Genomic DNA, 72,089 nt, shown 5'->3' with positions numbered 1-72,089 from the left:
CTAGTGCCACGAATCATATTTGTTATAACAGTAGTGTAAATATTTAAAATAAAATCTTTTTTGACTGTGAATCATCAGCCTGCTAGTGCAATTGAATTGCAGTTGCCTGCCTGCCAGCGTGTGTGCCAGGCCCACTTGCTGCCAACTATTGCCACCAATCATATTTGTTATAACAGTATTGTAAATATTTAAAATAAATACATTTTTGCCTGTGAATCATCAGTCTGCTAGTGCCATTGAATTGCAGTTGCCTGCCTGCCAGCGTGTGTGCCAGGCCACTTGCCAACTAGTTACACCAATCATATTTGTTCTAACAGTATTAAAATATTTAAAATAAAAAATTCTTAGATTGTGAATCATCAGTCTGCTAGTGCCATTGAATTGCAGTTTCCTGCCTGCCAGCGTGTGTGCTAGGCCCACCAGCCAACTAGTGCCACCAATCATATTTATTGTAACAGTATTGAAAATATTTTAAATCATAACTTTTTTGACTGTGAATCATCAGTCTCCTACTGCCATTGAATTGCAGTTGCCTGCCTGCCAGCGTGTGTGCCAGGCCCACTTGCCAACTAGTTACACCAATCATATTAGTTCTAACAGTATTGTAAATATTTAAATTAAAAAATTCTTAGACTGTGAATCATCAGTCTGCTAGTGCCATTGAATTGCAGTTTCCTCCTGCCTGCCAGCGTGTGTCCCAGGCCCACTAGCCAACTAGTGCCACCAATCATATTTGTTGTAACAGTATTGAAAATATTTTAAATCATAACTTTTTTGACTGTGAATCATCAGTCTGCTAGTGCCATTGAATTGCAGTTGCCTGCATGCCAGCGTGTGTGCCTGGCCCACTTGCCGTTTCCAACTAGTGTCACCAATCATATTTGTTCTAACAGTATTGTCAATTTTTTTTTTAAAAAAAATTTTGGACTAAGAAGCATGACTCAGCTAGTGTAATCTAATTGCAGTTGCCTTCCTCCCAGCGTGTGTGCCAGACAGGCCCACTTGCCAACTAGTGCCACCAATCATATTTGTTGTCACAGTACTTTTAATATTTAAAAAATAAACATTTTTGACTTTGAAACATCAGTCTTTTTTTGTTGTCAGGCTCACAGCGTATACTGTGCCCACTTGCCCAGTGCCACCACTCATAATTTGTTTAATAGTATTGTAAGTGTCCATTTTAAAAAAAATGACAGGCAGAGGCAGGCCACCCCGCAGGTGCCGTCGTTGTCGTGGTGCTGTGATTCCTTTAGACCCTACAAATATGCACATTGTTCAGACGCCAGGTGCCAGGGGGGGGCGCGAAAAGTTCTGAGGAGGACCGAGTTGAATGGCTAACACAGGACACCCAATCTTCTACAGCTTCCGCTCCTAGTCCTCCTAACCTTGACGCACCATCTACGCATCTACGTCCAGCTGTGCTTTGGGCACCTCTCAAGTGACCAGTGCCACTCGCCCGCCTGTCGCCACCACCAACACTAGCACCACAGCCGCTTCACTTGATCTGTCACAGGAGTTATTGACACATCAGTTGGAAGAAATGAGTGATGCGCAACCATCATTGACAGAGGATGTAGATAACAGTGATATGTCTCAGTCAGGCAGCATTACAGACATGGAGGTACGGTGTGATGATGATGATGATGATGTTGTACCCGCTGCTGCTTCCTTTCTTGATGTGTCAGATACAAGTGAAGCGGTTGATGATGATGTGTCGGTGGATGTCACGTGGGTGCCTGCTAGAAGAGAAGAAGAAGAGGGGGAAAGTTCAGATGGGGAGACAGAGAGGAGGAGGAGACGAGTTGGAAGCAGGGGGAGGTCGTCTCAAAGAGCTAGTGGCACAGTCAGACAGCATGCATCGGCACCCGGGGTCAGTCAGACAGCACGCCGACGACCATCAACGCATGCTGTTGACACCACCAGAATGCCGTCATCGCAGAGCTCAGCAGTGTGGCATTTTATTTGTGTGTCTGCCTCTGACAACAGCGATGCCATTTGCAACCTGTGCCAAAAGAAACTGAGTCGTGGGAAGTCCAACACCCACCTAGGTACAACTGCTTTGCAAAGGCACATGGTCTCACATCACAAACGCCGATGGGAAGAACAAATGAGTAGAAGCAGCACACAAACTCAAAGCCGCCCTCCTCCTCCTGCTCCAGCATCTTCAGCCACGTCAACCACTGCTGTCCTCCTTGCCCCCTCTCAACCATCCTCCACTGAGTCTCTCTTATGTAGCAGTTCCTGGTCATCTGCCCACAGTCAGGTGTCTGTCAAGGACATGGCTTACAGGACATCCTGAAGCAGGCCAGGAAGGTGTGTGGCCATTTCAGGCGTTCCTACACGGCCATGGCGCACTTGTCCGATATCCAGCGTCGAAACATCCTGCCAGTGAGGCGCTTGATTTGCGACAGCCCGACACGTTGGAATTCAACACTCCTAATGTTTGACCGTCTGCTCCAACAAGAAAAAGCTGATGCTCCAGCATCTTCAGCCACGTCAACCACTGCTGTCCTCCTTGCCCCCTCTCAACCATCCTCCACTGAGTCTCTCTTACGTAGCAGTTCCTGGTCATCTGCCCACAGTCAGGTGTCTGTCAAGGACATGTTTGAGCGTAAGAAGCCAATTTCTCAAAGTCACCCCCTTGCCCGGCGTCTGACAGCTGGCTTGTCTGAACTCTTAGCCCGCCAGCTTTTACCATACAAGCTGGTGGAGTCTGATGCTTTCAAAAAATTTGTATCTATTGGGACACCGCAGTGGAAGGTACCTGGCAGAAATTTCTTTTCACAAAAGGCAATCCCAAACCTGTACTCTATTGTGCGAAAGGAAGTAATGGCATGTCTGGCACACAGCGTTGGGGCAAGGGTCCATATGACCATGGATAGCTGGTCTGCAAAGCATGGTCAGGACAGGTATATCACCTACACTGCGCATTGGGTAAACCTGCTGACGTCTGACAAGCATGGAATGCGTGGCTCTGCAGAAGAGATGGTGACACCGCCACGACTTGCAGGCAGGCCTGCTGCTACCTCCTCTACTCCTCCTACTCCATCCTCTTCCATAACCTCTTCCTCAGCTGAGTCCTCTTCTGCTTCTGCGTCTTGCTCCACATCAATGGCACCCCCCCCCAGCTCCCCAGGTACTATTCAACATCCCGGATACGGCAGTGTCACGCCGTCTTGGGGTTGACTTGCCTGAAAGTGGAGAGTCACACCGCAACAGCACTCCTGACCGCCCTGAACACACAGGTGGATCAGTGGCTGACTCCGCACCAACTGGAGATTGGCAAGGTTGTTTCTGACAATGGAAGTAATTTGGTGGCGGCATTGAAATTGGGCAAGTTGACACATGTGTCGTGCATGGCACATGTGTGTAACCTGATTGTACAACGCTTTGTGCATAAGTACCCAGGCTTACAGGACATCCTGAAGCAGGCCAGGAAGGTGTGTGGCCATTTCAGGCGTTCCTACACGGCCATGGCGCACTTGTCCGATATCCAGCGTCGAAACATCCTGCCAGTGAGGCGCTTGATTTGCGACAGCCCGACACGTTGGAATTCAACACTCCTAATGTTTGACCGTCTGCTCCAACAAGAAAAAGCTGTTAATGAGTATTTGTATCACCGGGGTGCTAGGACAGCCTCTGGGGAGCTGGGTTTTTTTTTTGCCAAATTACTGGACGCTCATGCGCAATGCCTGTAGGCTCCTGCGTCCTTTTGAGGAGGTGACAAACCTTGTCAGTCGCACCGAAGGCACCATCAGCGACATCATACCATTTGTTTTCTTCCTGGATCGTGCCCTGCGAAGAGTGCTGGATCAGGCTGTAGATGAGCGTGAAGAGGAAGAGTTGTGGTGTCCATCACCACCAGAAACAGCCTTATCAGCATCGCTTGCTGGACCTGCGGCAATGCAGGAAGAGGATTGTGAGGAAGAAGAGTCAGAGGAGGAATGTGGCTTTGAGGAGGAGGAGGAGGAGGAGGAAGACCAAGCACAACAGGCATCCCAGGGTGCTCGTTGTTGTCACCTCTCTGGTACCCGTGGTGTTGTACGTGGCTGGGGGGAAGAAGATACCCTCAGTGACATCCGTGAGGACGAGGAACGGGACATGATTAGCTCGGCATCCAACCTTGTGCAAATGGGGTCTTTCATGCTGTCGTGCCTGTTGAGGGACCCTCGTATAAAAAAGCTGAAGGAGAACAACCTGTACTGGGTGTCCACGCTACTAGACCCCCGGTATAAGCATAAAGTGACTGAAATTTTACCAAATTCCCGCAAGTCGGAAAGGATGGAGTATTTTAAAAATAAATTAAAAACTATGCTTTACACAGCGTATAAGGGTGATGTCACAGCACAACGGGAATCTAACAGGGGAAGAGATGAAAGTAATCCTCCTCCTCCTCCCACGACCATGGTGGCAAGGACAGGACGCTTTCCTGACGTCTTGTTGATGGAGGACATGCGGACCTTTTTAACTCCTATGCATCGCCAGAGCCTTTCGGGATCCAGCCTCAGAGAAAGACTCAACCGACAGGTAGCAGACTACCTAGCATTAACTGCGGATCTCGGCACTCTGAGGAGCGATGGACCCCTTGACTACTGGGTGTGCAGGCTTGACCTGTGGCCTGAGCTATCCCAATTTGCAATTGAACTTCTGGCCTGCCCCGCTTCAAGTATCCTGTCCGAAAGGACCTTCAGTGCAGCAGGAGGTTTTGTCACTGAGAAGAGAAGTTGCCTAGGTCAAAAAAGTCTTGACTATCTCACCTTTATTAAAATGAATGAGGGATGGATCCCGAAGGGACTGACATTGGGCGATACATTTGAGTAAAAAAGGCCTGATGATGAGATGAGCTGCCTTGGGCTACAAATGGTACACACGCTGGCCAACAACTAGTGTTCAAGCCGCAAGGTTTTAGGGCACTTTCTAACTGTTTTACAAACATCAATTTTTCTGGCCGCTGCTACAGCAGCGGCTGCAACAATACCGAATTTTTCAGGCATTTGTACATGCCTAATTTTTCTGGACTCTGCTGCTGCACTGTGGCTACAAAACTCAAAGCAAAAAAAAAAACGCACATAACAGTGAATAAACTCTTAAGAATAGTACTACTTTACACACCACTCATATCTGGTGGCACAGTAGATTGCATGCGCAGTGCCCCAAATTTGAAGTAGGAGGACCGACCAAGCATCTTTCCATCTCTTGGTTCCTCTAAATTATCTCTGGGTTCCATCTATGCCATACCTGTACTCTATTGTGCAAAAGGATGCCATATGTGGTGTTTCATGCTGTTGTGCCTGTTGAGGGTCATGGCCCATCGTATAAAAAGGCTGAAGGAGAACGACCTGTACTGGGTGTCCAAGCACATTTTTTGTTCAATATTCCCGGTTCCTCTAAATTATCTCCGGGTTCCTCAAATCAATGCCATACCTGTACTCGATTGTGCAAAAGGGTGGCATATGTGGTGTTTCATGCTGTTATGCCTGTTGAGGGTTGTGGCCCATTGTATAAAAAGGCTGAAGGAGAACGACCAGTACTGGGTGTCCAAGCACGTTTTTTGATCAATATTCCAGGTTCCTCTAAATTATCTCCGGGTTCCTCAAATCAATGCCATATCTGTAATCTATTGTGCAAAAGGATGGCATATGTGGTGTTTCCTGCTGTTGTTTCTGTTGAGGTTCCGGGACCCTCGTCTAAAAAGGCTGAAGGAGAACAAAGTGTACTGGTTGTCCAAGCATCTTTTTCCATCTCCCGGTTCCTAAAAATGATCTCCGGGTTTCTATAATGGATACCATACCTGTACTCTATTGTGCAAAAGGATGGCATATGTGGTGTTTCCTGCTGTTGTTTCTGTTGAGGGTCCTGGACCCTCTTATAAAAAGGCTGAAGGAGAACGACCTGTACTGTACTGGGTGTCCAAGCATGGTTTTTTGTTCAATTTCCCGGTTCCTAAAAATTATCTCCAGGTTTCTTAAAACAATGCCATACCTGTACTCTATTGTTCTAAAGGATGGCATATGTGCTCTTTCCTGCTGTTGTTTCTGTTGAGGGTCCTGGAGCCTCTTATAAAAAGGCTGAAGGAGAACGACGTGTACTGGGTGTCCAATCTTTTTTTTTTTTTTTCAATTTCCCGGTTCTAAAAATTATCTCCGGGTTTCTAAAATCAATGCCATACCTGTACTCTATTTTTCTAAAGGATGCCATATGTGGTGTTTCCTGCTGTTGTTTCTGTTGAGGGTCCTGGAGCCTCTTATAAAAAGGCTGAAGGAGAACGAAGTGTACTGGGTGTCCAATCATTTTTTTTGTTCAATTTCCCGGTTCCTAAAAATTATCTCCGGGTTTCTAAAATCAATGCCATACCTGTACTCTATTTTTCTAAAGGATGGCATATGTGGTGTTTCCTGCTGTTGTTTCTGTTGAGGGTCCTGGACCCTCTTATAAAAAGGCTGAAGGAGAACGACGTGTACTGGGTGTCCAATCATGTTTCTTTTTAAATTTCCCGGTTCCTCTAAATTATCTCCGGGTTCCGCAAATCAATGCCATACCTGTACTCTATTGTGCAAAAGGATGGCATATGTGGTGTTTCATGCTGTTGTGGCTGTTGAGGGTCGTGGGCCATCGTATAAAACGGCTGAAGGAGAATGACCTGTACTGCCTTGCTGCTCCTTTTAGGCAGGCCAGCTCTTTGCATACATGCCCACAGACTCTGTAATGGATGCCTCTTTTAGGGAGAGGTGCAGCCATAATGCAGGGTCAGAACCTCTGTTTGCAACTGGTATACTTTATTGTGCAAAAGGAAGTAACCTTACCATGGTTCCCTGACCGCACGTCTTGTTGTTATATTTTGGTGAGGGTAATCATGATGGCCATGTACACCTCCCCCGAGAGGTCTGGAAGTAACAGGGATGAAAGTGCTAAGAATAGTACTACTTTACACAACCGAGTTAGCCATGGGTCCCAGCCCAAGACCGCATGTCTTGTTGTTTTGTTTGGCGCGGCTAATCATGCAGGCCATATAGACCTCCCACCATTAGGGGTTGTAACAGGTATTAAACTAATAAGAACAGTACTACTTAACACAACCTAGTTACCATGGGTCCCAGACCGCATGTTTTGTTGTTGTACTTTGTTAGGCTAATCATGATGGCCATGTAGACCTCCCCCGAGAGGTGGCAGTAACAGGGATGAAAGTGCTAAGAATAGTACTACTTTACACAACCAAGTTAGCCATGGGTCCCAGTCCAAGAACGCATGTCTTGTTGTTTTATTTGGTGCGACTAATCATGCAGGCCATATAGACCTCCCACCATTAGGGGTTGTAACAGGTATTAAACTAATAAGAACAGTACTACCGAAATAAACCTACTTACCATGGTTTCAAGAGCCGAGGTTTTATTGTTGTACTTTGTTAGGCTAATCATGATGACCATGTAGACCTCCCCCGAGAGGTCTGGAAGTAACAGGGATGAAAGTGCTAAGAATAGTACTACTTTACACAACCGAGTTAGCCATGGGTCCCAGTCCAAGACAGCATGTCTTGTTGTTTTGTTTGGTGCGACTAATCATGCAGGCCATATAGACCTCCCACCATTAGGGGTTGTAACAGGTATTAAACTAATAAGAACAGTACTACTTAACACAACCTAGTTACCATGTGTCCCTGACCGCATGTCTTATTGTTATATTTTGTTATGGTAATCATGATGGCCATGTAGACCTCCCCCGAGAGGTGGCAGTAACAGGGATGAAAGTGCTAAGAATAGTACTACTTTACAAAACGAAGTTAGCCATGGGTCCCAGTCCAAGACCGCATGTCTTGTTGTTTTGTTTGGTCCGGCTAATCATGCAGGCAATATAGACCTCCCACCATTAGGGGTTGTAACAGGTATTAAACTAATAAGAACAGTACTAGTTAACACAACCTTACCATGGGTCCCAGCCCGCATGTCTTATTGTTATATTTTGTAAGGGTAATCATGCAGGCCATATAGACCTCCCCCGATAGGGTGAGTAACAGGTATTAAAATGCTAAGAACAGTACTACTTAACACAACCTTACCATGAGTCCCAGAGCATATGTTTTATTATTATATTTTGTAAGGGTAATCATGCAGGTCATATAGACCTCCCCCGATAGGGTGAGTAACAGGTATTAAAATGCTAAGAACAGTACTACTTAACACAACCTTACCATGGGTCCCAGAGCATATGTTTTATTATTATATTTTGTAAGGGTAATCATGCAGGCCATATAGACCTCCCTTGATAGGGGGAGTAACAGGGATTAAAGTGCTAAGAATAGTACAACTTAACACAACCTAGTTAACACTGGTTCCCAGACCGCATGTCTTATTGTTATATTTTGGTAAGGTAATCATGCAGGCCATATAGAACTCCCCCGATAGGGGGAGTAACAGGGATTAAAGTGCTAAGAATAGAACTACTTAACACAACCTAGTTACCATGGGTCCCAGACCGCATGTTTTGTTATTATACTTTGTCAGGGTAATCATGCAGGCCATATAGACCTCCCCCGATAGAGGGAGTAACAGAAATTAAAGTGCTAAGAATAGTATTACTTAACACAACCTAGTTACCATGGGTCCCACACCGCATGTTTAATTATTATACTTTGTCAGGGTAATTATATATCTAACAAATCTATCTATTTATCTTCTATTGATTCTATCTAACTATCAATCTATGTATATCTATCTATCCTATATTTCGATCTTGTGTCCGGACTGTTTTGAGACAGCCACTTGTGTTTTTGACAAATTTGAAGTAGGAGGACAGACCAATGACAGGGATTAAACTGCTAAGAATAGTAATACTTAAGAAAACCTAGTTATACCAGTACCACCATGGGTCCCAGACCGCATGTTTGGTTGTTATACTTTGTCAGGGTAATCATGCAGGCCATATAGACCTCCCTTGATAGGGGGAGTAACAGGGATTAAAGTGCTAAGAATAGTACAACTTAACACAACCTAGTTAACACTGGTTCCCAGACCGCATGTCTTATTGTTATATTTTGGTAAGGTAATCATGCAGGCCATATAGACCTCCCCCGATAGGGGGAATAACAGGGATTAAAGTGCTAAGAAAAGTACTACTTAACACTACCTAGTTACCGTGTGTCTTGTTGTTATACTTTGTCATGGTAATCATGCAGGCCATATAGACCTCCCCCGATAGGAGGAGTTACAGGGATGAAAGTGCTAAGAATAGTACTACTTTACACAACCTAGTTACCATGGGTCCCAGACCGCATGTTTAATTATTATACTTTGTCAGGGTAATTATATATCTAACAAATCTATCTATTTATCTTCTATCGATTCTATCTAACTATCAATCTATGTATATCTATCTATCTATCCTATCTATCTATCTATCTTGTGTCTGGACTGTTTTGAGACAGCCACTTGTGTTTTTGACAAATTTGAAGTAGGAGGACAGACCAATCATCTTCTTCCATCTCCCTGTTCCAAAAATGCAGGCCATATAGACCTCCCCCGATAGGGGGAGTAACAGGTAGTAGTAAACTGCTATGAATAGTACTACTTAACACACCACGGGTCCCAGACCGCATGTCTTATTGTTATACTCTGTCAGGGAAATTATATATCTTTCAAATCTATCTATTTATCTATCAAATCTATCTAACTATCAAACGTATCTATCAAATGTATATTGCATCTATTGATCGATGTAATTCGTATCAATCATATGTATATTGCATCGATTGAGCTATGTAATCTATGTATCTATCTATCAAATCTATCTATCTCGTGGTTGTGCAAATGGACTGTTTGCGGTGCGTTACACGGGGAGTTTGCTCTGTCACTGTGAAGCGGGCGTAACCCTTACACTACCTGATCGATATGACATCATAACTGATGTTTTAAAGCACGTTATTGCAAACAATTTATTAATGTTAGGTGATTTAGGCCCTTTATGGGTTAAAAGCAGACTCTGCATCAACTATGTAATTTTCCATGGGAGTTTTGACATGGATCCCCCCCAGCATGCCACAGTCCAGGTGTTAGTCCCCTTGAAACAACTTTTCCATCACTATTGTGGCCAGAAAGAGTCCTTGTGGGTTTTAAAGTTCGCCTGCCTGTTAAAGTCAATGGCGGTTCGCTAACAATAGCGGAAGTTCGAGTCCGCCGTTCGCGAACCGAAATTTTTAAGTTCGCGACATCACTAGCGGTCATCCCTGATGTTTGTGCACCTTTTTCTTCCACACATTTCCCTCCCACATAACCTTCTATTAAAGTGCTTTGATACAGCACTTTGGGAACATACAACTTCTTTTGCAATTACCTTTTGAGGCTTTCCCTCCTTATGGAGGGTGTCAATGATGGTTTTCTGCACAACTGTCAGGTCAGCAGTCTTTCCCATGATTGTGATTCCTACTGAACCAGACTGAGAGACCATTTAAAGGCTCAGGAACCCTTTGCAGGTGTTATGGCTTAATTAGCTGATTAGAGTGGGACACTTTGAGCCTAGAATATTGCACCTTTTCACAATATTCTAATTTTCTGAGATTGTGGATTTGGGGTTTTCATGAGCTGTCTTGAACTATCTTGCTTTGCATGTAATGAGTCTCATATATTAGTGTCACCTTTTAGGTTGCATTAGTGAAATAAATTAACTTTTGCACGATATTCTAATTTTTCGAGTTTCACCTGTAGATGCTTTTCTAGGTGAATTGTTGTTCCATATATGAGGTATATATAACTAAGAGCAGCAGCAATACTGAGCATGGCCAGAGTACGTATGTAAAAAGAACTTGTTGGGGTATCAGCAGAGTAAGGGGACTTAAAAGAGAAAAAACAAAACTTGTTTCTACTGAATAGGCAGCAGGATTATAAAAAGTAGAGTGATAAAAATACACACACATTTCTTCCTTATAGCGATCGTGAGCTGGGTAATTAAAACCAAATAGCATAAAAAAAAAAAAAACTTTTTGGTGCTCCTACCAAACATAAAACATATCTAAAATCAGGCAATCTGACATGGTAAACTTATATTTAGAGTCCACTGAGTATGCAGATTTAAATATAGAAGTAAACATTGTTAGGGTTTTGTAGCAATATTCATCAACTTTTTGCAAGAAGATATAAAGCAATTAACTCCCTATGATATAGGTAAAAAGAATACGTCAGCCAACACCCGTAGCTAAGCGGGTCCTACATTGCTTTCACCAATCAACATGCCCCTACAGCATCTTGAACTAGCTTGGAGTAGACCAGATTTGTTCCATCTTTGAGGCTCTTCAGTATGCTGTTTCACGATAAGTTGTTGACAGGGCAACAAATCACCAATGCTCTGTGAAGGTTCAAGCATTTTGTTAATTAGCCCGATGTCCATCCACTGATTTTGATTCTGCAGCTTGCTCCCTGTATTTCCACTTGAGCAGTCTCCCAGAAAGGTTTCCTCAGAGCTAAGCTGTGTGCTTCTCTTATAGCTGGTACACCATAACTGCGATAGGCAGCCACCCTCCATGTCTCCCAATGCCCTCTCGGAATACTCCAGCCTAAGTAACCTCCATATATTATCCCCTACATTGGGGGAGACTAGGTAAAGTAGTGGAGGCCGGCTGCTCCTGTAGGTAATCATGGTTTGAAGTATGTGGTGTAGTAGCGGCTGGTGGAGACCTTATTTCTTCCAGATCTTTTATGTTGCGCTGAGTAGCCACCATTCTTATCTCCATACTTAGCAATGCACATCTCTAAGCAATATTATCCAGTGCCGGGATCAGCATCTCCCATATTCCTTTGATTATGTAAGTCACACTGTTAGTCATGCTGCACATATTTTGATAGAAAGAAGATTTCTGGGTGGTAAGAAGGTTCACTGGGACAACGTCCACTTTTATAGGTTTACTTGCCTAACTCAGGGCCGCCACTAGAAATTTTGGGGCCCCTGAATTAACCATTGATCAGCCCCCCCCCCCCTCCTTGGACATGTGCAATTTTTTGACAAAGTGACTAAAACGTATATGCACTTTATTAAGTGTCTATTTAAACTTGGAAATGTTGTAAAGGTAGTAACATACACACACAGAGACACACTCATACACTGAAACACACATTGTCACACATAAGGATTCACATATAGACACTCTAGAAGACACGCAAAGAAATACACTCAGACACAGACACCCAAACAGACACTCAGCACTTGTTTACATTGACCTGACAAGTAAACTACAATTTAAAAAAAAAAAAGGAGATTTAGAAAACACAATATGGAGTTCTGATTATCTTTTTGTAAAGGAAGATGCCAAATAAATGATGACAAAAGCATGCAGTGGGTGAAAGGAATGGCCCTGAACTGCCTAAACAATAATTTAAAGGTTAAATGCTGGATTGGTGACTTCCGGAAAGGTCTCGTTAGTCTCAAAGTCTGTAGAAAGATGTGAATAATCAGTAGCAAGGTCAAAATGGCCTTAAAAAGGAACAGACAATGGACACACATGCACACACAAACTCAAAATTGCATATACCCAGGGAAACACTGACAGAGACAGCCTCAGAAAACACACACAGAGAGACAACCACATAAAACACAGAAAGACAAACATACACACACTGAGACATCCACAGAAAACACACAAAGACATACACACCCCCTCACAGAGACATCCACAGAAAACACAGACATACATACATACACACACACCCTCACAGAGACATCCACAGAAAACAGACATACATACATACATACACACCCTCACAGAGACATCCACAGAAAACACAGACATACACACCCACCCTCACAGAGGCATCCAGAGAAAATGCACAAAGACATACACACCCACAGAAAAAAAAAATACATACACACTCATAGAGACACAAACCAAAGCACAGACATAAACACAGACACCCACAGAAACACTTACAGTAGGAAACATTTATGCACCTTGCATCCCCTAAATCAACAGTGTGTGACATGTATGATAAAAAAATTGCAGAAATTAAGAGATCACTTTTTAAAGAATCATATTTGTAAATGTGCAAACAAAAATAATTCTGTGAATTCAAAATTGTACATTAATGATCTGGGTAGATGGCTAGATGAAGAAAAGTACTTTTAAAAGGTTGACATATGTTTTTCCCCATTTTCCCCAACCAAGAGTACCACTTCAAATATAGTGTACAAATGTTTCCATCTATAAAACAAAGGGGTATCCGAATGGTAGAAATAGCAGCTCTTTATGTGTGGTATTCCCCAATAATCACACTGAAATTAAAAAATGTACAAAAGATAAGAGTGCGCTCAGAAGAGCTCTACCAAAACTAATAATTAATATTTAAAGATAGGAAGACAGTCATACCTAATATTATAGATAAAAAAATTATTTTTATATTATACTAAAAACTTATACTTTATAAGCATTCAAAACACAAAAATATATATATATAATAAAATAAGGTGCACCTTATGTTCAATACAGAATTGTTACAAAATTTGTTTTAGAATATATTCTTTTAAAAGAAAAATGCTGGAGGTATAATTTAGCGTGTTATTTGGATTGTGTCCCAATCTTGCAACAAAGTATTAAACAACTCTGAAGTGGTGTATCCAGTCTTTAAATGTATCAAGCAGATACTCAATTGAGAGCTGAGTTATAATGTTAACACAGTAATTTCCAGAAAGTTGTATTGTAAATGTCTCTTGTATAATATTATTTTATCGTAGAAGGTCAGTGTTGCCCATAAAGTTGTTTACTCACCAGAATTCGAGTTACAGGATTAACTTCTGTCTTTCTCTGACCCAAAAAACATTCTGTTTTTTGAAAAATTAAACCACCGGTAATCTGACCCAGTGATTGGCGGATGAGCATAGCACGTGCGTGAGACACGTCAGAGTCTGACCTAACGGCTATCGGAACGCCGAAAATTCTACACAAAAAGGTAAATACTGGGTCAGAGAAAGACAGAAGTTAATCCTGTAACTTTCGAATTCTGGTGAGTAAACAACTTTATGGGCAACACTGACCTTCTACGATAAAATAATATTATACAAGAGACATTTACAATACAACTTTCTGGAAATTACTGTGTTAACATTATAACTCAGCTCTCAATTGAGTATCTGCTTGATACATTTAAAGACTGGATACACCACTTCAGAGTTGTTTAATACTTTGTTGCAAGATTGGGACACAATCCAAATAACACGCTAAATTATACCTCCAGCATTTTTCTTTTAAAAGAATATATTCTAAATCATTTTTTGTAACAATTGTGTATTGAACATAAGGTGCACCTTATTTTATTATATATATATATATTTGTGTTTTGAATGCTTATAAAGTATAAGTTTTTAGTATAATATAAAAATAAAATTGTTATCTATAATATTAGGTATGACTGTCTTCCTATCTTTAAATATTAATTATTAGTTTTGGTAGAGCTCTTCTGAGCGCACTCTTATCCTTTGTACAAATGTTTCCATCTGTCAGCTGTACTTATGGATTTTGAAAATGCTGTACTCTATATGGTCTTCGTGGAACCATAAGCTGTGGTACTCATACCATTAGATCTGGTTAAATGCAGGATTTAAGCTTGTTGGTATGTATTTCAAAATTAAGTCAGCTGTAGTGTAAACTGAACAGTTTTAAGTTAACCTGTCTCATTTCAAACACTGAGCAATCTTAGGCCTAGATTTAGAGTTTGGCGTTAGCCGTGAAAACCAGCGTTAGAGGCTCCTAACGCTGGTTTTAGGCTACCTCCGGTATTTGGAGTCACTCAAAAAAGGGTCTAACGCTCACTTTTCAGCCGCGACTTTTCCATACCGCAGATCCCCTTACGTCAATTGCGTATCCTATCTTTTCAATGGGATTTTTCTAACTCCGGTATTTAGAGTCGTGTCTGAAGTGAGCGTTAGACATCTAACGACAAAACTCCAGCCGCAGGAAAAAAGTCAGTAGTTAAGAGCTTTCTGTGCTAACGCCGGTTTATAAAGCTCTTAACTACTGTACTCTAAAGTACACTAACACCCATAAACTACCTATGTACCCCTAAACCGAGGTCCCCCCACATCGCCGCCACTCGATTAAATTTTTTTAACCCCTAATCTGCCGACCGCCACCTACGTTATCCTTATGTACCCCTAATCTGCTGCCCCTAACACCGCCGACCCCTGTATTATATTTATTAACCCCTAACCTGCCCCCCACAACGTCGCCGCCAGCTACCTACACCTATTAACCCCTAATCTGCCGACCGCAAAGCGCCGCCACCTACGTTATACTTATGTACCCCTAATCTGCTGCCCCTAACACGCCGACCCCTGTATTATATTTATTAACCCCTAACCTGCCCCCCACAACGTCGCCGCCAGCTACCTACACCTATTAACCCCTAATCTGCCGACCGGACCGCACCGCTATTATTATAAAGTTATTAACCCCTAATCCGCCTCACTAACCCTATAATAAATAGTATTAACCCCTAATCTGCCCTCCCTAACATCGCCGACACCTAACTTCAAACATTAACCCCTAATCTGCCGACTGGAGCTCACCGCTATTCGAATAAATGTATTAACCCCTAAAGCTAAGTCTAACCCTAACACTAACACCCCCCAGCCAATAGAATGCGAGCTCAATCTGATTGGCTGATTGGATCAGCCAATCGGATTGAACTTGATTCTGATTGGCTGATTCCATCAGCCAATCAGAATATTCCTACCTTAATTCCGATTGGCTGATAGAATCCTATCAGCCAATCGGAATTCGAGGGACGCCATCTTGGATGACGTCATTTAAAGGAACCGTCATTCGTCGTTCAGTCGTCGGCCAGGATGGATGTTCCGCGTCGGAGGTCTTCAGGATGCTGCCGCTCCGCTCCGGATGGATGCCGCTTGGATGAAGACTTCAATCGGATGGAAGACCTCTTCTGCCCCGCTTGGATGAAGACTTCAGCCGGATCATGGACCTCTTCAGCCCCCCGCTTGGGCTTGGATCAGGACATCGGAGGAGCTCTTCTGGACAGATCGGTGAACCCGGTGAGGTGAAGACAAGGTAGGAAGATCTTCAGGGGCTTAGTGTTAGGTTTATTTAAGGGGGGTTTGGGTTAGATTAGGGGTATGTGGGTGGTGGGTTGTAATGTTGGGGGGCTTGGGTATTGTATGGTTTTTTTTTACAGGCAAAAGAGCTGAACTTCTTGGGGCATGCCCCGCAAAGGGCCCTGTTCAGGGCTGGTAAGGTAAAAGAGCTTTGAACTTTAGTAATTTAGAATAGGGTAGGGCATTTTTTTATTTTGGGGGGCTTTGTTATTTTATTAGGGGGCTTAGAGTAGGTGTAATTAGTTTAAAATTGTTGTAATATTTTTTTATGTTTGTAAATATTTTTTTATTTTTTGTAACTTAGTTCTTTTTTATTTTTTGTACTTTAGCTAGTTTATTTAATTGTATTTATTTGTAGGAATTGTATTTAATTAATTTATTGATAGTGTAGTGTTAGGTTAATTGTAGGTATTTTATTTAATTTATTTATTGATAGTGTAGTGTTAGGTTTAATTGTAACTTAGGTTAGGATTTTTTTTACAGGTAATTTTGTAATTATTTTAACTATTTTAGCTATTAAATAGTTCTTAACTATTTAATAGCTATTGTACCTGGTTAAAATAAATACAAAGTTACCTGTAATATAAATATTAATCCTAAAATAGCTATAATATAATTATAATTTATATTGTAGCTATATTAGGATTTATTTTACAGGTAAGTATTTAGCTTTAAATAGGAATAATTTATTTAATAAGAGTTAATTAATTTCGTTAGATTTAAATTATATTTAACTTTGGGGGGTGTTAGTGTTAGGGTTAGACTTAGCTTTAGGGGTTAATACATTTATTAGAATAGCGGTGAGCTCCAGTCGGCAGATTAGGGGTTAATGTTTGAAGTTAGGTGTCGGCGATGTTAGGGAGGGCAGATTAGGGGTTAATACTATTTATTATAGGGTTAGTGAGGCGGATTAGGGGTTAATAACTTTATAATAATAGCGCTGCGGTCCGGTCGGCAGATTAGGGGTTAATAAGTGTAGGCAGGTGGAGGCGACGCTGTGGGGGGCAGATTAGGGGTTAATAAATATAATATAGGGGTCGGCGGTGTTAGGGGCAGCAGATTAGGGGTACATAGGGATAATGTAAGTAGCGGCGGTTTACGGAGCGGCAGATTAGGGGTTAATAATAATATGCAGGGGTCAGCGATAGCGGGGGCGGCAGAATAGGGGTTAATAAGTGTAAGGTTAGGGGTGTTTAGACTCGGGGTACATGTTAGAGTGTTAGGTGCAGACGTAGGAAGTGTTTCCCCATAGCAAACAATGGGGCTGCGTTAGGAGCTCCATTGTTTCCTATGGGGGAATCGTGCACGAGCAAGTTTTTGAGGCTGGCCGCTTGCGTAAGCAACTCTGGTATCGAGAGTTGAAGCTGCGTTAAATATGCTCTACGCTCCTTTTTTGGAGCCTAACGCAGCCTTTATGTGGACTCTCAATACCAGGGTTATTTTTATGGTGCGGCCAGAAAAAAGCCGGCGTTAGCTACGCGGGTCCTTACCGACAAAACTCTAAATCTAGCCGTTAGTTTGAGAGTATAACATTGTATGCAGATGTAAAAATCTTAGATAAAATGCCTCCTTGCATAAAGGGGCAGTAAACTGGAATGTAATATATATATATATATATATATATATTATATATATATATACACATTAGTGGTTCAAGTGAACAGAGGCACTCGCCGTGTATCAAGAAATTTGTGCTTTATTTTAATCCCATTTGAGTAAACGTTTTCGGGCTGTGATGCCCGTCATCAGACTCCTGTGATTACAAACAGAGTCTGATGACGGGCATCACAGCCCGAAAACGTTTACTCAAATGGGATTAAAATGAAGCACAAATTTCATGATACACAGCGAGTGCCTCTGTTCACTTGAACCACTAATGCATGTTAAAATTCTGGGAGCACCCCGATGCTGATAGTGAATAGTGAGTGCTGGTATTCTGGATTGATATATATATATATATATATATATATATATATATATATATATATATATATATATATATATATATATAAAATATAAACAGCAGGAGAGCACTCTCACTTCCAAATTCAATCTGCCAGGGTGCATGCGAGAGATGAATAATAACAGTGAACAGATGGCAGCACTCACTGGTCCTTTTAAATAAATCTCTTTATTTGTGTGACGTTTCGGGGACCGTATACCCTTCCTCAGACAGAGAACACATACAAAATGCATCCTTTTATACAAACAGCACTGAAATAGAGGCCCCACCCCCCACAAAGTGAAAAAACCGCCAAAGGTTGTCATAGCAACCTCCCAAACACAGTGAACACCCATACAGCTCCCCCAATGCATAGGAGAATAAACAAATAAAAAAATAAAAATCACAATCAATAACAAATCTCATTAATACATCTAGAAAAACCTGACAACTAAAGTCTGTCTTCAGTGATACATGGTTAAATTCGTAGCATACATATGCTACCACCTATTATGTAACATTTCTGGAATACAGGCATACATGGTACTGACATAAACTGTATCTGCCCTTTGCAAAAAATGGAATGAAACTGCCCATAGCTAACAAGCCCTATTTCTCGTGCTTCTAATCCTTCTATTAAAAAACTGGCATTAATTAAAGGGGAGCATGCAATCGATACCGGGCATTTACAAATAAACAAACAATGAACAGAAAAGCGCTGCGCTGACATACCTAAACGAGCTGGAGCGCAGACTGCGCATACAGGCAAGCCAAGGGGCGGCGCTATCAGTGTATACCCGGAGACAGCATCTGGTAAGTCACCACGCTACCAAATGTAAACACAGCTGTCTACCCGGAGGCACACTCATAGTAACCAAGGCATATCGCTGGTGCTTACAAATCCATGAGAGGGACAATGCTCCTACAAATAACAGCACATAACAATGTGGGAGATTTATTCTTTATCGTATAGTATACATGATTACTAATGAGCAGTGTCATAGCAGCACAAACTGGTAGTAATACATAAAAACAGCCTAGTTTCAAGAATATCAAAAGTATGTGAACATATCTACTTTAAAGGGAGATTAATAGCCAAATATAAATGCCATATGTGACAATCAGTATGGAGTGGCACCATATCCCCAAATGTAAGGAAAATACTACATGCCAATAAGGCGCGGATGACTATAGGGGTCAAATGGTATGATACCTAACCTATACTTGAATAAAATAGGTGATTACTGAATTAGTGGACCTACCAAATTCCAATAGCTCATGGACTCTCAAATGAAACAGGCTCATGGACTCTCAGACACACTGGATCATTGGACAACCCATCAAATGAGTTTTTTAGAGGAAGCAATGCTAATTCAGCATTGAATTTAGTCCATTTGGTTGGATGGTATTCAACCGGTATATCCATTTGGAGGAGGATTCTGTTTCTATCACCACCCCTTTTTCAATGGGGGAACGTGGTTTATGAGAACAAAATGTAGATCAGTAGGATTATGTCCCGCCTCCAAGAAATGCCTGGCAACCGGTTGGTCACTTTTCTGATCCTTAATTGCTGCTCTAATGGCCGAGCGGTGATTCGCCATACGGGTTTGGGCGTCATCAGATGTTTTGCCCACATAGAACTTCGCACAACTACAACTCAGTAGATAAATGACAAACGTTGTAGTGCATGTCAACCGATGTCTTATCGTGAACTTTTTCTTCTTGTGGGGATGGCTGAATGTAGCTCCTGGAAGCATGGAGTTGCACGTAGTGCATCCTATGCACTGATAGCATCCAAGCTTTTTTGGTTGAAGCCAAGTGAGTTGGTAACAGTGACTCAGATCTGTCTTCATGAGGAGGTCCCTCAAGCTGATATTCCCTTTTGTAGCCTACCCTAGGGGGTGCCCAATTAGATAGCGGTAGATTAGGATCACTTTGCATGATGTGCCAATGGCGTCGAAGACTCATCGCAGTAGTTCTTAAATCAGGAGTATACTTGGTGACAAAAGTCATCCGTGGGTTCTTATCTTTCTTCGGATTAGCCAAATTGGCCACTGTGCATTTTTCTTTTGCTTGTTTAATACATCTTGGATTGTATCCTCTATCAAGAAATGTATTACTCATTAACTCCAATTGTACACTTTGATTGGAGTCATCACTGTTGTTCCTAATGACCCTTGTCATTTGGGCTTGGGGTATAGCTTGTAATAATGCCATAGGGTGACAACTAGTAGCATGGAGCAGTGCATTTGTATCCGTTGGTTTCTGATATAATGTATTGCCAAGTTTATTACCCACTTTAAAGATCCTTAGATCCAAAAAGTCCACTGACTCAGTACTGTGTACCATCTTAAATTTCACAGGAGTATCTAATTGGTTCAGAATAGTAAACCATTCAATAAGGTCCTGTTCAGACCCTGTCCAAATCAGGAACAGGTCGTCTATGTACCTTTTGTACCATCATTATTGTGCATTCAAAATGTTCCATGTAAAGATTGGCCAGAGACGGGGCCACGTTCGAGCCCATGGCCGTGCCAGTGATTTGCCGATAGGACTTCTCAAAGCAGAAGTAGTTGAGAGTGAGGCTCAAATCCAAAAGTTCCAATAAATAATCAACCGGTGGGCCAACATAAGGATACTTCAATAAAGTGTCACGTACACATCTGCCATCTTCATGTGGAATTATTGTGTATAGACTCGTGACGTCTGCTGTCACCAGCAGCCAATGTTCTTCAATCGCCAACGTGCGTAATGAGTCGAGTAGTTGGGATGAATCCCTCAGAAATGAAGCCATCTGCTTCACACATGGTTGTAAGTAGTAGTCCACATAGATAGCCAATTTGGAAGTACACGAACCCATGGCGGAGGCAATCGGTCGTCCTGGAGGGTGGTTGATGTCTTTGTGTATCTTCGGTAGCGTGTACAATATAGGGCAAACTGGGTGTAGAACCTTCAAAAAGGAAACTGTGTCAGTATCTATCCATCCGTTGTTATATCCTCGGTCGATTGAGGCAAAGATCTGTGACTGAAATATTGCTGTTGGATTCCCACTGAGCCGAGTATAGGTGTTAGTGTCGGCTAATTGTGTCATAATCTCTTTCTTGTAGTCACTATAATTTTGGACCACCCCGGCCCCACCTTTGTCCGCTGTCCTAATGATGATTGAGGCATCGCTGGCCAAGGATTTAATCGCCTCCCTTTCATCTTGGGGTAGATTATGCTGAAATCTGGACGAGGAGCAATCATTTAGTTCTTGAGTAACCAACCGCATATAGGTTTTTATGCTAGGATTGGAACTGATGGGGTCAAAGACACTCTGTTTCTTAAAGGGATTTGGCATGCTGTTAGCATCTTGATCCCTAAAATGATGCTTTAAACGTAACAATCTCTGGAATTTCTGGCAATCGATGTAGATGTCAAAGGGATCAGCCCTACGTGTGGGTACAAAGTTCAACCCTTTATTCAAAAGTCTATGTTCTGATTCAGATAAGACATGATTACTGATATTTAAAACCAGTCCTGTATTTACAACTCCAGTAGTTGTTATCTTGGTGGTATCAGTGGTTTTGCTATGCCAACCACCCCTCCGCGGGTGTGGCCTCTTCCTCGTATTCGTTGACCTGAGCGGGTGGTGACCCAGTGAAAAAAATGTTGGTCCCCAGTCATGGGTGCAGTGGCACCTTCAATTATTTGTGGCATGTCAGAGTCAGACCCTGAGCTGCTATCCACAGTCTGTAGCGATCTCTTAGTATATTGGCGTTGGCGTCTCTGTCTCCTATAGCTGTAATTGCTCATATCGTCACCACCGGTAAGCCACCGGTACACCCTCTTTTCTTTGTGCAGCGCTTTTCTGTTCATTGTTTATTTATTTGTAAATGCTCGGTATCGATTGCATGCTCCCCTTTAATTAATGCCAGTTTTTTAATAGAAGGATTAGAAGCACAAGAAATAGGGCTTGTTAGCTATGGGCAGTTTCATTCAATTTTTTGCAAAGGGCAGATACAGTTTATGTCAGTACCATGTATGCCTGTATTCCAGAAATGTTACATAATAGGTGGTAGCATATGTATGCTACGAATTTAACCATGTATCACTGAAGACAGACTTTAGTTGTCAGGTTTTTCTAGATGTATTAATGAGATTTGTCATGGATTGTGATTTTTATTTTTTTATTAGTTTATTCTCCTATGCATTGGGGGAGCTGTATGGGTGTTCACTGTGTTTGGGAGGTTGCTATGACAACCTTTGGCGGTTTTTTCACTTTGTGGGGGGTGGGGCATTTTGTATGTGTTCTCTGTCTGAGGAAGGGGATACGGTCCCCAAAATGTCACACAAATAAAGAGATTTATTTAAAAGGACCAGTGAGTGCTGCCATCTGTTCACTGGTTATATATATATATATGTATATATATATATATATATATAAATGCATATTTGCCAAAAGGGCGCCAACCATTTGTGTATTGAGGAGGAAACATTTCTGCATGGTTTTAAATATAGAATTTCTACAGCATTGTCAAATAATCATAAATACACTGTTGCTAAAAAAACGTGTTTTTATGGACCCCTGGCCCCACCATACAACTACTACCACACTGAAGTTACAATACGAAATTGCACAAAGAAATAAAAAAAACATTTGTTAAGTAAATTCTACCTCCTCTGCAAATGAAAGTGATCTGCCGTCTGACTCAGGCACACACTGTGCAAACAAAGTGCCAAGTCTGTCTCACACTGTGCATAGTGGTTTAGTGCACACTCATAAATCCTCTCAAATGCTAATACTTTACTCCTTGTAATAACATTTCCCATGCTCAATTAGCACTCTGCTGTAGTACCTACTGGTGGCTGCCAAAATAAAAAAATCAATAAATATGTTTTTTTACTTCTTGCCTCATGGGGCCCCCCTGGCCTATTGGGCCCCTGACAGGAGTCACCCCTACCTTCCGGGGAAGAAGGGATGAATTTCCTTCTATCCGCAGTAAGTTCCCGGACACTTTACTTGTCAAGGGAAACACAGATGGCTTCAGAGGCTAGCTGCGGTTCAGAAGCTAGAAATGCTTTTCTCGGAGCTGTAACAACTTGCTGCCATCTTAGAGGGCCGCCCACTGGAAGTCCTTGTTTTATTATTTTATGTATTTTGTCATTATTTATATTGACTTTTCTTTCTTTAACTTCAAAAACTTTGAGTTACTAATGCCCACAAAGATGCTGCAGGGCATCCCACAGGATGCAGAACTTGACCCTGCAACATTCCACACTGTGATTACTGTCCCTAACTGGAAACAACAAAGATGATAAGCTAACCAAGTCAGAACAACTTTTGCAAACAAATTGACCGATTCAAAGGCTTTAAAAATATTTGATTTTAAGGAGATAGATATTGTTTAAAACTGGTCTAACAATGGCTCACAAAAGGGGATATGTGTCTGACAGGAATAAGTAAATAATTAAATGCTCAGTATGCTTGTGGGGGGAAAAAAACACATAAATTAAACTGGGTGCAGGCGAGGAGCTTGGCGTAGCAGATTTTTGTTAGTGCCTAGGGCAGCATTAAACCTAATTACATCCATGTATACCCAAATATGTTCTTTAAACCATAACTTCAATGTTCCATTAATGCTCTCATCATACTAAATGAATTTTTTTACGTAGGATATGGGCAGTGTAGTATACATACAGAAAAATATGATTTTTATATCCTATAATATCTATAAATAAAGATATACACTTGAAAAAAAGTTAATAAGATTTTATTAGATATAAAAGAATTTACATTCAACAATAAAAGAATAATCACAGTTGATCTACAGATATCTAGACAGAACATTTTCCCTGAGCATTAGCTGGATAAATATTTATATATATATTTATATATACACACAGTCTGATGTATTTAAAGCTGGGTATACACTGTATACCCTGCTTCTCATATACACAGTCTGATATCCCTGAGGTAGATTTCATAAATTTGTATAGTCATCAATATATCCCCCCCCCACCCAATCCAAACTAACACTGTGGGCTACGCCCATCCAGAATGTGTGTATATATATTTTTTATACACATTTAGTATGTGTATGTATTTATGTATATGCATATATAAATACATACACATATATATATATATTTTCTTTACAGGGTGGATAACAAGAAACCGCCTGACCGGGAGTACTATTTGCTCTATGAAACTTGATTGTCACCCTGATATATAAATACATGTCTATAAAGTAATTTGTCTTCACTTATTTTAAATAATGCTCTCTGAGTAATAGATTTTCCATATTTAAAAATAAAAAAAAACACATTCTCCCTGGTCCCCGAACAACATAACAAAACATGTACTCAGGAGAAAAATAAGTCTTCAAGGTTTGTATGCCCTCTGGCATGTGGATTTCATTGTGTATAGATACTAAAGGGACATTAAATGCCTCTTTCTTTTGATTAAAAGTTGTGCTTGGTCTCATGCTCCCTGGAGAGGTCAAACAGCAAATTGTATAACCTAGGTTTTGAAAAAGGGATGCCACCTCAGCCATGTTAAAAGGGATGTGAAACCCATCTTTTTTTTTTTCTTCCATGATTCATATAGAGCATGCGATTTCAAACAACATTCTAATGTACTTATATTATCATTTTTTCTTCATTCTCTTAGCATCTTTTGTTGAAAAGCAGGGCTGTATGCTTAGGGTTCAGCCCATTTCTGGAACTCTATATTCATTTTCAGGAGTGTTCCAGAGTCCTACCTAGGTATCTCTTCAACACAGAATAGCAAATGTGATAATAGAAGTAAATTGGAAACCATTTTTAAAATAACATGCTCTATCTGAATCACAAAAGAAAATATCTGGGTTTCATATCCCTTTAACTGGACAGTTATGAGTTACACATGCTGCAGGGTCTGCAGGGAGGAACATGTATTGTGTCTCTGGATAGCATGAGTAGTGCTGCTGGACAGATTTTTTTATAATATAGCAAAACTTGTTTAATGCCCTTTTAATATTTAAACACAAATACATGTACTTAAAGTAAAAGACAAGCTGGGAGGAGCACTGTGTGCTGCTCTCTTGACCTCTGAACCATAACATGGCAGCATTCTTCCTTGCGCATCCACTGTATGTGAAGATGTGCGCAAACTACACTAGGAGGTATATACTGTGCAGATCCCTGCCCTTCATAATCCTGATTATCAGTTGGCACACGTGTACAACCAGTATGCATTATGCTTTTATAATTGCATATCAAGTATTGTTTTCACAGAAACCCCCCCCCCCCAAAAAAAAAAAAAACCAGGATAGTCCTCGTCAGCAGGGTGGAAATCAAATTCATAATTAACTTCTCCAGTACCCCTGGGGACTACCTAATTTGCATTGTATTTTGGCAGTGAAGGAGTTAATTATGACAGTGGTCAAACCCATATATAATCATTGTCAACCCCCTCATTATTTATTTTTTCGTTTATGCCAAGAGAAAAAAAAAAACCTGTTGCTAGGCTGCGGCAAAAACCAAGGAATGACAAGATGGACAATGAAGGGTAAAAAAAGGGAATTAGTCCTTGTACAATCAAACAGCATTATACAAAAAATAAAATCAGAAAACAATGTTTTCTCAGAAAAATAAAAACAATTATACAAAAATATAGTTGTTCAAGAGCAGATTAAGCCCCTGTAACCAATATATAGAGGAAAGCAAACATCAAAAGTATAAAGGGATAATTATAGGTTATTTAGAATCCTGGCTGGATTATAGATTGCATGAACATTTGCTCTAATTCAGATGTGAAATCAGCAGAATCTGGGGGTAGATTTATCAAGAAGTGAATGCCCCTTTCAGTTGCAGGCTTGTTTATTTGAGCCTGAAACTGATATTTATGAAGCAGCTGTTTAAACTGCTGGCTCCTAAACTCTTTCTGCCAACTTTGAATTGGTGGATGAAAATCACACAGGACTGATCCAATCTGAGTGATTGACAAGCCCTGCTCACGTACAATTTGTTACAGGAGTACAGGGTTGCAATTGCACGAACGGACTACATGTGAACCTTGTCTGTCCGCACAATGATAAATCTACCCTTCCATGTTTATGTGTAATTACTTGAACTGAGGGAGGAGTAATTTAATTAACAGAATTTCAAAGGACAAATAAGGCTACATAGTTACTGAGGAAATTAGCTTTGAGCTGACAGGTTGGCGTCCCACACTATAACACCTTTCAATATGACTAAAGAAAATTGAAAAATACAAAGGGAAATTAAAGGTTTTTTTTTTTTTAAAGGAGAGTGCTGTAAAGGTTAGGATGTGTGCTCTTGGGAAAAAAATAGTTTAAGTAATATAAGTGCTGAGAGAATTTAAAGCATAGCTCCTAGAGAAGGTCGGTAAAGGGTTTTCTTTATTGACAGGATAGAAAATATGGTGGGTGATCTATTATATATATGGATATTTCTCTGGGAGTTTGTGGTGTGGAAAAGGGCTCATACAGAATTTGTAGGGGGTGCTTTTTAAAGGAACATTAAAATTATGAATTAACTTTAATGAACTAGCCACATTCTAATTGGTAAATTTGCTCCATGCATAGATAGAGCATACTTACCAATCAGTGCTGGTGTATATACAGAGAACTACACTTCATCAGTGCATGTAGTGCCAATATCAGCATTTAAAAAAAAGCAAGCTAAGCCACTAAGCCATTATTTTTAATTGTGGCACACAAGTGCTCGTCATTACATTAGGAGAGAACATGTGCAGAACCTCTTTACTCTAAAGCAGGGATGGGTAACTTTGGCCCTCCAGATGTTTCAGAACTACATTTCCCATGATGCTCAACTGGACTTCAGAGTGCCTAAGCATCATGGGTAATGTAGTTCTGGAGCATCAGGCATGCCAAGGTTCCCCATCCCTGCTCTAAAGTAATGAGTGCACCACTTGGCTCAGGCACTACAGCCTCTGATTGGCTGTAGTGCCTAGTTTTAAAATCAAAACCAAAAAAGCTGGGAGTGATCTTAAGACTGCAAATACACAGCAAATGTAATTTAAAGCATGGAAATTTGAAATGCTTAGCTCTACTGCAGTTCTCTTAGTGACTGAGTTTATGCATTAAATGTAATGCATCATTTTAATGTTCCTTTAATGAGGGTTGTGTGGATAAAAGTAAAGTTTGCATGTTTATATAGGACTAGATAGATTAGGGTCAGGACATATCTTCTGCTAATTGTTGGAAAGAGGGGTATTTTGGAAATGTAATAGCATCATCCAAACACACTGACTTTTACTAATAAAATTGTAACATTTCACATCAGCTACTTGTGCAGACACTACAATTTGTAAAAAAATAATAGTTTGTTCCTCAATATAAACTGAAAAGGATGGTGTAAGTAGTATCCATGGAAACTAGACATTAACATATTATACCTCCTAATCCATCACCCTTCTTGCACATAATTTTGTAACCAGACTCACATGGATTATGATTTATATCAGCTAAATATTCATGCATCTTATCCAGCACAGTTCCCAGTGTAAGAACCAGGCTACTCTTGAATTATAGGGCTCACATCCTGCTCTTCAGAGGCAGGTTTCCCAGGTGAATTGGAAGACTGGTTGTTCCTTGCTGAGCACTGGGCTACCATATGGCTGAGACTCTGGCAGAAATGACATTTCTTGGGCTGTGGGGGCAGCTTGCACTCTTTGGCATGATGATCTAATCCACCGCAGTTATAGCACCTACAGAAAGAGAGAAGGGTGTAAAGTTATACACGTGAAGTCTGTACAACTAAGGTCAACAGAGTTTTCTGAAGATCTGGGGGAGGAGGTAAAATCTATTGAATTCCTGTGTCATGGTGAAAGGCTTGGAAATGTCTACCTTTTCCCTTACATGAATTATACTTGTTTCTGAGGTACCAGCTCCTACTGAGACTAGAGTTAACAGTGTATAGATAGATAGAGATGGATAGATACACACACACACACGTCTGTGATTGGCTCACAAACTGAAGTTTGTCAGAAAACAAAAACTACTACTTATTTAAATGTGAAAGGGGTATTGCATTGTCTTTTTATTATGCATGTATTGATTATAAAAGTCTACTGTATTTAATTGGGACGTTCACGTTAAACTTTTATGACTTAGTTAGACCATGCAATAAAAATAAATAAAATCTTCCAATTTACTTCTATTTTCAAATTTTGGACAGCATTTTTGTATACACACTGAGGCTTCTACTGAGCATGTGTAAGAATTTGTGGTGTAAACATACATACAATTCTACTCTTTCAATAAATATTTTGGTTTTACAAATGTTTAATACTTCGTACTAATTAACATGTTTTAATTCAAAACATAGTACTGTATTTACATTTCCAGGTAAACATATCATGATAAATACTAACTCAGTCATTCAGTTTAATATTATCAATGAACCTGTATATATAGACAAGTTTTTTTTTAACTTTATAAATGCAGTATAATTTAGCATACGTTATAAAAAAAATAAAATACAATCTAATTAAAATAAAGAAACACTGTTTTGTCAGAAGATATAGTTACAAAAGAAACTAGTATGAAATCTCATTACTTATAGTCTATTGAATTAATTTACTGCATTCCCACTTTTTAACACTAGGAGGCAATAGAATGCTACAAGACAATTTAGTGAACTTTATTTATCGATTTAGTTTTGTTATACTACATCTTTTGTAAGTTGTACTTCCTTTTGTTGCCCTTAACAAAAAAGTTGGTCTTGTTACCAATTTAATTGTTACTTTGAATATCATACACAAAAATATTTTAACATGTTTAATTGCTGTTCTTAGAGGTGTGTAACAATGAATTTTAATGGAGGTACAAAGTTCTGTGAAACGCCCACTCATTTATATTAGTAGAAGATGTATAAATTTTAAATGGAGTCCCGACAAGCTGCATAATGACTGCTCAATATTTACAGGAGCTCAATCTGCTAGAACTGACCAGTGATTTTATTAATTTTGCTACCACTCACAAAGGATACCAGGATCTCCGTCCATACTATAAGTTACTCTCACAGCAAATATTTTACCCTCTCATGCCTCATGGTTTCTGCTAGCAAACACACACCAGTAGTTGTACTCTTGGTAACTACTAGTGGCACTCAAAACAATGATTTTAGCCCTTTGCTGCCACTAAATACAGTAGAATTGCATAATTAGCAAGTGCATAATATAAAAGGCAATAACACCTACTCTGAATTTCATATAAGCAGTAGATTATTTTTGCTGCCCCCTGTGTCATGTGACAGACATCAGCCAATCACAGACTAGTATACATATACCCTGTGAGCTTGTGCACATGCTCAGTAGTATCTTGCTCCCCAGAAAGTGTGTATATATAAAGATTTATTGGAAATGAATTGGAAAGTGTCTTAAAACTGCATGCTCTATCTGAACCATGAAAGTTTATTTTGACTTGAGTGTCCCTTTAAAGCACAAGGCACTGATTTCTTACCCTGACTGGTTATTATTAAAACAGAGTAGTAATTTAACCCTTTATGCAAGTATCACACACAAACCAATGATTTATCTTTTTTCTTCTAGTAACAGATTCATAATTATTTACAATTGTTGCAGTAACACATAAAAAAATCAAAGTACTACAGAGGTAGTAGAGGTATTTATTTGATCTCCTCTATTTCAGCGAACTATCTGCTGATTAATCCTTTACAAATACAGCATTGGCATATGCTAGAAAAAAAATGACACTGTGCAAGTGCAATAAATACAGCATGTAACTAGCACCACTACTATGTTGCTATAATCCAGTGCTACGGAATTTGGCGGCGCTATACAAATAAATGATAATAATAATAATAATATAATTGTATAGAATTCATCAGTAGGCAGGCATTAAACATGTTGCCACTTCTTAGGAAATGTAACCGGAGAAAAGCAAACCATTGGATAAGAGTTTGTTGTATTCAAAACAGCTGCAAGAGCTCCTCCCATGACACACCCTACTCTGCTAAGCTCCACCCAAAACATAATTGGCTGGTCCATGGCACACCCATAAACCACTCCTCTTGTCACAGCTCCCCCCACAAAACACCAGAGGTACATCACCCAAAAGTACCCCTCACCTCCCCTTCCCAGAATCCTGCAGGAAATGTTGAGTGGTATTATATAATAAATGCATTATCTTACCTGTCTCCTTTTGGCCTCCTCTTTTGTTGCCCCTTAACTTTGGGTCTTCTTTCACTTCCTATGCAGGGAGCCCCCTCAGGCCCAGTTACTCTTGTAGACTCCAATCCTTTAGATGATTTTTTAAAGTTGAAGTCAACAGCCTCCCCTTCTTTTAGGCTTCGGAATCCCTCCATGTGCAATTTGCTCTGATGAAAGTAAAACAAAGGTGTTTTTTTTTGTTTGTTTTCTTGTGGGGGGGATGTTGGATAGAAGGTAAATATAATAATAAAACGCGGATGTCAAGAAAATTTAAATTAAAGGGATGGTGTACTGCAAAATGTTCTCCCCATTAATTTTCTTTTCCCAAAGAATCCACTTTACCTGCTAAAATATATTAAATTGTTTACAAATAACTCCTTTACCTTAATTTTGTCATTTGCACTAGCTGTTTTACCAGTTAAAACCACCACCTATACTAAAAATTTCAATATTGCAGTAATTGCTACTGAAAAGCTAAAGGGACAGTCAACACCAGAATTTTTGTTGTTTAAAAAGATAGATAATCCCTTTATTACCCATTCCCCAGTTTTTTGCAAAACCAACACTGTTATATTAATACACTTTTTACTTCTGTGACCAACTTGTATCTAAGCATCTTCTGACCGCCCCTAATCACATGACTTTTAGTTATTTTGCATATAGTTGCATTTTAGCCAATTAGTGCAGTGTCTGCCACTAGCCACGGGCGTGATCACAATGCTATCTATATGGCCTACATGAGCTTGCTCTCCCCTGCTGTGAAAAGTAAATAAAATAGAGGCGGCCTTCAAGGGCTTAGAAATTATCATATGCACCTTCCTAGGTTTGCTTTCAACTAGAATACCAAGAGAACACAGAAAAATTGTTGATAAATGTAAATTGGAAAGTTGTTTAAAATTACATGCCCTATTTTTGGACTTGACTGTCCCTTAAGTAAACTAAGAGGCATCAGAACAAAGCAACCTCCCAGTGGGGGTGGGTGGGTGTTTCTGCACCATCTTTAAATACAACTAACTATTTTCTGCTGCTTGCCTGAGTACACTGTCCCTTTAACCATAAATATCATAAACAGAATATATCACAAATTTAAAGGTGTGTTCTAATGTAACCATAAAATGATTTATTTAGTTAGAATATTTTATTTATGAACATATAGCATTTGGGAAATCTGGTTAACACATACTCAAAGAGCTCTCCTGGGAAATTTCTACTCTGCTTCCAATAAGGATATGACTGGTTACTGAAGCATATGCATGTAGGCTTGCTGCTGATTGGCTAATCAGCTGTATCCTCATCTGGAGTGGCACAGGAGCACAACTTTGACCATATTTAACCAATTTGCAGGGGTTTAACACATCGTTAAAAAGGAATTTGTTTAAAAATAAATTGCTTTAGCAAAACAGAGCAAACCTAAAAGAAGTGTTCAAGGACATAAAACTCTAAACATTGCTGACATCCATATTTAAATATGTTAAATAGTTTTGCTTAAAAAAAAAAAAGGTTGAGTTAAAGCTTCATTTTAAGCCAACAGGAAGGACAACTGGACCTTAAAAGACCAGTAAATACAGCAGATTTGCATAATCAACAAAAGCATGATAAAAAGACAATGCAATAGCACTTAGTCTGAACTTCAAACAAGAAAGATTGTTTTCCTGACGAATTTCAAAGTTATTTGACAGCTATAAGCCAATAAGAAATGCATATACGTATATTCTGTGAATTCTTGCACATGCTCAGTAAGAGCTGGTAACAAAATGTGTTAATATAAAAATCCTGAGCACATTAAGCTAATGGACGTAATTTGAAAAGTTGTTTAAAACTTCATGCTCTATCTGAATCATGTTTGATTTCTTCTTTCATGATTCAGATAGAGCATGCAATTTTAAGCAACTTTCTCATTTACTCCTATTATCAACTTTTCTTTGTTCTCTTGCTATCTTTATTTAAAAAACAAAAATTTAAAAGCTTAGGAGTCAGCCCATTTTAGGTTTGGCACCCTGGATAGTGCTTGCTTATTGGTGGCTACATTTAGCAAACCAATAAGCAAGCATAACCCAGGTTCTGAACCAAAAGTGGGTCGGCTCTTAAGCTTTACATTCCTGCTTTGTAAATAAAGTTAGCAAGAGAACAAAGAAAAAATTAATAGGAGTAAATTAAAAAGTTGCTTAAAATTGCACGCTCTATCTGAATGATGAAAAAAAAATTGTGTTTTAATGTCCTTTTAAAAGGATATGAAACCCAAAAAAATATTGTGATTCAGACAGAGCATACAATTTTAAAAAATGGTTTCCAGTTTACTTCTATTATCAAATTTGCTTAGTTCCCATGATATTCTGTGTTGAGTAGATACCTAGGTAGGCATCTGGAGCACTACATGGTAGGAGATAGTGCTGCCATATAGTGCTCTTCTAAATGGAAAATAATATTGCAAATTTGCTGCCATATAGTGCTCCAGAAATAGGCTGGTATTTTGCCCCCATTTCAATGCACGTGTCTTTTCTATTTCTCACTGCAGAATCCTCAAGGCTAACCCTGCTACACACAGTTCCCTAATTGGATTTAACAAATCCTGCAAAACAGTGCACTTCTTTATATTAACTTTGTGTAGGCTCAAACCCAGAATGGCTTCTCCAAATGGTAGAGTTTGTCTATTAAAAGACAATTGCAGCAATCCATATGTTAATTTGTTTAAAAAATGTTTATACTTGGCTAGTTATTAAAGGGACAGTCTACACCAGAATTGTTATTGTTTTAAAAGATAGATAATCCCTTGTTACCCATTCCCTAGTTTTGCATAACCAACACAGTTATATTTATATATTTTTTACCTCTGTGATTATCTTGTATCTAAGCCTCTGCAGACTGCCCCTTTATTTGTTCTTTTGACAAACTTGCAGTTTAGCCAATCAGTGATGGCTCCCAGGTAACTTCACGTGCATGAGCACAGTGTTATCTATATGAAAAACATGAACTCTAGTGGTGAAAAACCTGTTAAAATGCATTCTTAAGAGGCGGCCTTCAAGGTCTAAGAAATTAGCATATGAATCTCCTAAATTAAGCTTTCAACTAAGAATACCAAGAGAACAAAGAAAAATTGGTGATAAAAGTAAATAGGAAAATTGTTTAAAATTACATGCCCTATCTGAATCATGAAAGTTTTTTTTGGACTAGACTGTCCCTTTAAGTCTTTCATGTTATCTACATATAAAGTGATGGCTATCCCCTTCCCTGCAAGTAGCAGAAAAAATGGTGATTAAAAAACCCCATACTGCCAAGATCATATTCTGCCAGTAACACACTTAGAGCAGCAATTTAATCCCATTCATGCCAGTACCAAGTAAATATCTGTGATTTACCCCCTTTCTAGAGCACTGATTTCACCCCCTTTTCTTTCACTAACACACAAAACAATGATTTAACCTCCTCCAAGCAAATAAATAAAAGGGACAAAGAGATTAACACTTCTTATCCCATTTAAAAGCAAACACTGCGACACAGGTACACACTGAAGCCCACGCCTATTTCAGAATAGGAGTATATTTAAAAGCTGTTTAAAAATTTTCTATTTGAACCATGACAATAAAGGAACATGAAACCCAAATCTGTTCTTTCATGATTCAGATAGAGCAAGCAATTTTAAACATTCCAATGTACTTCTTTTATATAATTTGTTTCATTCTCTTGGTATCCTTTGTTGGCTCAGGAGAAGCAATTCACTACTGGGAGCTAGGTTGCCGATTTGTGGCTGCACATATATAACTCATTTAATTGGCTCACCTGATGTGTTCAGCAAACGCCTAGTGGTGCATTATTGCTCCTTTAACAAAGAATACCAAGAGAATGAAGCAAATAGATTGGAAAAGATTGGAAAGTTGTTCAAAATTGTATGTTCTATCTGAATCCTGAAATAAAAAAAAATTGGAGTTCCACGTTCCTTTAATTTTGATTTTCATACCACTTTAAAAACTTAAATGTTTTAACAGTTACCTGTTCCATTTGTAACAATAAAGTGACATTATGGAGATACTGTATGTATAGCTGCAATATTCTATCCCCCCCCCCCCCCCAAAGGACTGGTGAACAAAATAAAAACAAACAATCTAACTTTAATGATTCAGGTAGAGCATGCAATTTTAAACAACTTTCAAATGTACTCCTATTATACATTTTTCTTTTGGTATCTTTATTTGAATGTAAGCTTAGCTTGCCGATTGGTGGTTACATTTAGACACCAATCTAAAAGTGCTACTCAGGTGAGGAAACAAAAATGGTCTGTCTCCTATGCTTACATTCCTGCTTTTTAAATAAAGATGCCAAGAGAATGAAGAAAATGTGGTAATAGGAGTAAATTAGAAATTTGCTTAGAATTGCATGCTCTATCTGAATCAAGGTTTCTTTTTGACTAGACTATTCCTAAAGAACTATAAAACATATTTTGTTTTCCTTTAAAGGGACACAAGTCAAAATTAAACTATCATGATTCAGAAAGAGCAGCAATTTTAAACAACTTTCCAATTTATTTCCTTTAACAAAATGTGCACAGTCTTTTTATATTTACATTTTTTGAGTCACCATTTCCTACTAAGCATGTGCAAGACTTCACAGACTATATGTATTTGTGATTGGCTGGTGGCTGTCACGTGATACAAGGGGGAGTGGAAATAGACATAACTGAAATTTGTGAGAGAAAAAAAATAAATCTACTACTCATTTGTTATTGTATTGTCTTTTTATCATATTTTTGTTGGTTATGTAAATCTTTTGTATTTACTGGTCCTTAAAGGGACACTCAATCAAAATGAAACTTTCATTATTCAGATAGAGCATGCTATTTTACACAACTTTCCAATTTACTTCCATTAAAAGGGATAGTTCACCCAAATATTTTATCCCCTTTAAATTGTTCCCAATTATTCATTTTACCTGCTAGAGTGTTTTAAATTGTTAACAAGTAGCTCCTTTATCCCTATTTTGGCATTTGAAATAGCTGATTTAGCCTGTGGTATCCCAACCTATACTGAAAGTTTCTATACTGGAGTATATTCTATTGAATAACCTAAGTAAACACAGCCAGCAGAAGAGATTACACTCTCAGTGGGGGGCATGATAGTGAAGTAATAAAATGATAATTTTCCATTGTTCTCTCTAAGTATTGAGCTATGGTTTTCTAGAAAAATATAAGATAATGAAGCAAGTCTGTGTACATAAAAGTGATAACATAATGAGATCTGATGTTACCTGTAGCTCAACCCATTGTAATAGGCTGTGGTTTAAAAGCACAAAACCAGCTTCATATACAAAAATAAACCTTAAATTGCAATTTCTCATAAATTTTATACTCTGCAGCTGATATAACAAGTCATTGAAAATGCATTCATATAAAAACAATGTTACAGTGTACTGTCCCTTTAACAAAATGTGCAGTCTTTTTATATTTAAACTTTTTGAGTCACCAGCTCCTACTGAGCATGTGCAGGAATAAGTGTGTATGGATTTGTGAATGGCTGATGGCTGTCACATGGTACATGTATTCATTTGTGATTGGCTGATGGCTGTCACATGGTACAGAGGGAGTGGAAAAAGACAAATTGTCGGAAAAAAAAATCTACTACTCATTTGAAGTTTAGACTAAGTGCTATTGCATCGTTTTGTTATCTTGAATTTGTTGATTATGCATATCTATTGTGTTGACTGGTCCTTTAAGAGGCCAGGGATCGGCAAGCTAAAGCTGAGAGGAACAATTACAGAGACATAATACTGCATTAGTAAAATGCTTTTATGCACTAGATAGAATATGTTACCGTTGTACTGATGCATGCATCTATATATGTGTTTAATGCCACTCTTGAGTGGCCTTTAAGTGCTAGATGCATGCAGTAGAGCAGCAGTAAAGGGTTAAAGTGAATTGGAGCATGCAATTAATTGTAAATGGATATAGACAGAAGGTTACTTTGTGATTAGATAGCAAGGGGTGCACTTAAAGGGACCTTGTACATTAGATTTTTCTTTGCATAAAAGTTTTGTGGATGATCCATTTATATAGCCCATCTGGGAGTGTTTATGTAACAATGTATAGTTTTACTTATTTTTAAATAACATTGTGCTAAGTTTTAAACTCCTAACCAAGCCCCAAAGTATCAGATGTGATGTCTACATTGACTGAGGCTGAATACCTTTGGCTGGACTACAATTATAGGACAATAGAATTGCATAATCAGTAGTAGCTGGTGCATCAGAAAGTATATATATATATATATATATATATATATATATATATATATAAGACTGTGCACAATTTAATAATGTAAGTAAAATTATAAAATCTCTAAAAAGTGAATGCTCTATCTGAATAATTAATGTTGTATTCCACTTTAGTGTTCCTTAAAGGGATATGAAACCCATTTTTTTTTCATGATTCAGATAGAAAGTTGCTTAAAATTGCATGCTCTAATTTATTCCTATTATCAAATTGTCCTCGTTCTCTTGGGATCTTTATTTGAAAAGCAGGAATGTACGCTTAGGAGCCAGACCATTTTTGGTTCAGCATCTGGGTAGTGCTTGCCTGGCAAGCGCTACCCAGAGTGCTGAACCAAAAATGTGGGTTTCATATCCCTTTAAAAAGGTTTAATTTTTAAAGTTACCTTACTGTTGCTTTAAACATACAAATGTTGATACAATAGATAAAAAAAAATACTGCCAAGCCCCTTTAACGTTAACTAAATATTTGTTGTTTTAATTACCGAATATAAATGTGCAATTTGTAATTTTATTAGACCAAAATTTAGCTTTTATTTTACTTATTTTTAAGGTAATATGAATACTAAAGTCTTTAAACATTTCAGAGTGAATAGGTTTCGCTTTGGTAATGTGCCATGATGTGTTGGTGTTCTACGACGTCATTGCAAAGCTGTAATTATTTTTACAGAACAAAACAAAATATTTGGAAAGCTACACAGGGCATTTCCTTCAGCCTAGAAACTCAAAGTGCTGCTAATTAATCCGGAGTATTAGGAATCCCCTCCTCCTATCAGGTAGTTTAAGGGATTCCCATCTATGACAAGGGACAATCCCCCAACTACCGGGAAAGAGGAGGAGAGGGGGTGCATGGGAACAAAGCTTCTCAGAAGTGATTTGCATTCCTAACATACCAGAGGGGAGGGGGAGGGGTGAGAGTCACAGGGGGGCTGGTTGCCAAAATATGCAGGTAGCCATGTGGTCTACTAGCTACTCTCTGTAGCACTTTTATCTGATTTTACCTGTAGAACTCCAGATAAACAAATGATTGTTATATACTCTATGTGTAAAGAAATACATAGCAAAACCATATAATGTTTCAGTCATGAGAATGAGAGAAAATTCTCAAAAGCTGGTCTTAAATACTAAAGTGAATGTAAAGTTTCACGAATGAGTGCCTGGTTTTTAAAAATACTATTAAAAAACAGGGGCACTTCACATTCATGAAAGTTTACATTTCACCGGTTTTGTTAAAATACTGATGTATGAAGAGATGGGGGGGGGGGGGGGATTTGCTGCTCCGGCTTGCAAGAAGAAAAGCAATTTTAACAAAATCGGTAAAATGTAAATGAAAGTGCCCCTTTTTTTTTAATAGTATTTTTAAAAACCAGGCACTCATTCGTGAAACTTTACATTCAAATTAAATAATAATAAAGAGTTTAATTAAAAGTACAGTGAGGCCCCGGTTTACGCATGACTCGGTATACGAAATTTCGGTTTACGAAATCGAAATTTGAAGAAAATTTGACTCGGTTTCCGATTTTTTTTTGCAATACGAAACAAAATGCCGGTTTGCCCCCCTCGGTTTACGAATATTTTTCGCAATACGAAACCAGTGGCCCCTGTGCCCCCTGCATACTCAAGTATGATTGAATTACTGAAGTTTGGGTACCAGTGTGGAGGTGTTGGAGAGGTTTTGGAGCCATTTTGCAGCAAGTTGTTGAGCCTTTTGGAGCCATTTGCAGCAAGTTGTGGAGCCTTTTGGAGACATTGGAGCCATTTGCAGCAAGTTGTTAAGCCTTTTGGAGCATTTTTTGGACACTTTATTTGAATTTTTTCGGACCTCCGGAACGCATTAATTGATTTTCAATGCATTCCTATGGGAAACCGTGTTTCGGTTTACGAATTTTTCGCAATACGAAACGACTCGGAGAACGAATTAAATTCGTAAACCGAGGCCTCACTGTATTTTGTAGCATTAAAAAAAGGGGATTTTAGCTCAATCCTTTCATTCCTCTTTTCAACCATATGCTCAAGAAAATGTATCATGGGACGATTCTAGGCTGTGGGTAAAAAGTGGACGACAGAACTAAATATTGAAGCAGGCCTGCCCTTTAGGCAGGGCGAGAGGGGCCCCACAATGTCAGGGGTGAGGGTATGAGAAGGTGCAATGTACATCCTATAGTTTTTGAAGAAGTGCTTATGGTATCAGGATGTGTAATATATAGTGTTATTCTTTAAATAGGAAACACTCAATATTGGGACAGGGTGGGCCATACAGTTGGCAGGGTATATGGGAGTAGAGGAATAAGGGTGCAGGACTAAGGGCCCCCACAAATTTGTCTCCCCCATGGCCCCACAAATTCTAAGTGTGACTCTGTATTAAAGGGACACTAACGTCAAAATTATTATTTTTTATTCAGTATGCAGTTAAAAAAGCATAACTCATTTACTTCAATAAGTAAATTGTGCAATATATATATATATATATATATATATATATATATATATATATATATATATATATATATATATATATATATATATATATATATATATAGTAAATATTTGCATAGGAAATTAGTACATCTAGGCAAGTATCCCCGCTTGCTTTTCCCCAGCGGGGATACTTGCCTAGATGTACTAATTTCCTATGCAAATATTTACATTGATTTAATTTTGAGACATGGAGGATTTTAATTTCAGTTTTTTATCTCCCCCCATAATTTTAATGAATATATATATATATATATATATATATATATATATATATATATATATATATATATATATATATATATATATATATATATATATATATATATATATATATATACATACATACATACATACATACATACATACATACATACATATACACACACACACACACACATACACTTTGAGGTGCCACCTCCTACTGAGCATGTGCAAAGCTTAGGCTTATATTTATATAAGTTTGTGATTGGCTGATGGCTGTTGCATAATACAGGTGACAGGGAAACTCATGAAAAACTTCGAAATTTGTTAGAACAAAAAAAAACAAAAAACAAAACAAAAACACTACAGCTCATTTGAAATTCAGAGTAAGTGCTCTTGGCCTGACTAGAGCACTGGGCATGGTAAAAACAAATCAAATAAAAGGCACTAATTTGCAAATGTATTCTTAGATCTGTGGTGGTGTGCATAATAAGACAATGCAAAAGCACTTACTCTGAAAGTTAAATGAGCAGTAGATTTTTTTTCTAACAAATTTGAAAATGTATCTACCTGTACCAGCCAATCAGAGACTCATACACGCATGCACTGTGAACTTTTGCGCATGCTCAGTACCAGCTAGTGCCTCATAAAGTGTGTATATAAAAAGACAATTTGATAATGGAAGTAAATTCTTTTAAAACTGCTCAAAATGAATGATAGCAATTTAAAGGGACACTAAACCTAAAAAAAAATTATTTGGTGATTCAGATAGATCATGCAATTTTAAGCAACTTTCTAATTTACTCCTAATATCAAAATGTCTTTGTATTCTTGCTATCTTTATTTTAAAAAAGCAGGAATTTAAAGCTTAGGAGCCAACCCATTTTTGGTTTAGAACCTGGGTTGCACTTGCTTATTGGTTTGCTAAATGTCGCTACCAATAAGCAAGCGCTATCCAGGGTGCTGAACCTAACATGGGCTGGCACCTAAGCTTTGCATTCCTACTTTTTAAATAAAGATAGCAAGAGAACGAAGAAAAACTGATAATAGGAGAACATTTGGAAAGTTGCTTAAAATTACATGCGCTATCTGAATCAAAAGAAAAAAAAATGTGGGTTTAGTATCCCTTTAATTTTGACATTAGTTTCCCTTTAATGCACATGATGTATCAGGCGTGCTCAAACATTTCAAAACGTTTCAAAAAGTATAACAAACTTAAAATGCCCATGTCCTCTTTTTAGCTACAATAAAGAAAAAAAAAACGTCATTCATTTAAAGTGCAACCAAACATTTAAATGACCATTAAAACTCAGCATTTCAACAGCGCAAAAAAAAAAAAGATCTTACTGAACATGGAACATTATTGCAATATACATTTATTGTTTATGTTGATTTCTTTTGTTGTAAAATACATCTAAAAATTGCACTTGTTCCACTTTACTCCCAGGGAGACTTGAGTTAATACTTTTAACTTATTTATCTGTGAGGTTTTGTTTACCCCTCTCCTACGTCACATTCTCTGTACTCATTTGCTTTATTAAAAGGGATAGTATGCTATAAAATTGTTTTTCCATTAATGTTTTTCCAATGACTTGTTATACCATCTGCATGGTATAAAATGTATGAGAAATTGATTTATCTGGTTTTGTGTTTTGACACCACAGCCTATTACAATGGGTTGAGCTTGCAGGTAAAAATCAGATCATTAAGTTATCACTTTGTGTACACACAGTTGCTTCTTTATCTTATATTCGTCAGTAAACCAAAGCTCAATACTTAGAGGGAACAATTGAAAATCATTTTATTAGTTATCTCTTCTACACCTCACCGGGAGTGTAATTTCTTCTGCTGGCTGTGTTAGCCTCTCAATAGGCTGGACTTAAAGGAACAGTCTATGAATGAAACATTCATGATTGAGATAGGGCATGCAATTTAAAACAACTTTCCAATTTACTTTAATCATCAAATTTGCTTTGTTCTCTAGAGATTCTTTGTTAAAAGCTAAACCTAGGTAGGCTCATATGCTAATTTCTGAGCCCTTGAAGACCACCTCTTATCTCATTGCATTTTGACAGTTTTTTGTTTACAACTAGACAGTGCTAGTTCACATGTGCCATATAGATAACATTGTGCTCACTCCCATTGAGTTATTAGTCAGCACTGATTAGCTAAAATGTAAGTGTCAAAATAACTGAAATAAGGGGGAAGTCTGCAGAAGCTTAGATACAAGGTAATCAAAGAGGTAAAAAGTGTATTAATATAACAGTGTTGGTTATGCAAAACTGGGGAATGGGTTATAAAGGGATTATCCATCTTCTTAAACAATAATAATACTGGAGTAGACTGTCCCTTTAAGTCTAGAAACTTTCAGTATAGGTGAGGATACCACAGGCTAAATCAGCTATTTCAAATGTTGAAATGTGGGTAAACAAGCTACTTGTAAACATTTTAATACACTCCAGCAGGTTAAACGGATACACAGAGGGGAGAACGTTTTTAGGTAAACTGTGTCTTTAAGGTGGATTATCAGTTTTGCGTGAACATTCGTGATAGGAAAAGTATTGCTTGCAATAGCAGTGAGAATACCAGGTAGTTATATGTTTTTTTTTTTTTTTTACTATTTAACTAAGCTGAATAAGTGCTAAACCCCCTTAAAGGGACATTGTACACTAGATTTTTATTTGCATAAATGTTTTGTAGATGATCCATTTATATAGCCCACCTTGGAGTGTTTTTGTAACAATGAATAGTTTTGCTTATTTTTTTTTACTAACATTGTGCTGATTTTCAGACTCCTAGCCAAGCCCCAAAGTATCAGATGTATACTGATGTGATTGTCTACAGACTCCTGCAGCTTCTTTCTGTATAATCTGTCTTTTCATAAGCAGGGAAGGGGGGGGGGGGGGTTATCTGCTCTTCCTGTTTTCCCAGCACCGTTCACTGGGTGTCCCAGCCTAACCTCATCAACAATGCTAAACTGGGAGCTTCTAAGTAAGTTTTTAAAAGTTGTTTTTCTGAATTTTTAGATTAGTATCTGTGCAGGGGGACATGGATTCAGTTAAAAGAAAAAAAACCCATAAAATAATATACTCATTTGTAAAAAATAAAGCTGTATTATTCTTGTATTGGAAACTATTGCTTGCTTAATTCCCCTGAACACAAAACATTATAGCTGGCAAGAACTGATTGGTCCACTCAGTGACACGATTCTTTGACCTAAAACATCAAACTTTTCCTGATCTTAGCCTTGAGCTATGTTTGGTATTTCTCAGAGTTGATGAAGTTTGAATTCTCTTACTGAAATTCCTTTATTTTATCAAATCTACATAGGTTTGGGCATTTGTGTGTTTTATCACATAAAAAATACCTTAATACATTCTTATCCAACACTCATACACAGTACTTCAATCTGTTTTAAAATAAAAGCAGGATTTTAGTTACTTTACATACATATTTATAGAAAAAAAAATGCAGGCAAATTAAATACAGGATACGTCCTCCAATTTTTTTCCTGTCCAGCGGGATTAACTGTTGAAAAATAACGAACTTATCAAATCTTGGTTATACTACAGCGTATTAAACCACTATAATATCCTGGTAAACCTTTCACTTTTTTATAATCAGATCCAGAATTTTAGCAATATTTTAGATGGTGTTTAATTTATCATCAATGAAGAGGCGCCATAAATTACTTTTTTTATCTAGCCATGCCATCCTAATACCCTGCTCTCTGGTTGCCCACTTCAAAAGTAAAATCTAACGCTTGTACAACAGTTCAAACCGTTAGCTCACCAATAAAAATGACTTCTGAAGTGGGCGGCCAGGTATTTGAATTTCATTGCTACACTAAAAAGTAAGTTATTGCGTATCTTCATTACAAGAGATGAATTAAACTACATCTAAAATATTTCCATTCCAGATCGGATTATAAAAAGTGGAAAGTTTATCATCACTTTAAATGGAGATGTAATAGAAAATGATGTATGTCATGGTTTCAGAAAGAGCATGCAGTTTTTAAAGAGTCTTTTTCAAGTTTACTTGTATTTTGAATTAAAGGGACAGTTCACCCCAAAATTTTCTCCCCTTTAAATTATTCCCAATGATCCTTTTAACCTGCTAGAGTGTATTAAATTGGTTACAAGTAGCTCCTTTACTCCTATTTCAGCATTTGAAATAGCTGATTTAGCCTGTGGTATCGCCACCTATACTGAACAAATTAATACTGGAGTATAGGCTATTGAATAGCCTAAGTATACACAGCCAGCAGAAGAGATTACACTCTCAGTGGGATGCAGGATAGTTAAGTAATAAAATGATCATTTTCCATTGTTCTCTCTATGTATTGAGCTTTGGTGTTCCAGCCAAATAAAAGATAAGGAAGCAAGTCTGTTTACACAAACTTAGAACATAATGAGATCTGATCTCACCTTTAAGTTCAACCCATTGTAATAGGCTGTGGTTTCAAAGCACAAAATCAGCTACTTCATATACACAAATAAGCATGAAAATGGAATTTCTCAAATATTTTATACTCTGCAGTTGGTATAACAAGTCATTTAAATTACATTAATGGAAACATTTTTTACAGTGTACTGTCCCTTTAACTTTGTTAAAAGCATACCTACAGCAGGTAATCTCAGAGGAAGCAATGTACTGCTGAGAGCTAGCTGGTGATTGTTCGATAGAGTGTACACATATTTTGATTTAGCACTGTATATCAAAATGGGCCTGGATAATATGTTGGGGTTATATAATTACCGTTACAAATAATAATAATAATAATAATAATAATAAAGTACACATTCAATGTTAATATTCTTATGAAAGGATATTAAACTCATAAATAAGTGTAATGTTCATAAAATGTTATTTCCTTAAATTATGCATGCAATATATGTAAATGGTTTATTTTACTTGATCTTCCCCGAGTTTAACAAAAATTACGTTTTTTCCACTTCCCAATTGAAGAGACATGAAACCCAATAGTTAGGTTCATTATTCAGAGAGAGCGTACATTTGTAAACTAATTTCCAATGTACTTGTATTGTCAATTTTGTTATCATTTGTTAAATCATGATGGAACATTTTTGTATTTCATGTGCCTTTAATTCTGGAGAGCAATCTGTGCAATTCAGAACTCCCAGCCCGCTAAGTTACACAACGATTGCTTGATTCCTATCCGTCACAGCAAATAAGAAAAACATGCTCAAAACATGATCCAAATGGTATGCTACTGAACTGCAAAACAATACAAATTTTGCTAACAAAATAAAATTGAATCATATATATATATATATATATATATATATATATATATAATTTTTTTACACACACATTATGTAAATTTAAATTGATATAGTTACTGTGATGTTGTTTTGCACAACTGATAATCAAGTGGTGTCAATGATTTACGGGCTTATAGGGAAAACTCCCACAACACTGGTGGTGATCTGGAACAAGCTCCACATGTAAGTATAAAAACAACATAAGTAGCTTTTTCAATTCTATAATGCTTGTCAATCATCCTAGACAAATGACTCCAGGTTGTTTTAAGTCCACCAGTGGTGGAGGGGTTAGGAAGCAGCATATGTAGCTTATCAAATGAGACCCATAGAATTTAGTTAGGATAAATGGGTGGGCAAATAAAATTGCATCGGGACATATGTGTCTTAGTTGGGAGAATCCATAACCACATGAATTATCAGAATGACTTTTTACATTATTTTATTTATAATAAAGTGGCTATTCTAAGTACTGAAGCTAAACAAGGTTAAAATTTAATGGGGAATAAAAGGCAGAAGGTTAGACAGGGGATATCAAGGAAGGAGGGATAGAACAGAAAGTCCACAACACATGGTGGACAACATAGACCAAACAAATCATGGTTGGGAGGGCAAGGTGGGACAAGATAAAGTGGACACCTCAGGGGCTCCAAGTGAAGATGAGAGACAAAAGAATAAACACAAAAACAGACAAAAGAGGGAGAACACACATAATGAGACAATGAAGAGGGCGCACTAGAGAAACACATGCAGTGAATAAGGTTGGGGACATGGATAGATTAGAACCAGGGAATTTCAGAAGGTGCCATATGGCAATGCAAGCCAATAAAAAGAGCCCTCATCGTAGAAGGATACATTAAAAAAAAGTAATGTTTATGGGGAGCATATTGGCATCTAGGGCCATAGGCAGCTGTATATTTATCTTATAGGGATAGACACCTGGACACCATTTATGTGAGCAAATGATATCTATCTACAACATGTACCACAGCTCTGTGGAAAGACAAATGGCCATTACATAAAACAAACTAAAGCAAATATATCTACTCTGAAAAGATGGTACTGCCCATGTGTAAGCCATGTAGTGAGCCAGGTTTCATGAACCATCAACTGCAAGGGCAGAACATCATTTAGCAGCTAAAGAGACACCAGGGCCTGTGGCAGAAGAGTGACTCAGTCACAACAGCCTTGTGCAAGCCACCAACAACAGCAGGAAAGCCCACCAGCGGGTGCCTGGCACCTGATCTAAGAGCTAAAGTGGGCATATAGCTTGCCGAAGACGGTTGTAGGAACCACACATGTAATCTGTGGTTTCATTTGGTTATATAGCTAGTGTAAAGACAGATGCAGACTTAAAGGGACAGTATACTGTAAAATAGTTTTTCCCTTAATGTGTTTACAATTGCTTTTTTTACCAACTGCAGAGTAAAAAATGTATGAAAATTAGCCTTTTAAGGTTTATTTCTGTATATTAAAGCTCTGATATTGTGTTTTGAAGCCACAGCCTAATAAAATAGGTTGAGCTTGTAGTTATAATCAGATCTCATTACTGTATCACATTGTGCACATATACCTGCTTCTTTATCTTATATCTGTCCTTAAAACAATCACCAATACTTTGAGAGAACAATGGAAAATCAACATTTTATTACCTTATCTCTGCTTTATCACACTGGGAGTGTAATTTCTTCTGCTGGCTGTGTTTACAAAGCTTATCTATAGCTGGTACGCGCGGCCACAAACTTTCAGAATAGGTGGGGATAGCACATGCTAAATTAACAATTTCAAATGCCAATATAAGGGTAAAGGAGCTACTTGCAAACAATTTAATACACTGCAGCAGGTAAAGTGGATCATTGGGAACAAATTAAAGGGGAGAAAAATTTTGAGTAAACTGTCCCTTTAAGAAAATCAGATGGTCTCTTAGATGGCATAAAAGGTCCTACAAGGACAAATATTGGCTGAGGTCTTGCTTGGGTATGTAGTTGGCAAGGCTATGTATCCGATCGATAGCTGTTACTTGTATAGCTGACAAGATGGTATCACTATATTAAAAACATTTGTATTTGCATTATTATTAGATACAATACAATATTACGAGGGGGTGTGATGGTAGTGGGTAAAAAGTTGTACACTTTTGAGCACTAGCCATTATTGCAAAGCTGCTACTATAAAGTGGTAAAGACATGCACAGTCCTGAGCCTACCCAGGTATGCTGTACAACAGGGACATCAAGATAAAGTAAATTGTATTTTTTTTTTCAAAATTGCATGTTCCATCTGAATCATGAAAGTTTAATTTTTGACTGTCATGTCCCTTTAATGTCACGTAAAAATGTACAGGTGGCCCTCGTTTTACAACGGTTCATTTTACACCGTTTCAGAATAACAACCTTTTTTTCCAGTCATGTGACTGCTATTGAAAAGCATTGACAAGCAGTGCATTTATTAAAATAGCCAGTAGGTGGAGCTGTCCACTTGTGTTGCAGCAAAGCCAAGCTAGCTGAATTAATCAGTTTAACCAGACCTGAGCTATCGAGCAGATTTCAACGGAACAAGATCTTCCTGTCTATAAATCAGTCCAGATTGGAATGCATTGAAAGAACTGTTTGCAGAAAAATGCAAGTGAAGTCTGTGTTGTGTGATTATTTTATTAGGTTTATAATGCTGTTTAGCAAATGTTTTTGTTCATTTAACTTAGTTTAATTATATATTCTGTGTTGTGTGATTATTTTATTAGGTTTATAATGCTGTTTAGCATTTAAAGTCTTAATTTCAAAGCTTTAAAAATAATGTATTAAAGGGGGGCCTGGAACCTATTTCCCTCACTTCCCATTGACTTACATTATAAACTGGGTTTCAATTTACAACGGTTTTGATTTACAACCATTCCTTCTGGAACCTAACCCCGGCGTAAACTGAGGGCTACCTGTATTAACAGTGCTTGTAAATGGCAAAGGATCAATGTTTACAAACACTGATATATAATGTATAGTACATACAGTATAGACAAGGCACTCTACAATATAGGAGGGTAGGAACTCACAGTTTAAGCCATTTTACATATATTTAAATACCAATAAGCCATTTCACCTATATTTAAATACCAAAAAGCAATTTCACCTATATTTAAATACCAATAAGCCATTTCACCTATATTAGAATACCAATATTGTAAGAATATATTCAATTAAAATAGACTGACGTTATTACAGTAAACGCTTGTGTAAAATGTATGCACTATAAATTTAGTAATATATATTACTATTTGCCAGATCTCAAATTGTTTCCAAATTTTAAGCTTAGAGGATTTTTTTTTGTTTTGTTCTTAACAATAAATTTACATTAACTGAAAGTGTGGCCTTATCAAGAAGCCTGGGGAACAGAGATGACAGTTAGACCTGTAAATGATGTATCTGACACAATGTAATACTTTCTTTAACTGGTATGTTAGTTCAGTATTATGTCCCATAGACTAGTACACTAGCCTACTACAGAGAAGTGCTTAGCCAGCTTGCTATCATTTTACACAAAGTCCTATCTTACTTTTACTCTAAGATATGTTATCTCAGCCCTTGTTCTGGGGATGCTAAAGATATTAGGATAGGAAATGTGACCCCCTCTGTGGGAGGCAATGGGCACCGTAGCCAGGATAGGACTCTGCTGTCTTTTGAAGTTGGAATGTTAGTGGCTGCAATAAGGAAATTGGACATTCAGGGCAATAAAGTAAAATATTTCCAACAGCCCACCCCCTCGTCCATTCTCAGAATGCCCCATAAGTTCCTGGGTCAGGAAAAGGTTACTCATCAAAGTCTCATGGCAAGGAATCCATCCCCAAAAAACATTGAATTTAGGAATCTGCTGGCTGCATACTATTAGATATCCTGTCTATTCATATGCACTGTGTGTGCAGCTATCACAGTAAGGGGTCCTTTCAGTAAACAGAGACACATTCACATGCATAAGGAGATAAGCTACACAATAAATTATAGTCATCTCCTGCAAAGTTACACAAAACAGCTATGAGGCATGCAAGATAGCCTGACTAGCCAGTGACAAAGACAGAAGTTACTATAGGACATAGAGTTTGTACCCCCCTCTAAGAAACATACATTTTGATAAGCAGATAACACCCATCAAGTCTGTCCACATTTCCTTCTGAAGTGTAAGGTAAAGGGGATTAAACACATAATGCAACTTATAAGTAAAGTATTGAGGTTATTTCCTGCCTCCATCTAGTCATGAATGCAGCATTGGTTTTACCTTTAACTGATACATAGGACAGCCTTATACATATATTTTTTAAAACCAAGAGAGGTTGCTAACTTGCAGGAAAACCTGCTTGAAAAATTCAAGCTGTTGTTCATAATCAAGCAGTCTACAATGATATACATTGTGTGTATGTTTCTTTCTTTTTTTAATAAAGCCCTTGTTTATTGGTGGGTTAATTTATCCACCAATCAGCAAGAACAACCCAGGTTGTTCAACAAAAATGGGCCAGCATCTAAAAACTTACATTTTTGCTTTTCAAATAAAGATACCAAGAGAATTAAGAAAAAATTATAATAGGAGTAAATTAGAAAGTTGCTTAAAATTGCATGCTCTATCTGAATCACGAAAGAAAAAAAAATTGGGTTCAGTGTCCCTTTAACACCATTATTGGAAGCCTATTTCATTAATCAACCACTCTTTCTGTCAAGAATGGTCCCTGAATCTACTACCCAACAACCTGAGATGAGCTTGATATTGACCCTGCTAGATCTTTATTACAAAAGTGCAGACTTGTATAGGGCACATATGTAAATGACCCAGACTAATGTATCTGAGGAGCCTTAGAAAAATAACATATTTAACAAGTGTCACATCATTATGGTAGTAGTGTATGTGGGTATGAACCACAGGTAAACGAGCACTCTGACTGCAATCACCACTTGCAATGCAGTATCGCTTGGCAAAATGTCAAATTATTGTTTACTGTAATGGGCTACAAATTTAAGAATGTGTATTTTAGGAGAGCAAATCACACGATTCCTCGTTTTTCTTTAGTTTACTCTATTGTGACTACTTATGAAAGAAATTGTGATCTACATTGCAGTGCTAAAATAAAGTGTTTTTTCCATTATGCGTATTTTTCCCTGTTAAAGAGACAGTCTACTCCAAAATTGTTATTGTTTAAAAAGATAGATAATCCCTTTATTACCTATTCCCCAGTTTTGCATAACCAACGGTTATATTACTATACTTTTTACCTCTGTGGTTACCTTGTATCTAAGCCTCTGCAGACTGCCCCCTTATCTCAGTTCTTTTGACAGACTTGCATTTTAGCCCATAAGTGATGACTCATAAATAACTCCAGAGGAATGAGCACAATTTTTATTTATATGGCACACATGACATAGCATTGTCTAGCTGTGAAAAAATATCAAAATGTGCTGAGATAAGAGACAGCCTTCAATGGCTTATAAATTAGCGCATGAGCCTACCTAGGTTTATCTTTCAACAAAGAATACAAAAAGAACAAAGCAAATTTGATGATAAAAGTAAATCATGAAATTTTGACTAGACTGTCCCTTTAATCAAATAACAGGTAATGCTCTTGACTTGCTATGTGCCATCACCGAGACAGAAATGCTTAGTGATTGGTAGATACATTTGAATACTGATCCACGATTGGTTAACTGGCTGTGAACTTCTCAAGAGCGAAAAAGCATTGTGCCCAGGATGTATGGATTTAACTATGTGTTTAAATCCCTTGCACATGGAAAACACACAGTGAAAATGGCACTTGCTTAAAATATAAATGCTGTAACAAAGCAGAGCATTTTATTACTATACTAGAATGATATTGTAAGAACTATGCTTATAGCTTTTGTTTTGCACTTGAAATCTTATTGGAATCTGATATATTTCACTATATAAATGAAATTTCATTTTTTTAAAGATTTTAATTTTTAAAATGAATAATATAATTTGACTCTTCATATAATGTTTTAAGTAATTGATTAAAGGGACATTATACACTCATTTTTTCTTTGCATAAATGTTTTGTAGATTATCTATTTATATAGCCCATAAAGTTTTTTTTTTAAATAAATGTATAGTTTTGCTTATTTTTAAATAACATTGCTCTGATTTTCAGACTCCTAACCAAGCCCCAAAGTTTTATGTGAATACCGTCAGCTACCTTCTCCAGCTTGCTCCTGTTTGTGTAAAGGGTCTTTTCATATGCAAAAGAAGGGGGAGGGTCTTATTTGCCACTTGCAGTGGGCTTTCCAGCTACCTTTTCAACAGAGCCAAACTGACAGCTTCTAAGTAAGTTTTTGAACAGTTTTATACTGGGTTTTTATATAAGTATCTGTGCATCTTATTCTTTATAGTAGTGTCTATTACATGCAGTTATATGAAAATGAGTGTATAATGTCCCTTTAAAGAGATACTGTAAAAAAAAAGTATACTTGGGTAGGCTCAGGAGCTGGCTGTTGATTGGTGGCTACATATATGCCTCTTGTCATTGGTTTACCAATGTGGTCAGCTAGCTCCCAATAGTGCATTGATGCTCCTTTAACAAAGGATTCAAAAATAATAATAATAATAATAGAAGTAAATGATAAAAATGTATGTTCTGTCTGAATAATGAAAGAAAAAAATGGTTCCATTTAAAGGGGCAGTATACACGGCATGAAAGACGCGACCATAAAGCAGAATATGCAAATATACGGATATAAAAATCCAGTATAAAACCTTTTAAAAACTTACTTAGGAAACTCCCAGTTTAGCATTGTTGACTAGATTAGCCTGGGACACCCACTGAAAGGGGCTGATAGCAGAACTGCCCCCCTCCCCTGCATATGAAAATACCCATTATACAAACATAAGTAATGTGAAGTCTGTATACATCAGTATACATCTAAAACGTTGGGGTTTAGTTAGGAGTCTGAAAATCAGCACAATGTTATTTAAAATTAAGCAAAACTATACATTGTTACAAAAACACACCCATATGGGCTATATAAATGGATCCTCTACAAAACATTTATGCAAAGAAAAATCGAGTGTACAATGTCCCTTTAAGTTGATTCTATCATACAGTAATGCATGGTCATCTGCACATACAAACATGCACTTCACGTAATTTTAATAAACAGCTTTTCTCTTTTTGTGATACTTGAGAAAAACAATGTCCCTTTAATTGTAGATTAAAGTCATTTTGGTTACATAAACACACTAAACATTGGCAATTAAATATTAATGATTTGCAAAACACTACTTGAAAACCCAGACAAAACCCCAACATTTTCTTTCATGAGTCAAAGAGAACATACCATTTTAAACAACTTCCCAATATACTTATATTTTCAAATTTGCTTCATTTTCTTGGTATCCTTTGTTGGAGGAGCGGTAATGCGCTGCTGGGAGCTAGCTGAACACATTTGGTGAGCTAATGGGAAGAAACAGGTAAGTGAATTCACCAATGGGAAGCCATCTTCCAGTAGTGCATTGCTGAGCCTGAACCTAGCTATGATTAATTGCCATATGCAGTCACTTTGGAACACTTGTTACAAGTTCCAATAAATAAACAAACAGATAATGTTATAGGTATTTTAAAATAAAATGATGGTGATATTGTGGACTTCACTGCAAAGGCATCATATAAAATAAATGTTTTCTTTTACAAAAAACAAACATACGGATTTCCACATACCAATTTGCATTTGTTTAGCTTCTCATAGACTTCCAAATGAGGTGATCCATACAATAAACTAACGCAGGTGTTACAAATCAATTAATTCCTGCACACACCCTGTCTGACTCTATGGTCAGTTAAAAGCTTTAAAGGACCAGTAAATACAGAAGATTTGCATAATCAACAAATGGGTGATAGCAAGACAATGCAATAGCACTTAGTTTGAACTTCAAATGAGTAGATATTTTTTTCTCTCACAAATTTCAGTTATGTCTATTTCCACTACCACTGTATCATGTGACAGCCATCAGCCAATCACAAATGCATATATGTATATTCTGTGAAACGCTTGTAGGAACTGGTAACTCAAAAAGTGTAAATATAAAAATACTGCACATTTTGTTAATGGATGTAAATTGGAAAGTTGTTTAAAATTGCTGCTCTATCTGAATCATGATATTTTTTTTTGTATAAATAAAAACTCATGTTCCTGTATTAAATAAACTAAAAATGTCTTGTCACGTTTTTCAGAGCCATTTCCCTCTACACAATATAGTTGAGGCAGTTGTCCTTATCTGCCAATGAGGATTAATAGGAAAGTACCATACAAATTCTGCAGCAATCATTTCAATTTAAAGAACTTTTGCTAAACATTTTCTCAGGTTTAAATAAAAAGAAAAAAGGTTTTGATGTGTGTGAATGGTGCTTTTTCATTTGCATAATAAAAGAAATCTGAGTACAATGTCACTCTATGGCTGATAAAATGTCAGCCAATCATATCCACTTTTGAGTCATTGTTGTGCAAAGTTGCATAATGAACACCACAAGTTAATAAAATATCACATTCATTAAATTAATTAATAATTATACTCAGCCATCCAAAATCCCTTTATTTACATGCTTTAAAAGGAAGGCAGTATTAGAATTAATGAAAGCAATGCAGGGACTGTTGCTGCTGAAGCCAGTTAGGCACAGATATACACTGGATGCTACAATGATCACACCATATATAATAATGAAACAACTTTACGCATCTGCAGTCAGGAAGCACTTACAATTCTAAAAAGAACTGGAAGTGAATCACAGTTTCAAATTGTTTTTATTCTTTAACGTTTATAAACATGCTACAAAGTTATCATTCTACAGAAAACCCAGGGTACAGAATTTACCTTTTGTATTTTCTATCTAGGGGACAGGAGAGAAGCGCAGTGTTTACATAAAGCAAGATCATTTTAATGTTTATTAAATATTTATGCCCAATTAAACAGATGAATCTACCTGTGGTTACCTGATATAGTGTGTGATTTAAATATGCATATAAAACCAAAATAGCTTTCTTTACAAAGATAACCAAATACAATCTGTGTATCCATTTACATCACCACTCAACAAGTGTGCAGTATTTGTAGAAGATACGAAATTAGGCCATGCTATTAGATAATTTATAAATACCAGACTTGCAAGTGGTGCTACAATAATGGCTGAGAATTTGCACACACCCTTAGGAGGCAGATCCATGAATCCTAACTCATTCACTGTTTCAGTTATACACAAGAGAGGATTCTTGTAGCTGCATTGCTATCCTGACTACATCAGCTATGGGCAGCATATAACCTATACGCAGTCTCTCACCTGGTGCACAAAGACATCCACTGGGGACTCCAGATCCACTCCCTCTCTCTTAGTCATGGTGAGAAATCCAAACCCCATCCTGACATTGAACCATTTGCATACTCCAGATCCTTGATGGACCTGAGATTCTTCAGATTTGGGGAGATCCACTGTATCTCCAATAGGTTTGGAAAGCACTCCTGCATGAAACAAAAAATAGACCACCAATCACATCCACGAACTTTCTCTTTTATACACACGTGCACACATATAACATACTCAATAAGAAATAAATAATTGTAATAAGGATGCAGTTCACTAGTAATTGGAATATTTATAGTGTTTTCTTTAGTTGACCCCCACTTTATCATTCCATACTTAAATGGTAAATAATTGTTTCTTTTAAATTTATTTATATGGAAGAATATATCTTCATTTAAATAACATTTTTTTCTAAATGTTGTATTATTCACTGGTCTTTGAATAAAAAAATATGATGATACTCACTGAAAACAACTTTAACAATCCTGGTTTAAAATACTTTATTTTCTGCCCACTGCGTTGAATTTGCAATTCAGTTTTGTGTTATAACTATTTTAATTTTTTTGTAAACATACAAAATATACCATATTTCCACATTTAGGTAACAATAGCTGACTCAATATTCTAGAACTCAATTTGCATGCAGATTTGCCATCACACATATGCACACAATAACCAATACTCCTATATTAAATTGCAAATATTGACGCCTGCAAGTTTAAAAATGTGTTGCCAGTTCAGTGTATCCAAACCCAAAACTCAACTATCCATGAAACCACGTGGAACATAAGCCTGATTGTTTTGCAGGAACTGACACAACAAAACAGTCTATTTTTAACAATCATGATCATAAGAAGGATGCGTATACTGTAGTTTCCATTTGACACACATTATATGCTTATAAATGTGTCATTTTTGCTAAAAGTGTATATTGATAAATTCATCCACATCATATACTTAGAAATAAATAGTTTGCACAACTGCGTGTATGTTTTATTAACTATTGTTACATATTATACAGGCATAGCTTGGTCATAGATAGATTTATATTTGGTTAATTTGTATCTGTAGCCTGTTCAACAATGCATACAAAAATAATTTAAATGGATATCATTATCTATCATACCTAAAGCAATTTCTATCCAATCAAACTACCAAGTATAGTCTCAGATCTATTAAATTTGAAACTATGATACTCCAATGGGAATTTCGAATTGCTCAAAATAACTAAATGAATATTATAAACAGTGTAATCTCTACTATTAAAATATAGCTTAACAACTCTACAAAGTCCACAATTAAATCATGACACCAAGACCAATGTATATAGCCATAGCAAGAACACGTTTCAAAGACTTCATGTCATCCATTAAAATATGCAATATCTACCTTCACATCTGCTCCTAGTGAAATATAAACAAGCAATAAATGGGAAACCATTATAAAGCTCAGATATAAAACTGGGTATCCCAGATCTGTCCAGTTTAGTAAGAGATACCCTAGCTCCAGCCCACACACGGAGAACCATCTTCTTGAACTTGCCAAACCTAAAGGATGTCATCTGCTTGATTATATTTATAATTAATACCCAACTGATATTTCACAAATATAATGTTTCTTCACCTGTGATCTCCTGATTGGAGACAGAACCCATCTTGTCTCCTGAAGTATAAGAATGGTCTATTCCGCAGTTATGTTGGTTTCTGTAGTTCAATCTTGAGATCTTACAGCTTCTCAAACCCCAGCCCTCCCCCAAAATCACAAATAAAGATTAAAAGACCAGAAGGGGAAAATAAGATTTGCTACATCTTTACTTAACAATAGATGTGGGAGGGATGCTGCCTTTCAAAGGATCCCAAATTCTGCAAGACAATGGCAGACCCAAAGGCTAAAGCCCCCATTCACTCCCCCTCCCTATTACCACTCCTCAAAATATCCAAGCAAAATCACCTTTCAGATTTAATTCACTTGACCCGCCCCTAAATACTCACGAACCCAAGTCACCTTCTGCCATCCTGATTGCTTGGTGGGTCTTCTATCAGGGGTCAGACTGAGCTGGCACGTAGTTCCTCATGACTGTCTCCAGTCTTATTACCATCTACTCATTCACCAACCACACCAGTCTGAGCTCTCAAACTACAATATATAAATTAAATACTGGAGGTGTTAGGGTACCTAAACCGTCCAATCATGCAGCGACCACCTGCTAGGACAGCAATGAATGACCAGCACCCAAGCATATACTATTAGGACCTCCCCTATGCATCCCACCCCTCAGGACAAATGTGAAAGATGACCAGCAGGATTGAGCTGACCTGAGAATGATTTCCTAATTCGTCTAGTTAGGACCCCTCCCCCTCTTTGAATGAAGAGCGTTTGTGATGCTAACATTTTGAGATGAAATATGTTTTGTTAGGACCTCTTGTGAGAATTATTAAGATTAAGAATCAAATATAATATGTTAAATATATAACTTCTTAAAGATCTAATAACATTAATAAGAATAGAAGGTTCTCACCTTTATTTGTAAAGATTACACAAGTCATATTGCACCCTCGTGGATGTAAGGGAGGAAATCCTTGTTTGATGTATAGTGAAAAATGGGGGAGGGGTGTTTTGGGGGAGAGGTTGTGGTGAGTGTATATACACTTGGTAAATCAACAACTTTACTCCTCCATTACAGATAGCATCATAGAACTATGGGCATCTGAAAATAAAGCGAGACGTTTAGAGTTTCGGATCTATTGACTTTCAGGTATATTAATGGACAACGTTACGATCGCGTTTGAACTTCTTGCATGTATGCTTGCATGGGATTTGATAAACATAACGATAGATTGATAGATACAGGCTACAGCACAAGATTAAATCACTAGTGTTCAATATTTCCTCTTGAAATAAAATTCAGGGGCCCATAAGTTTTCCAAACATGATGATTATATATTTAGAACCATAACAGCCACTCTTCCGGAGTGATCAGATGTAATGAGAGACTTCATTGTGTTGTGTCATTAGTTGGGAGCAGTGGGTCAAGGAGGTGAGCCATTTAAAACCTTCATGACAAGGTCTTTAGCAACTGGGTGCTGACTGCGATCTAAGTCTCTCTAGCAAAGTCTTTATATCCATTTTTAAAGCTTCATTTAAAAAGGTGCTAAGTATTCAAGGACCCCCTCCCTTGATCAATATAAAAGGCTATCTTTGTTTGTCACACCCATGCAGGGGGGACAAAGGCCTTGTCACCAGTCTGTCTGTGTAGCTTTAATTTCCGGTGGTCAGTTTAAACCGGTCCCTGCCACTAAACTTAATTGAAACATTTAACCCTTCACTGCCAGGGGTAATCACCTTGAGTGTGGGGTAAGTAACTTCCCTTATACAGCAATTAGATATCAGCCATTTCCAAGTATAGTCAACTGGAATCCCCTTAGAGGTATTGAAAAACTGTAACAAGGCATATCAGTCCAGATTTAGATTGATAAGAAAAAAAAATATCAGCAACAAATGTTATTTCTATTGTATATACTTTATATATATATATATATATATATATATATATATATATATATATATATATATATATTGAAAGATAATTATATGTTAAAGTGTTCTACATGAATATATATATATATATATTTATATATACAGGTGTATATATATATATATATATATATATATATATATATATATATATACACATTCATGTAGAATACCTATTCTACATGAAGATAAAAAAATATAACTTCTATTTATCTTTCAATAATAACTGCAGTTTATATTGCCTGGTAGTCCTTGCTGGTATTTGGAACCATGGTCAATGCAGGGGACTAGACAGTTGCAGCAATAAAGCACATTGTGGCTCTTTTAGCTGCAGTTCCCCTGATGCACATGCATCGCTATGAGAGAGAAGCGTAGGGAGAGGGAGGGGGAGCTTCCGATTGCTTTCACCTTTTTAGGCAACGGAAACCAGCAGAGTGGGGGCAGAAAGGAAGATAAATATACCCGGCATAGCTGGGATTCCTGGCAATTTAAAGGTTGGGGAAGCAGTTAAAGGCCAGGACTTCCCATGGCACATCCAGGAGACGCCTAGAATAGGCAGAAAGTGATGGGTGGTCTATGGGAGATTACTCTTATCCCAAAAGCACTCAGTGATGTATTGCCATCTCGTGTATGCTTTTGTTAAAACAACCAACACCCATTTGTTTGAATACATCCAGACCACATGTCTACTCTAGGGGAACACAGTGATTGAGGTTCTGCAGTAATAATTGATTGATGTAAAATTGGAATATTACAATTATTGATAAATATGAGTATATGTAACTTCATACATTCCCCTATGAATAATAATTCTGCTTAAACGATAGTTTAGTTATGTCTAATAAAAGAATATTGCAATGTACTTTCATTTTTTATTTTGGCCCCTTTTTGATGTAATTTAGCTTTGAAAATTGTGGATTTTGTAGTGCTCAGAACTGAAAATGCTCAATGCAGACTTCTTAGGGCTAAACCTGCAACATATAGTTCACTAATTGGTTTAAACAGATAACAACTTCAAAACAATTTACTTTATACTTATAATTCATGGCTGTGGCTAACGTAGTGCTCTGTGGACTCAAGCCCTGGTTGGCTCCTAAATAGTCAAGTGTTTAGCTATTGAAGAAAACAAGGTGTTAAATTTGTTTTTATAATGTTTAGACTCGGCTGATATGCTATTCTATAGCATGGCAAAATAAATAAAACTATAGGGTTATTTTGTCCCTTTAATTAAAGTTTGTTTATACAGGACACCAGTATTTCAGTCTGTATTTCAGTCTGTAACCTGTAGTTTTTATTTTTATTTTAGCAAACCATATATTTTAAGTCCTATTGATAAAAATGGCATGGTATATGTATTGTATAGTAGTTAGATTTATATTTAGTTCTGATTTACTAACTTCAAATGATATTCTAGAGATTGCCCACTCTATAAAGATTCCTGTGCTTTAAAAGTTTAACTAAAAAGTTGTCCAACTTGTTGAAATTCCCTGTATACTAAGATCAAAACAATGACATATCAGTTACTCTCATGAAGTAAGACCCACATCAATGTACAGGGTTCTTGACCTATATTTCTCAAATAACCTAAATGTACTGGTGATTAATTATTTGTCATATATGAAGCTAGTCTTTTTATTGATAAATTATTATAACATAATAACTGTTTGTCATAGATTGTCTTTCACATTATTATCACCCCCCCCCCCACCAAAAAAAAAAAATCCTAACTATGTAATTCTGTGATGTACATCTTAATCTTTTAATAAGAATCAATATAGTTCAAGTTAAAGGGACACTGTAACCAAAAAAAATCTTTCCTGATTCAGATAGAGCATGAAATTTTAAGCAACTTTCTAATTTACTCCTATTATAAAATGTTCTTCATTCTCTTGGTATCTTTATTTGAAATGCAAGAATGTAAGTTTAGATGCCGACCCATTTTTGGTGAACAACCTGAGTTGTCCTTGCTGATTGGTGTATAAATTCATCCGCCAAAAAAAGTGCTGTCCAGAGTACTGAACCAAGAAAAAGCTTAGATGCCTTCTTTTTCAAATAACGGTAGCAAGAGAACGAAGAAAAATTGATAATAAGAGTAAATTAGAAAGTTGCTTAAAATTGCATGCTCTTTCTGAATTACAAAATAAATTTTTTGGGTTCAGTGTCCCTTTAAGAACAATGTCTATCCAAGTACATAAAGCTACTCTTACTTTTGTCTTCTATATAAATAAACATCTGTCTTTCCCAACAGCACTGCGGAATCTGTTGGCGCTCTACAAATAACCGATAATAATAATAATAATAATAATAACATTAGAGCCACAGCCTGGACGGCCGTCATATTATCTAGTGAGTCCCATAACACAGAGTGAACTTTGGTATTATTCTGTAGATAATGTTCTGTTTGGGGTGTTTCCTAGAGTCCCCTAATATATATAGCAGCAACCCAAATATTATTAAAGGGACAGTCAAGTAAAAAAATAAACTTTCATGATTTAAATAGGGCATGTCATTTTAAACAACTTTCCAATTTACTTTTATTACCAATTTTGCTTTGTTCTCTTGATATTCTTAGTTAAAAGCTAAATCTAGGAGGTTCATAAGCTAATTTCTTAGACCTTGAAGGGCACGTCTAATCTGAAAACATTTTGACAGTTTTTCACCACTAGAGGGCGTTAGTTCATGTGTTTCATATGGATAACATTGAGCTCAGGCACGTGAAGCTCCTAGGAGCAAGCACTGATTGGCTAAAATTGTAAGTCTGTCTAAAGAACTGAAATAAGGGGGCAGTTTGCAGAGCCATAGATACAAGGTAATCACAGAGGTAAAAAGTATATTATTATAACTGTGTTGGTTATGCAAAATTGGAGAATGGGTAATAAAGGGATTATCTACCGTTTTAAACAACAAAAAATCTGGTGTTTACTGTCCCTTTAATACTAATGACTGAAATCTGCTTGGTTATAACTATGTTTAATTTTAAAGCAGTACTGCACAGTATTTATATAGCTTTACTAACATATCTACTCTGACCTTTACGTCATGGGCCTAATGATAAAATATTCTATTGCTTAGAGAGAAATTGTAATGGAGACTTCACATGGGGCTGAATTCACTGAATGCAAAAAGAATAAGGGTGAAACCTAAAAGTCCCAGAGGGATGAGGTGCCTCCCATAAAGCTCTCAACTCAGATGAGATACCATAAAATGATCTTCCAGCACTGTGAGATCTCTCACAACATTCTAGACTGGCACATTTTTCTATACTTTTCTAAGGGGTGCTCTCTGCATTTTTGTAAGCTCGGCGCAATATAGCACTGCATGAAATTAGAGTTTTCTTACGCTTTGTGTTTTGTATTCTATATTACTTTACACTTCAGATTCTATTCTTTCAGTAATATTAAATTTAACCCCTTAACGACCACAACATACTATGTACGTCGCCAGTCGTTAAGGGTTTTCTTTTTTTATAATAGCGCTATTATACCTCTCTTCTTGTCACCGGGAATATTAAAGGGATAGGAAAGTCAAAATTAAACTTGCATTATTTAGATACAGCATGTCATTTTAAGACACTTTTAAATTCATTTCTATTTTCAAATGTGCTTTGTTCTCTTAGTATCCCTTGTTAAATATACATACACTAGTGGGAGCTGCTGCTAATTGGTACTTGCACACATTTGTCTCTTGTGATTGGCTAAATAGATATTGTCAGCTTCCTTTCAGTAGTGCAATGCTGTCCCTTCAGCAATGGATAACAAGAGAATGAAGAAAATTTGATAATAGAATTAAATTGGAAAGTTGTTTAAAATTGTATGTTCTATCTGAATCATAAAAGAAAATTTTGGGGTTTACTATCCCTTTAACTGCACAATCCCCATAGATTGTTACTTTAACAAATTAGGATGATACTTTGTTACATTCTTTAATTGATTTACTTGTGTGCTGAGGGTCACAGTCTGGTTGCATCACACCTCTCTGAAGCTTGATGTCACGAACGGCTGCCCTGACATTATCCTGTAAAATGTCTTGATAAACTTTTGAATTCATTGTTCAGTAAATGATTGCAGGGAATCCAGGTCCTGAGGAAGCTAAGCAACCCCAAACCATGATGCTTCACATTTGAGATTAAATTTTGGTGCTGGTGTGCAGTGCCCTTTTTCCTCCACACATAGCGCTGTACATTTTTGCCAGAAAGTTCAACTTTTGTCTTCTTTGTCCGCAGCACGTTTTCCAGAAGCATTGTGGAACGTCCAATTAGGCCCTGGCAAATTTGAGATGCGCAGCAATGTTTTATATCTGACAGCAGTGGTTTCCATTGTGGTGCAATTGCATGAACACCATTCTTGCTCACTGTTTTTCTGATAGATGACACATGAGCAAAGACTTTTACAGTATGTAGAGTTATTGCTGTTACCCTTATGTTCTGTCTCACCTTGTAGTGTTCTTTGAGTTTGCAGGACATTTACTCCTATAGGGAGAGTAGTAACAATCTTGAATGTTCTCCATTTGTAGAAAATTTGTCTAACTGTGGATTGATGAACACTCAAGTCTTTAGCAATGCTTTTGTAACCTTTTCTAGCTTCATGCATCTAAGTAATGTGTCTTTTAAGGTCTTGTGAAAGTTGTTTGGATCGAGGCATGGTGCACACAAACCAATCTTTCTTAAGAAGAACATATTTATCAGTAACTATGCTTTCTGTGCCTTTATGTAAAGGGCAGGGCAACTGTGCAACCCACACTTCCAATCTCATCTTCTTAATGAAACCCCTGACTTCTGGAGAAGTTGTTAAAAGGACAGTCTACACTAAAATTGTTATTGTTTTAAAAGATAGATAATGCCTTTACTACCTATTCCACAGCTTTGTACAACCACCAACATTAATATAATAATATACTTTATAACATTGAAACCTCTAAATTTCTGCTTGTTTCTAAGCCACTACAGACACCCTCTGATCACATGCTTTTTTATTTGCTTTTCACAACAGGGGACTGCTAGTTCATGTGGGCCATATAGCTAACATTGTGTTCACGCCCGTGGAGTTATTTAAGATTTAGCACAACACAGTACAAAATGCAAGTCAATAGATAATAAACAGTCACAGTCATGTGATCAGGGGGCTGTCAGAAGACGCTTAGATACAAGGTAATCGCAGAGGTAAAAATTATATTAATATAACTGTGTTGGTTATGCAAAACTGGGGAATGGGTAATAAAGGGATTATCTATCTTTTAAAACTAGTCTATTGTAGACTGTCCCTTTAACACAAAGATACACTTACTTTTGCCAGACTGAATGTCTTCAATTAAATTTTGGAGAGTACAACTATTTGAGTGTCTAACTGTGACTTAGATGAAAATCAGACTTTATTTTATGAGTAATCACTCCAGAAATCCAAGTTATTCCAAAGGGTTCACAAACCAGTATGTTACAGGTAATAAAAGGAGAGATGAAATCCCTGCACTTTGTGCATTGCTGGCAGTAAATGGATTAAATCCTATGCTACAGCGCTGGCTCAACCATGGGACCAAGTGGGTCCAAGGGACTCAGGCAGCACTTGACAAGAGGCAGCACTTCAGTCACTGCCAGACCCAGATCATTCTTGTCATTTGTCTCCATAGGGGAAGTTGTAGGCTCCCTGCAGCATAACCTCACCTTACATAAAGAAACAGAACCGGTCAGGGGAAACATTCAAGGTCAAACAAGTGCATCTCTTCCCTTACTACCTTCCCAGATATTGCACAATTGTGCATAAGCACTGGTTCTATGCAGGTAGCCAGCAGGCTTAGTAAAATCAGTGGCCCGGCTAGTAGGTTGATATTCTATTCTGTAATGTTACTACTGAGGGGGACTTCATTTTATTCTCAGGCAGCACAATATCTTGAGCCGGTGTTCTGTTGAGAACTCCAATTACTCGAAAACTACAATCTGATGTCACTTCCGGTGACTCTTCTATTTTCGCTAAAATAGATAGTTAAGATAGGCTATTACAGTGCCCATCTGATTGGTTGTAAATCTTGTCACTCACTGAGACACGGACCAATTAGATCTATGGAATCACAGGAAATTACGTCAGATTGGAGTTTTCGATGAATTGGAGTTCTCACTAGAACACCAGCCCTGCTATACTATTTGTGTTACTTGTAGAAGTGAAATTAAATTCTTTAACTTTGTGTTTCACTGATTTTAAAAATTCATTTAATTCCGCTTTTTGTGTGTTACTGGCAGTAAAGAAGGTTGAATTTATGAGTTTTGTGTTTAACTGGCAGTAAAGGGATTGCATTCCTGCAGTGTGTGTGTTACTGTCACATAGTTTATTAAGTCTCTGCATTATGTTTGTTTTCTGTGGGAACAAGGATTACATTTTTGCACTATGGGCTCGCTTTATCAAGCTATTCCCCCAGGTCCAACTGCAGGTTCTCACAAGAAAACCTGCAGTCCATATTTATCAAGCAGCAGTCATTAGACTGCTGCTTCTCTAAAGTCTTCTCCACCTCCTAGGTGGAGAATTTTAATCTGACCGGGGAGATTGACAGCTCCTGCCCGCACATGATTGGCTGTATGCATGCAGGGGCGGTGTTGCACACGTGCACAAAATAGCGCTTGCGTGCAATGCTGAATATCACCAGTGGATTGCTGCCCGCCAGAGGCGAGCTGGGCGGACAGGGGTGCATATTGATAAATCGAGACCTAAGTGTTACTGAGACTAAATCCTTTCATTTTGTGTGTCACTGACAGTAAAGGGATTAAATCTCGGTACTACATTTGTTAGTCGTAGAAAAAGGGATTTAAATCCTTTGTGTGTTAAGAACAAAGAGATTTATAATGTATTTTAGTTGCAGATAAAAGATAATATTTCTGCAATTTGTGTGTTGTTGGCATAGGAGGGATTAAGTATCACTCTATGTGTGTTACTGGCAGAGAAGACATTAAATACCCCATTTTCTGTGTTACTGCCATAAAAGTGTTTAGATCCCTCAATCCAGAGTTTGTTCCAGTTTGTAAAATTTGGGGTGCAAAGAGTTGACGAAAAATTTAAAGGGTGAAGGGTTACATGTCTTATCTTCCACTACATTTGTTTTCTTCTCCCATTTCTTTCCCCCCTGCTCTGGATAGAGCACTGGATTTTTTTTAAGACATTAAATATGGTGTAGCTGGCACCTTTAATATTTTGGGGTGCAACAGGAAGAAGTATCTCCCATACTCCCCTACACCTGTCACTGCCTCATTAGTGAAACAGGACTGACTTCTTGCACTGTGTTACAGAAGTAAGGTAACTACATCTAAATCAATATATAAATGTATTTAGTTTGGATCTGTGAATTGTGTGTGTATCTATATTTTTATATGAGTATTTGTGTATTATGTGCGTGACTGTGAGAATGTATTGTGTGTATCTGCTGTTATATGTTTCTGGGTGTACTGTGTATATTTATTTATTTATGTATGTACTGTGTGTATTTGTGTATGTATGTACTGTGTATGAATGTACTACGTGTATGTTTATATGTATGTACTGTGTGTATTTATGTATGTATGTACTGTGTATGAATGTACTACGTGTATGTTTATATGTATGTACTGTGTGTATTTGTGTATGTATGTACTGTGTGTAGGTTTGTATGAATGTACTGTGTGTATGTGTGTATGTATGTATGTACTGTGTGTTGTGTGTATTTGTGTATGTACTGTGTGTATTTGTGTATGAATGTACTGTGTGTATGTATGTACTGTGTGTAGGTTTGCATGAATGTACTGTGTGTATGTATGTTCTGTGTGTTGTGTGTATGTATGTACTGTGTGTATTTGTGTATGAATGTACTATGTGTATGTATGTACTGTGTGTAGGTTTGTATGAATGTACTGTGTGTATGTATATACTGTGTGTTGTGTGTATTTGTGTATGTATGTACTGTGTGTATTTGTGTATGAATTTACTGTGTGTATGTATGTACTGTTTGTATGTGTGTACGTATGTACTCTGTGTATTTGTGTATGTATGTACTGTGTGTATGTGTATATGAATGTACTGTGTGTTTGTGTGTATGTATGCACTGTGTGTATGTGTGTATGAATGTACTGTGTGTATGTGTGTATGTACTGTGTGTATGTATGTACTGTGTGTATGTATGTACTGTGTGTATGTATGTATGTACTGTGTGTATGTGTGTATGGATGTACTGTGTGTATATATGTACTGTGTGTATATATGTACTGTGTGTATGTATGTATGTACTGTGTGTATGGATGTACTGTGTGTATGTGTGTATGAATGTACTGTGTGTATGTGTGTATGGATGTATGAATATACTGTGTGTATATATGTACTGTGTGTATGTATGTACTGTTTTTATGTGTGTAAGTCTGTACTGTGTGTATGTATGTACTGTGTGTATGTGTATATGAATGTACTGTGTGTTTGTGTGTATGTATGTACTGTGTGTATGTGTGTATGTACTGTGTGTATGTGTGTACTGTGTGTATGTATGTATGTACTGTGTGTATGTATGTACTGTGTGTATTTGTGTATGTATGTACTGTGTGTATGTGTGTATGAATGTACTGTGTGTATGTATGTACTGTGTGTATGTGTGTATACACTGTGTGTATGTATGTACTGTGTGTATGTGTGTATGGATGTACTGTTTTATGTGTGTATGGATGTACTGTGTGTATGGATGTATGTACTGTGTGTACGTATTTACTGTGTGTATTTGTGTATGTATGTACTCTGTGTATGTGTGTATTCATGTACTTTGTGTATGTGTGTATGAATGTACTGTGTGTGTGTATGTATGTACTGTGTGTATGTATGTACTGTGTGTATTTGTGTATGTATATACTGTGTGTATGTGTGTATGAATGTACTGTATGTATATGTATGTACTGTGTGTATGTGTATGTATGTACCGTGTGTATGTATGTACTGTGTGTATTTGTGTATGTATGTACTGGGTGTATGTGTGTATGACTGTACTGTGTATGTGTGTATGAATGTACTGTGTCTATGAATGTACTGTGTGTATGTATGTACTGTGTGTTTTTGTGTATGGATGTACTGTTTGTATGTGTGTATGAATGTACTGTGTGTATGAATGTATTGTGTGTATGTGTGTATGAATGTACTTTGTGTATGTATGTACCATGTGTATGTTTGTATGTATGTATGTACTGTATGTATGTACTGTGTGTATGAATGTACTGTGTGTATGTGTGTATGAATGTACTGTGTATATGTGTGTATGGATGTACTGTGTGTATCTGTGTATGTATGTACTGTGTGTGTGAATGTACTGTGTGTATGTATGTACTGTGTGTATGTGTGTATGAATGTACTTTGTGTATGTATGTACCATGTGTATGTTTGTATGTATGTATGTATGTATGTACTGTATGCATGTACTGTGTGTATGAATGTACTGTGTGTATGTGTGTATGAATGTACTGTGTATATGTGTGTATGGATGTACTGTGTATATCTGTGTATGTATGTACTGTGTGTGTGAATGTACTGTGTGTATGTATGTACTGTGTACATGTGTGTATGAATGTACTGTGTGTATGAATGCACTATGTGTATGTAGGTATGCATTGTGTGTATTTGTGTATGTATGTACTGTATCTATAAATGTACTGTGTTTATGTGTGTATGTACTGTGTGTATGTGTGTGTATGTATGTACTGTGTGAATGTATGTACTGTGTGTATTTGTGTATGTATGTACTGTGTGTATGTGTGTATGAATGTACTTTGTGTATGTGCATGTATGTATGTACTGTTTGTATGTATATACTGTGTGTATGTGTGTATTTGTGTATGTATGTACTGTGTGTATTTGTGTATGTATGTGCGTATGAATGTACTGTGTGTATGTATGTACTGTGTGTATGTATGTACTCTGTGTATTTGTGTATGTATGTACTGTGTGTATGTATGAATGTACTGTGTGTATGTGTATGTATATACTGTGTGTATTTGTGTATGTATGTACTGTGTGTATTTGTGTATGTATGTTCTATGTGTATGTGTATGAATGCAATGTGTGTATGTGTGTATGTATGTACTGTGTGTATGTATGTATGTACTGTGTGTATGTGTGTATGAATGTACTGTGTGTGTGTGTGTATGAATGGACTGTGTGTATGTGTGTATGTATGTACTGTGTGTATGTATGTATGTACTGTGTGTATTTGTGTATGTATGTACTGTGTGTATGTGTGTATGAATGTACTATGTGTGAGTATGAATGTACTGTGTGTATGTGTGTGTATGTATGTACAGTGTGTATTTGTGTATGTATGTACTATGTGTATGTGTATGAATGCAATGTGTGTATGTGTGTATGTATGTACTGTGTGTATGTATGTATGTATGTACTGTGTGTATGTGTGTTTGAATGTACTGTGTGTGTGTATGAATGGACTGTGTGTATGTGTGTGTATGTATGTACTGTGTATATGAATGTACTGTGTGTTTGTGTGTATGTATGTATGTACTGTGTGTATGTACTGTGTGTATGTGTGTACTGTGTGTATGTATGTATGTATGTACTGTGTGTATGTATGTACTGTGTGTATTTGTGTATGTATGTACTGTGTGTATGTGTGTATGAATGTACTGTGTGTATGTGTATATGAATGTACTGTGTGTATGTATGTACTGTGTGTATGTGTGTATACACTGTGTGTATGTATGTACTGTGTGTATGTGTGTATGGATGTACTGTTTTAGGTGTGTATGGATGTACTGTGTGTATGGATGTATGTACTGTGTGTACGTATTTACTGTGTGTATTTGTGTATGTATGTACTCTGTGTATGTGTGTATTCATGTACTTTGTGTATGTGTGTATGAATGTACTGTGTGTGTGTATGTATGTACTGTGTGTATTTGTGTATGTATATACTGTGTGTATGTGTGTATGAATGTAGTGTGTAATATGTGTGTAGGAATATACTGTATGTATATGTATGTACTGTGTGTATGTGTATGTATGTACCGTGTGTATGTATGTACTGTGTGTATTTGTGTATGTATGTACTGGGTGTATGTGTGTATGACTGTACTGTGTATGTGTGTATGAATGTACTGTGTGTATGTATGTACTGTGTGTTTTTGTGTATGTATGTACTGTTTGTATGTGTGTATGAATGTACTGTGTGTATGAATGTACTGTGTGTATGTGTGTATGAATGTACTTTGTGTATGTATGTACCATGTGTATGTTTGTATGTATGTATGTACTGTATGTATGTACTGTGTGTATGAATGTACTGTGTGTATGTGTGTATGAATGTACTGTGTATATGTGTGTATGGATGTACTGTGTATATCTGTGTATGTATGTACTGTGTGTGTGAATGTACTGTGTGTATGTATGTACTGAGTACATGTGTGTATGAATGTACTGTGTGTATGAATGCACTATGTGTATGTAGGTATGCATTGTGTGTATTTGTGTATGTATGTACTGTATGTATAAATGTACTGTGTTTATGTGTGTATGTACTGTGTGTATGTGTGTGTATGTATGTACTGTGTGAATGTATGTACTGTGTGTATTTGTGTATGTATGTACTGTGTGTATGTGTGTATGAATGTACTTTGTGTATGAGCATGTATGTATGTACTGTTTGTATGTATGTACTGTGTGTATGTGTGTATTTGTGTATGTATGTACTGTGTGTATTTGTGTATGTATGTGCGTATGAATGTACTGTGTGTATGTATGTACTGTGTGTATGTATGTACTCTGTGTATTTGTGTATGTATGTACTGTGTGTATGTATGAATGTACTGTGTGTATGTGTATGTATATACTGTGTGTATTTGTGTATGTATGTACTGTGTGTATTTGTGTATGTATGTACTATGTGTATGTGTATGAATGCAATGTGTGTATGTGTGTATGTATGTACTGTGTGTATGTATTTATGTATGTACTGTGTGTATGTGTGTATGAATGTACTGTGTGTGTGTGTGTATGAATGGACTGTGTGTATGTGTGTGTATGTATGTACTGTGTGTATGTATGTATGTATGTACTGTGTGTATTTGTGTATGTATGTACTGTGTGTATGTGTGTATGAATGTACTATGTGTGAGTATGAATGTACTGTGTGTATGTGTATGTATGTACAGTGTGTATTTGTGTATGTATGTACTATGTGTATGTGTATGAATGCAATGTGTGTATGTGTGTATGTATGTACTGTGTGTATGTATGTATGTATGTACTGTGTGTATGAATGTACTGTGTGTGTGTATGAATGGACTGTGTGTATGTGTGTGTATGTATGTACTGTGTGTATTTGTGTATGTATGTACTGTGTGTATGAATGTACTGTGTGTATTTATGTATGTACTGTGTATATGTATGTACTGTGTGTGTTTTTTAAGACATTAAATATGGTGTAGCTGGCACCTTTAATATTTTGGGGTGCAACAGGAAGAAGTATCTCCCATACTCCCCTACACCTGTCACTGCCTCATTAGTGAAACAGGACTGACTTCTTGCACTGTGTTACAGAAGTAAGGTAACTACATCTAAATCAATATATAAATGTATTTAGTTTGGATCTGTGAATTGTGAGGAAATGTAAGGCAAATTGCCTGGAATGCACATAAGGGTTAAGGCCAAGACGGAGGAGGGGAGTGTTGTGTTGTGTGTGTGAAACAATGTTGCAGAAAGAGAGGAGGGGTTCCAGCTTACCTTTTTAAGCCCAGTACAGGAAGCACATGTCCTCTTTCTGCTGTTTTTCTCAAAGTTTTCACATGAGACGTTCAAGGAGATCTAAAGCACCTCCAAAGCGAATCATGGAGGCTAGGGAGGAACCTGCAGAGAGAGAAGTTATTGAAGACAGCGATGAAGCAGCTGAGTGGATCCCTCCATCGCCAGAAACGGTGGGTCGAACCCCTTTACTTCCCTCCCTTTCCCCTTCCCATGATCAATCCTCCGGGGAGGTTGGCGGTAGTGGTGGGGAGATTTCAGATAGGGCCCTACTGGAGGTGCTGGCATTAGTGAGCAATATGGGGGGTAGTGCTGGGCATCCAGATGGCGCGTCTGAGCCCGTCGGCCATGCAGCCGGGAGTGAGCCCTCTTTACGGGGGGTTAGTTCTGACGTAGGCCCCAATTTAGTTACCATGTCGGGCCCTGCCGGGCCCGTTTCTGGCCTTCGCAGGCCCACATGTCCCCCTAAAGTAGCCGGTAAAGCGGGGGTCCCCGCTAGGCCCGCTATGCGGTCTACAGCCGCTAGCTCCTCTGTCCCCTGCTCTCCGGTCCCCCTGGCTGGGCCTCCCTCCCCTCGCGTGGTCGCGGCGGGCCCTTCTCGGCCTTGTGGCGTTCCGGTCCCCGGCCCCTACGGGCCTTGCTCTTTTGCCCCAATAGTTGGTAGTTTTAGTGGGAGCAGTTCGGCCTTACCTCCGATGTCGTCTCCGGTGTCTCAGGACTCCATCGCGGCCGCGGTATCCCTTTTCCAGATGTGGGCGTCTTCTTTGTCGGGGTCTCCGGGTGCGTCCCACGTGGTCCTTGGTCCTCCGGCGGTGGTTGCGCAGGCTCCCGCGTCGACTGTTCCTCCATCGGCGGCGACTTCCGGTTTGCGGTCCTCCGAGGGCGGGACTTCCGGTGACGTCATTTCCGATGACGTCACTGCCGGTCCCGCCATTTGTCAGCGGTCATCGAAGCGGAGCAGGTCGAGTTCCCCGCGCGGCGTCCAAGGTAAGAGAGGAGTGCCGCGGGGGGGAACTTATGCTCCGGGGGGCAATTCTGCTGATGCAATGGGGTCTACAGGGGCAGCACTTGTGGGGGTTGATCTTCACGAGGGGGCTAATGGTGAATCAATGGAGGAATTACCTCAGGGGGGGCATTTCTCTGGCCAAATGAACCCGGGGGTCCCTGTTGGAGGCCCCCGTGGGCAGGTTGCAAAGGGTATTACGGCCCGGCAAAGGGCAAAGGCCCCGTCGGGTAGTAATCCTCGTCAAGGGGCAAAGGCCCCATTGGGCAATTATAAAGGTGGCGCAGCACCTATTGGGCACGCTAGGAGTATGCCTAAGAGCGCTGGCAGTAATAGTGAGGTTTCTTTGGGCAAAGGCGGCGCCCGTGCAGGCGGCGCTTTTGGCGCGCAAATTGGTGGGAGTGTAGGGGCTAGGCCTCAGGCTCCGGGCGCATCCCCGGCAGCAGCGAGGAAGGTAGTAACTAGGTCTTCTACCAAACATGGTTCACCAGAACAGTTTCAGAGTTTAGATTTAGCGGTTGCATCCACTAGACGTAAGAAAGCCACCCCTATCACTCAGAAGTCAGTACATTTTAGTGAAGAGATAGAGGACTTTACAGAAGATGAGCAGGGTGTGTATGACGAAGGCACCCTTGATGTCCATGATGTGTGTGAGGGGATGCATGAACGGTCTGGGCACAGGGGGAGGGGTAGAGCAGACCTTCTCCTTCGTGGTACTCCTCTCTGGCAATCTCTTTTGCAGGAAAGCGACATGGCTACGTCAGGAGATTCAGGCAGCGGGTTGGAGAGAGGTGCTGAGAGCGGCCAGGACTCCATGGTGTCAGAGGATGAGCGTCCTTCTACTTCGGGAGTCGTGGCGATTCCAAACAGGACCGGTGTGAGAGATGGTGAGTCCTCAGTTTCAGTGGGGTTGCGGGGTTTTACCTCATCCTCGGATGATTCTGGGTCAGAAAATGACAAGGAACTGGGGTTGCATGGGAAGGGCAATAAAAGAATGTATAAGATGCTTAGATGGTTAACTGATGAGAAGAGATCAGAAAAAGGGGGTTTGCGTGACCGTCATGAC

General features: G+C 38.0%; 1 protein-coding gene across 1 annotated transcript; it reads right to left on the bottom strand.

The window, feature by feature from the left end:
• Positions 1-27,544: 27,544 nt before the first annotated feature.
• On the bottom strand, positions 27,545-55,409 carry LIN28A (lin-28 homolog A). The gene is made up of 4 exons (XM_053704766.1): positions 55,379-55,409; positions 53,735-53,913; positions 30,186-30,370; positions 27,545-27,737 (listed from the first exon to the last, which is right to left on the bottom strand). The coding sequence occupies exons 1-4, from the start codon at positions 55,407-55,409 to the stop codon at positions 27,545-27,547; spliced, it is 588 nt and encodes a 195-aa protein (XP_053560741.1).
• Positions 55,410-72,089: the final 16,680 nt, after the last annotated feature.

The sequence above is a fragment of the Bombina bombina genome, chromosome 3 (assembly GCF_027579735.1).
Source record: "Bombina bombina isolate aBomBom1 chromosome 3, aBomBom1.pri, whole genome shotgun sequence".
Lineage (NCBI taxonomy): Eukaryota > Metazoa > Chordata > Amphibia > Anura > Bombinatoridae > Bombina > Bombina bombina.
The sequence above is the reverse complement of the archived record's forward strand: the minus strand, read 5'-3'. Positions and strand labels throughout refer to the sequence as shown.

Coding starts and splice junctions, on each gene's coding strand:
- LIN28A (XM_053704766.1), bottom strand. CDS start 55,409: ATGGGTTCTGTCTCCAATCAGGAGATCACAG. Junction 53,914..55,378: donor CTCCAATCAGGAGATCACAG/GTGAAGAAACAT, acceptor TGTTTCATGCAG/GAGTGCTTTCCAAACCTATT. Junction 27,738..30,185: donor AGGAGGCCAAAAGGAGACAG/GTAAGATAATGC, acceptor CTCTTTCTGTAG/GTGCTATAACTGCGGTGGAT.